At 36.6% G+C, this 72,089-nt stretch overlaps 3 protein-coding genes and 3 pseudogenes across 5 annotated transcripts; 2 read left to right on the forward strand and 4 right to left on the reverse strand.

The window, feature by feature from the left end:
* Positions 1-1,485: 1,485 nt before the first annotated feature.
* LOC142638947 (F-box/kelch-repeat protein At3g06240-like) lies at positions 1,486-15,533 on the reverse strand (annotated as a pseudogene).
* Positions 12,434-13,930, forward strand: LOC142638307 (F-box/kelch-repeat protein At3g06240-like; annotated as a pseudogene).
* A 9,185-nt stretch (positions 15,534-24,718) lies between the features above and the next one.
* LOC142637930 (F-box/kelch-repeat protein At3g06240-like) lies at positions 24,719-31,611 on the forward strand (annotated as a pseudogene).
* Positions 31,612-35,202: 3,591 nt separating this feature from the next.
* On the reverse strand, positions 35,203-38,330 carry LOC142638959 (F-box/kelch-repeat protein At3g06240-like). 2 transcript variants are annotated; one of them, XM_075813034.1, is made up of 3 exons: positions 36,895-38,330; positions 36,516-36,546; positions 35,203-35,460 (listed from the first exon to the last, which is right to left on the reverse strand). In XM_075813034.1, exon 1 carries the CDS (start codon positions 38,249-38,251, stop codon positions 36,908-36,910), a length of 1,344 nt encoding a protein of 447 aa, XP_075669149.1. In that variant the 5' UTR covers positions 38,252-38,330; the 3' UTR covers positions 35,203-35,460; positions 36,516-36,546; positions 36,895-36,907. The 2 variants fall into 2 exon arrangements, with proteins under 2 accessions (XP_075669149.1, XP_075669150.1); XM_075813035.1 differs by lacking the exon at positions 36,516-36,546.
* A 4,238-nt stretch (positions 38,331-42,568) lies between these two features.
* On the reverse strand, positions 42,569-45,831 carry LOC142638598 (F-box/kelch-repeat protein At3g06240-like). 2 transcript variants are annotated; one of them, XM_075812638.1, is made up of 3 exons: positions 44,440-45,831; positions 44,072-44,102; positions 42,569-43,205 (listed from the first exon to the last, which is right to left on the reverse strand). In XM_075812638.1, exons 1-3 carry the CDS (start codon positions 45,736-45,738, stop codon positions 43,054-43,056), a joined length of 1,482 nt encoding a protein of 493 aa, XP_075668753.1. In that variant the 5' UTR covers positions 45,739-45,831; the 3' UTR covers positions 42,569-43,053. The 2 variants fall into 2 exon arrangements, with proteins under 2 accessions (XP_075668753.1, XP_075668752.1); XM_075812637.1 differs by having other exon boundaries at positions 44,422-45,831.
* A 7,621-nt stretch (positions 45,832-53,452) lies between these two features.
* On the reverse strand, positions 53,453-55,956 carry LOC142637950 (uncharacterized). The gene is made up of 2 exons (XM_075811936.1): positions 55,178-55,956; positions 53,453-54,458 (listed from the first exon to the last, which is right to left on the reverse strand). The coding sequence occupies exon 1, from the start codon at positions 55,879-55,881 to the stop codon at positions 55,195-55,197; it is 687 nt and encodes a 228-aa protein (XP_075668051.1). The 5' UTR covers positions 55,882-55,956; the 3' UTR covers positions 53,453-54,458; positions 55,178-55,194.
* Positions 55,957-72,089: the final 16,133 nt, after the last annotated feature.

Raw genomic sequence — 72,089 nt, forward strand, 5'->3', positions numbered from 1 at the left:
GCTTTGGACAGAATTCCGATAGGGTGACACAATCATTAAGTAGAGGTGGTACAAAAGTAAAACATAATAAACTGTTCAAAGAAGCCTACAAGTAGCTAACCTTTGAGTGTCCCAAAGATAGTCAATATACAGAAACATGGATAATGCCAGTGGATACAAAAAGCTAAAAAATTTGGCCGCTTAATGGAGCTAAGCAATCAGCACACCTATTGGCTTCTCTCTCTATATATATATATGCTTCACATTAACATGTCAATCCTTAGCTAGTAATGCCCAGCAATCAAAAACCAAAGTGTCATAACAAGGCAGGATTTGTGAATGATTATTTAGCAAACCATATACCTAAAGAGAGTTTATTGCAAGAAATATATTGGTAAAACCATGGTCCAAGCTAGATTTAAGCCATCCCTAACAGCCTACAATTATGCAGTAACGCCAGTGGAATGTACTATATTTATGAAAATGACAACTATCCAATGGCCAAAATGATCTCTAAATAATGCCTCCTGTATTTGAAGGGCTCGGGTTTCCTTCAAGCTACCATCTCTATTCAATTTAGTGCTTGTTAGTGGGAGAAGGGGTCCATATAGTGATTTTAGTGTGAAGAGAATTAATATTCTATGCACAATAATAGAACTCTTAGGCATTTTGAATGATAGTCTGTGTTATTTGTGAAGTGGCATATAAGTTCATACTAAAATGACACCAATAAAAAATGGTTTACAAGGAAAACAAAATGGTTAAGTCTGCAGGTTGTAATTGATGCCAAGGCAATTGTGTCCATTAGCATTGCCTTAAAAAATGTAAGGGAGATTCAAGAGAATCACATCTGGGGCAGCATTGTAAATGAGGTAGGAGTGACGAACAATTATGAGCACATTTACCTCATTCAAAAGAACATAACACATTCAACCAACAACCAGACATCAAAACGTTTTGAAAACTGAGATTTTCTTCTTTATTTTAATAATTTTTCATATAAAAAGGAAGGAAGGAGATGACTCAAGTACACAAGCCATCATAGAATTACAATTTTTAAAAAAAATAATATTTTGATAGTTGGGTCTAGGGGAATTTGAATCTTGGATATCTTCATTAGAAATATCAAGAAATACTAACTAATTGAGCTACAAGGTTCTTGGTGTGGAATTATAAATTACAGTGTAAGAAATTCAAAAAGGGAAAATTTGTAGGGAAGCTAAGGGAGTGTTTGGTTTGTGTTTTCAAACAACTATTTTCAGTTTTTAAACAATATTACATGTATTCTACGCACTTTTTTACACACACGTATTTTCACAAATATTTTCAAACGATCATTTTCAATTTTAAAACATATGTACCAAACGGACTCTAGCATCTTTTAATGATAAGCAAAGAAGTAACCAACTATAAAAAATAATAACGGCACTTGTTTGTCAATAACTTACCTTCTCCTGCTTGCTTAAATCTTACCCCAATTTTGAAACAGTAAACCCATGTGAGAGACTGCAGAATGCCGATGTTAATGACCATACAAAAGAGATTCAAACTGAGGAATTATAGATTCCTCTAGTCCATCTTCCACATTCAGTAGAACAAGACTCTCCATATAAGAATCAAAATCAAAAGACTCAGGTTGGGCATGGATGTGAGGATTCAAAGTCCTTTGGCTATTGGGATTGTAAATACTCAATTTCCCAGACTTAGTTACTAGAACTTCACCAATCATTGTAAAGCCTAGCACATTCCCAATATTGATATTAAATAGTCTAGTTCAAGTTTTCAGCTACTCCATACTCTTTCATCACCCACACCGAGCAAAACCCGCCAAAAGCTTGATCACTATATGGGACAAGCGCAAGCAACCCATCAAGCACCACAACCTTCATATTGAATCGATGCACCCCTTCCAAACTCTTAGGCACGGCCATTTCATGAAAAACTCATCACCTATATCGAATGACAAGATCACATTGCGAGACGTACAATTAGCATAATTGAAATCCCCACTATGCTCTCAAGTGTGCCCGAATCAGTGGATCGACCCATTCAAAACACTGAAAAGTTTTGGTCTGCAATAATCTGACAACTATGGCCGGTAATAGTGCGCCAAGCACCGGTCTTAAGCGTATAAATCTGAAAGTCAGACACAGGAAAATATTTTTTTTCCTCCGAATCATATTGATCAAACGAATCATAAAGATACACAAGTCTCGCTAATTTGAAAGCATCAATTATGGGGTCGTAGTCGAACCCAAGATACTGCATAGGTTGAAGGCTAGGATAAAATTTAACGCCAGGACAAGGAAGGAATATGGATTTGGGAATAGAAGGGTTCCAGAGAAGTGCAACAAGGTCAGTTTGGTCACCAAAAAAAATCTGGCCCAACCAAAAAAATAAAAAATTGAAGCCCATTAAGATTTTTTTTGCCTAGATTCAAGCCCATTCGAGGGAGTTGGGACAATCAGTAACAAGACAGAGTATAGCATAATTCAGTCCTCTTCTATTTTGTATTTTCTATGCATAACAATTTTACTCTCGATTTTATTTAAAGTTCCAACTTTTCTTCATCAAAACTCATGCGAATGATTTAGGCTTAATAGGTGAAAAACTGGTAAATACACAAACATGAGGTGCTACAGATAGGCATTTCCAGTTTGTGGTATCCAAAGCTAATTGATAACAACTGGGAAACACACACAGACATTGACCCATATAAACCTAAAATATAATAATTTAGACATATCATTCCATTGGTTCAATAAATAAAAAATCTCCATAGCCTAACATCCACTGTTGAACATCTCAACATTTTAATTTGACAAAACAACATCAATCTATTTGACAAAAACAAACAATACCCACAAGCAATTGGAAGAAGAAAACCCAAACAATGGCTGCGTGCTTGAGAGTGAGGTCGAGGCGTGGCTTGAGAGTGAGTGAGTGAGGCGCAGCTGCGTGCTCTTGTGCATAACTGAGTGCGTAGCTCCGTGCTCTTGTGCATAACTGAGTGCGTAGCTCCGTGCTCTTGTGCGTTAGGCTGAGGCGTGACAGAGAGATTGAGGGTTAGGGTGGGGGCAGAGGGCGTGAGTGACAGAGAGAAGTGAATTGAAATGGGAAAGAGATGAAAGGCGGCTGGTTATTGCGAATAAGAAGTGAAATGGGTATTGGGTTAGGGTTTACAGTGATATATATATATCCGGGCTGGGTTTCGGGTCGGGTTTTGGATTTTTTTTTATAAAATTCAGACCCGACCCGGACCCGCTTTGGGTTTTTTTTTTTTTTTTTTTTAAACTCATACCTAACTCTATTCTTTATTAGGCCGGGTAAAATTCAGCTCATTAGGGTCGAGTCGGGCCGGGTATCCGCAGGTCGGATCTAAGTTGTCATCCCTACACGCGCTTAGAGCGTAAGATGAGGCTTTCTTTTTTTTTCTTTTTTTTTTTAGTGGTTGTAGCAAATAAAAAAAAATCTATGTTTTTTTATTATTATATATATATATTTTTTTTTTTAGAACCATCAAGAGAGTGGTCTTATTTTGTGGGCAACATTTTAGTGGGAGTTTAAGATGTATCTACTTATAAGAAAAAATGTTTTTATATTTAGTTTAGTTTTTTTTTTATATTTAGTTTTGTTTTTGGATAAACATGGGGTGTTTTTTTAAGGAAAAAAACAACAGTGGGTTTAACTTATTTTTCTATTTAAAAAAAAAACAATAAACGTATAATTTCTCTAAAGAAGGAGTTAGTGGAAGAGAATTCCTATTTTAGTGGTAGTAGCAAAAAAAAATCTATATTTGTTATTATATATATTATTTTTATTTTGAGAATCTAATTTATAAGTGGATAAATAAATTTGAAAATCAATAAAAAAAAGTGACCCTATTTTTTAGGCAGTGTTTTAGTAGAAGTTAGGGTTGTATTTTTACCGAATTGTCCTTTAATTTTGTCTCTACTTAAACATAAGAATGTAAGGGCATTTTAGAACAAAAAAAATCTGGATTGTCCTTTAGTTTTTTTTTTATATATTTAGATTTGTTTTTGAATAAACGTGGGGTGTTTAACTTATTTTTCTATTTTAAAAAAAAAAACAATAAACGTATAGTTGCTTTGAAGAAGTGGGTTAGTGGAAGAGTGTTCATATTTTGTAAGCAATATTTTAGTACAAGTTAGACATGTATTTTTACCAAACTATCCTTTAAGTTTGTCTCTACTTAAACCTAGGGGTGTAGGGGTATTTTGGAACAAAAAAAATCCGGTTCAAACAGGAGAAGCCCCTTAAATAGTAGTATCTATCTATACTACTATTTAAGCAGCTGCTCCTGTTTGAACCGGATTTTTTTGTTCTAAAATACCCCTATAGCCTATGTTTAAGTAGTGGCAAAATTTGATAAAAATGTTTCTTTAACTTCCACGTAAAACACTATCTACAAAATAGGAGCACACTTCCAATACACTTACATTGGTTTTCAAACTCAAATTGCTTCTTCTTCAGTTCTCCAATTCTCTTAATTCTGTGTTTTCAAACTCCTTTCATCCACCTCTTTGCTTCAGATTTCACTACAAACGACAACAACAGCAGATAGATTTGAGGTAAGCTTTTTCTTAGATCAAATCTCAGCCCTCTCTCTCTCTCTCTCATCTCACTTTTTTGTCTTTAAAGATGACTGCACGAATTGATTTTGGGCCACATTGAACAAGTTTTATTTCTGTATACATGAAGTTTGTTTTCCTCAGGTTTGTTTTTTAAGTTTGATTTTTTTTTTTTTTTTTTGGGCCACATCAAACAAGTTCTATTATATTTATGCATGAAGTTTGTTTTCCCTCAGGTTAGTAACGCGTTTTTTTTTTTTGAAAGTGTTAGATTATCGTTTAATTTGTAAAAAAAAGGGTTGTTTTATCTCCAACAAAAATATATTATTTTATCATGATTTAGATTCTAAAATGACTACACTTTGTTAACATTATCATTTTCATATCATTATCTTATCTTTTTCATTTTTCTTTTCTTTTATTATATCATTATCTTATCTTATCTTCTCTTTTTTATTTTTCTTTTCTTTTATTTGGACATTTTGATGGGTGTTTAAGTATTTTCTCTAATTAATGACTATTTTTTAAAGAATAGGAATGATATGTATTGATTTGTCTTTTTTTTGTGGTTATCATGTTTGACTCATTATTTTAGTGTATGTGTTCTAAGCGGTGCCCTCTCTTCCTCTTATTATTTTTGTTTTTTTTTTCTTACATTTAAGCCTTTCTCTCTTTTTTTTGTATTTTTTTTAGGGTGACATATCAACAATTTGTTTAGATTGCGTAGTAGACACATTGGATGAATTCGGGTGAGCGAAGCGGTAGTCAATCTATTAAGTAGTTGTTAAAAAACATTTTTTGTAATATAAATATCCTACCTTATGAAATTTAATATTGTTCTTTTTTGTGGCTTTCATTGCACATTTGATGACTCTGTAAGCAATTGTCATATATGCGAATTTGCTAAAGCAAGAATGATACTACTAGAGAACTTATCTTTAAAGATAAAATTTTAAAATTGTGGTGAAAATGGCCAATATGAATTTGCATCAACGTTTTTTTTTTTTTTTTAGGGTGGTTAGTCCTCTAACGTTGGTTTCCTATTTTTTTGCAACTTCAAACAAAAAAAAAAAATCCATCAACGTTGGTTTCCTATTTTTTTTGCAACTTCAAGCAAAAAAAAAAAAAAAATCCATCAACATTGGTTTCCTATCTTTATGCAACTTCAAGCCAAAAAAAAAAAAATCCATCAACTTAAGTTTCCTATTTTTTTGTAACTTCAAGCCAAAAAAAAATATCGATTTTTTTAGGTATTTTAATAATATGCCAGCACTATTTTACATTTAAAATTTTTTTTTTTAATGTTTTAAGTATTTTTATTCCTAAAATTTTGCCTATTATTTAAACTAGCCTCTAAGCACGTGATTACGCGCATGCTCAAAGGCTCTTTTATTTTTTGGGTAAGAGTTAATTTAGAGCATTTATTATAATTTGGGAATACTACATTTTTCAATCACAAAAAAAAACCTAGGGGTGTGATGAGTATTATGTGTTAGCAGGTGAAATAATTTTTCATCACACCCCTAGGTTTTTTTGTGATTGAAAAATATAGTACTCCCAAATTATAATAAATGCTTTAAATTAACCCTTACCCAAAAAATAGAAGAGCCTCTAAGCACGCGCATGCTCAGAGGCTAGTAGATAGATAAATAATTTAAAAATTCAACAACATTTTTCAAGTTTGAAAATTAGCAACAAATATATATATATATATATGTGTGTGTGTGTGTGTGTGTGTGTGTGTGTGTGTGTGTGTGTGTCTCTCTCTCTCTCTCTCTCTCTCTCTCTCTCTCTCTCTCTCTCTCTCTCTATATATATATATATATATATATATACACACACACACACACACACACTATACTCTAAGGACGCGCATTGCGCATATTTAGAGACATTTTTTTTTGTTAAGGTTAATAATTTGCTTCTATTATAATTTAGAAATATATATATTTTTATTTTTTAAACAAATAAAAATGATAAACTTTAGAGATAAACATAATTTCTTTTTTGAGTGTAAAGGAAAAAAAAATCCTAAATTTTAGAAATTCTTTCTTTGAATTCAAAATGAAATTTGTTATTTGACATTTATGTCCCTAATTTTAAATGAAGGATTCTTCATTAATAAGGGTATTTTTGAACCACATAAAAGTCCAGTTGTAATAAGGGAATCATCTTTTATGTGTGTGTGTATATTTCAACGATTAAAAGCTGTATTTTTTTTTTAAGCTGATTTGAAGTACCAAAATCAGTCAATCACATTGGAAATTTTTTTTAATAATAAAAAAATCATCAAATTCCACAATGAAGGAAAAAAAAAAAAAACACAACAAAAGAAAATTGGAAAGTAAAAATTGTACTTTAAAAAATGTTGGAAAAACACATGTTTCAAGTACTCATGATGTAATCAAATGTGTTTGGTACCATATTTTTATAAAATTTTATAAAACAAATAGATAATTGAGTTTTTAGTATGAATATGTATTATTTTTTTGAAAATGTTTATTACTTTTCTAACATGAACAATAAATTAAACTTTATTTTTGAAATGAGAAAAAACTCTCAAGCAAAGACAACAAAACAACAACTCTCCTCCATTTCTCTGCTTCCTCTTTGTTTGGGAGACTCTCTGCTGATCCTATCTCCCTCTTCACTCTTCCAAACTTAAACAATCCAACTCCAACGCAATTCTAATATCAAATTAATGCCATGGTTTTTAAACCCGAGCCAAACCATACAGTCCGACTGGGTTAATCGTGAACCGTTCATGAAAACGGTTTTTTATATACAAGAATCAGGCATGTAAACAATATGAGAGAACCGCTTGAATCGAGGCCTAACCTGAAAAACTGTTCAAACCGTAAGCCAGTTCAACTGTATGTCTGAAGAAATTTGCTTTCTGATCATAAATTCTAGCATGGATCTGAAGTGAGAAAAAAAAAATAAAAAGAGAAAATGATGAAGAAGATCCAAAAATGAAGCAAAAAATATAAGAAGCACTGATGGTATGGTGAGATTAAAAGAAGAAGAAGAAGATGATGAGATGAGTCGTAGACATGAGGGAGGAAGAAGGAGATGCAAGAAAGAGCTGGTGCTGGGAAACTGTGTAAAGGAAGTAAAGCATCACAAAAAGAAAGTAATAATGTGAAGAGATAAATCTGAAATGACATGGGTGGGAGGGTAGGTGGGAGTCAGAATGTAATAATGAGATTAAAATTGAAAATGAACCCTCTTCCTAGGTTTTGAAAAATGCAAATAGTCAAATACCCCATGGTTTTTTTGATGAACGTCAATTACCCCATTGTACTAGTACACTAGCAGTACTACTTTATTTACTAAGAGCATTCACATCAGTAAGTGCAAAGTTTTGCAAAATGCAAAAAATCCTACATTTTACACATTTTACCCAAAAAAACACCCACATCAGTGGGTGTAAAAATGTGCATAAATGCACAATTGCTACTGTAACCATGCATATATGCACGATTACTATAGCACTTGCATTTAATATTTTATTAATTTTCTCTCTCTCTTGTCTCTCGTTGCTAACCATTTTTCTCATTTTCTCTCATTTTTTCTCTCTGTTGTCTCTGCTTCTTTTTCCTTCTCTCTTCTCCTTCTGGCTCCAACCCTCATCATCCTCGTCACTGGCCTCACCGACTCCAACCTCACCGTCCTCGTCACCGATGCCGCTGGCTTCGTCGAAACCCACGTCTCCATGGCCCTGAAGAGACAAGGCGATGGGGTTTTGGGTCTCGACAACTTCAATGGGTCTTGAATGGATCTGTTCGCCGATCGAAGTGGGTGATGATGGGTCCCAACAATTCCAATCCTCTCTCTCTCTAGCTTTGTGAATTTTAAATTCCTTTATTTCTTTCCTATCGTATCTTCTTCTCTGATTTGGCGGTGCTAGGAATCAAGGTGAAGAGATTGTCGAATCGGAGCTAAAATCTTAAGATTTGTGGTGGTGTAGGTGTGGGCCCGTGGAGTAAAATCTTAAGATTTGTGACAGTCTTTCATGGTGGTTGGTGTGGCGGTGGTGGTGAAGGTGGGAGAATTTGAGAATATTTTGTTTAATTTGTCTTAAATCTGAGTTGTTTGGTTTGTGAGAAAATATGGGATGTTGTTTGGATGTTTTGTGGTTATTTTATTATGAAATGGAGGATTGTAATTATTGTTTGGTTGATGAGAAAGTGAGAGAGAGGCGGTGAGGGAGAGAATAATAAAAAATTGTAAAAAAATGAATATTTTATTGAATAAATGTGTAGAATAGATAAACTGATGTTGATGTTTTATAAAAATAAGTGTGTAAAATCGAAAAAGTAGCTTTTTTGTGCGAAATAGATGGAAAGTTTGCACCCACTGATGTGAATGCTCTAAAAGTCCTGAGTTTTTACTCTCTTTTTTTCCCTTCTTTTTATTTATATTTTTAAATCTCATAATCTCTACTCTTATTTGAATTTTTTTAAAACATTATAGGTAATTCATTAATTTATATCCTTAAGGTATAATAAGAATAAGTAATAATCTTTTATTTGAAAGTTTGTTTCAATTTTTAATGATATTTTAGTCAAATTTACTAATATTTACAATTTTGATATCATTATATTTATTTTATTTAATTATTAAATTAATTATGACGTCATCACGGTTCAACTTCGGTTGAACCTTTAAAACCATGAACATCTTCCTTTAACGATTCTTTGAACGATCTAGATCTGAAAATCATGATTAATACAACCCACAACATAGTATTTTGTGTCTTATTGAGTTTGTTAGCATTAGAAAAAATAGGTCAAAAAGAAAACTACATTTGATAAATGGAAAATCCTATTTAAACTATGGTTATTTATTAGGAGTTGTTTTGCACTAAAATTTTATAGAAAACAATTATATCTCATACCGTGTGAAACAAAGGAAGCCAAGAGGCGATGTGAAATTATTGAAATGAAGCCAGGAGCTACGTGGACGTAGGCACGTAGTTATTTTTATCACTCACTTGGTATTAATTAAAATTTAAAAATTATAAACGAAAATTGGATTGTTTGAAGATGAACATCAATAGGGAGGGCAACTAATTTTAATTGTATCTAGTTGATCAAAAAAAATTAAGTTTTACAATTATTGCAGCATTAGAATAACAATCCCTTTTTTTTTTTTTCAAAATTTTAGTTGGAAAACCAATTTCATACTTGGATTTTCAATTTATACTGATTACATTAGTTGGTTTACACAATATACATTTTATAATATTTTAAATTATTCAAGAAGTGTAGAAAATATTTTTAAAGTAGAAAATGTTAATTTAGCTCATTTTTAAGATCACAACCAAAAATAGGAAAATAAGACAATTTTTAAAAAAATATTTTTTGAAAAACAACTAAAAAGACGTTGAAACAAACAAAGCATAATACTAGATTCACAATATATTTACCACACAAGATTTAAGGGTAAAACCCACCGTTTTAACATTTATGGTCTATTTGAGATCCGCTTATTTTGCTAAAACTGAAAACTTTTTGTTGAAAGTACTGTAAATAAAGGAAAAAGTTAGTTGAAATAGTACAGTGAGACCTATGAATAATACCAAAAAATGCAGTAGGACCTATGAATAGTAGAAAAAATAAATTGAATTGTAAAATAAATTGGCAAAAATAATTTTTGCTAAACACACACTTAAAAATCAAAAATAGTTTTTAAAATTAGAGTAATGTTACATATAAAAAAACAATTGGACCAAAGTTTCCATCTAGGTGAGGTGGAATAAACTAGCTTCTAGGTGGTTTAAGCTTAATACTGATGGGGCATCTTTTGGTAATCCTGGCAAGGCAGGGGGTGGAGGTATTATCAGAAATAGCCATGGCTGTTGGGTTAAAAGATTCTCTAGATCCATAGGGTATACTACGAGTATCATAGTTGAGTGGTGGGCTTTAAGGGATGGTCTCACCTTGGCTATTCAATTGGGCTACCAGCAATTGGAGATTGAGCTTGATGCCAAGATGATTGTGGATCTCATAAGCTCAAACCACAGCTCTAACAGGGTTTACACTCCTCTTTTGCATGATTGCAGGTTGTTACTATTAATTAGTGGGACCCACCATTCATGGGAGAGGGGGGAGTACGCATTTATGGTAGTCCGAGAGTACACAATAATTTCCCGTTGTTACTAGGCCAGTTGCAGCAGGTCCGAGTAACGCATGTTTTTAGGGAGGCTAATAAAGCTGTGGATTTTTTGGCTAAGTGGGGGTGCTGCCTGCAAGTTGATTTTGCTGTCTATGATCAACCCCGCTCAGCTGATTTGATTCCTATATTGTATTCGGATATGTATGTTGTATCATTTTGTAGGCTAGCTAGCCCAACATTGGTGACTGTATCAAGTTAGTTTTTTTTCAATGATACTTCCTTTTAACCAAAAAAAAAAAAAACAATTGGACAAATTTTCCACGCATGAGCCAACCAATAACCATTGAGACCACTTTTCCTTGCCAAAATTGGAAATTAACCCAGTTTCCCAAACAATATAATTAGTAGGCACTGTTACAAAACTATATTTTTTACTAACATCTCGAGTCTAAGAGACTCGATTTTGGGCCTAAAAATCTAGTCTTTAAGGGTCGATTTTTATGTTTTGATCAGGTCTGAGTTGACACTTTTTCCACGTGCATCCACCTGAAAATCGAGTCTCTAAGACTCGATTTATCTGTAAAACACACTGAACAGATTTTCGCAAGTGTTGGAGTACAAAACACAAACACAAATCAGCCACCATCTACAAGCACAGACCAACCACTATAAAATACAACCCACAAATCCGAGCATTAATCCAACAACTCAGCATAAATCCAACCAAATCCACCCCCAACAACCACCTAAAATCCAGGTTAAAAAAATAAAAACCCCAAAACCCATCATTCAATAGATCAGGTATGGCGGTGCTTTTGGTCGCAGTAGATCAGGTACGACGACGCGTGGTCCTGGGTTTGCTCGTAGGTGACGCGCTTGATGACCCAGTTCGGGTTGAGCCTATACCAGCCCGAGGGCTCCCATTGCGGGTTTCGGAGGTCCGATTCATAGACGGCGAGGATTATGTGACAGATACGTGGGATGAGATTGAATTTGTCAAAAAACCCAGCCACATCCGTTGAAAACCATCAACACCTGCCAGAAAACCACCACAACTCTAATTAAAAACCCACCGAAACCCATTGCGAGACCCACGAGCTAAGCCACCCATGAACCATGAAGTCGACCCACATAAAAAAAAAAAAAAAAAGAAGGGAGAAGACAGAGTGACAAAAATGGGAGATAGAAATGGTGAAGATTGAAGTTACTGAACAGAAAAAGAAAAAGAAAGAGGAGTGACAAAGATGGGTCGGCGGCGATGGGTTTGTGGCCGCTGGGCTTGTGCAAATTAGCGTTGAGGAAGAAAGAAGCAGATGGAGAGGTAGTGAGGAGAGAGACACGAAGAACAGATGCACAGAGGAAAATGAAACACAGAAAAAAGAAGGAAAATAAGAAAAGCAATGTGAATTTTACGAATATAATTCAAGTCTTAAAGACTCGATTTCTAAGCAGACGCTACGTGGAAAAAATGCCAACGTGATCAGAACACTAAATCGAGTCTTTAAGACTCGATTTTTAAGCCCAAAATCAAGTTTTTTAAATTCAAAATGTTACTAAAAAATATAGTTTGAAAATTGTGCTTATTAATTATATTATTTCACAAATTGAGTTAATTTCCAATTTTGGCCCACTTTTCCCTCTCACAATTCACAAACAATCCCGCCACTGCAAGTGCCAAATTTTTTATCTTTAGACTTTTTATCTATAAAAATTATCATACTACTGCCTAAGCCTTCTTTATTATACTTCTTCCCGGCAAACGGAAACAAAACCCTCTACAGTCTGTGCATTTTGTACCAAGACTTCACTCTCTTCATTTGGCTGACAAAGAAACAATGTCAGACTATCTCCCAAATGTTATTATCGTCGATATCCTCTGACGGCTGCCGGTGAAGTCACTCATCAGATTCAGGTGCGTTTCTAAGTCCTGGTTCTCTTTAATTTCCGGCCATGACTTCAACACAGATCATCACAATCAGACTCTCTCAAACACCACCAAAGACTCACCCTACCTTCTCTTTAGTCATTACGATCTAAAAATGAAGAAAGTGCGCTTCGCTTGGCTCTCTTCTGATGACCCATTCCCTCTTAACCATTTTTCCAAACACTTAGACCGCAGGCTGAAGCTGGGTGTCAGAGATGGCGACCCAATCCCAGACCCTCCCAATCGGCGTATTCTTGTGAAACAAGCGGAAAAGAAAGGGTTTTTTGCATACCCATCAGATTTTGTAGAGTTACCTTGCCCATACCAGAGCCCAATGAACAAATTGTTCATAGCTGGTTCATGTAATGGCCTAGTTTGTCTGGTGGATGATGCTCCCAGTGGCGACCATGTCATTTTACTAATTCTCTGGAACCCTTCTATTCGTAAAGCCATATCCCTTCCAAGCCTTGTTGTTAATGTCCCACTTTTTTATAAGGCTGTGGATCATCTGGGGTTTGGCTATGACCCCATAACTGATGATTACAAATTAGTGAGACTTGTGTACCTTCAAGGTGGCTTTAGTCATACTGATCATGAAAGAAATCCACCCACGGTTCAAATTTATACGCTTCGCACTGGTGCGTGGCGCACCATTCCCGGCCCTGGTTCTCGGTTTATTATTGTAGAGCAGTTCTCTTCGGTGTTTGTGAATGGGTCAGTCCACTGGTTCGCGGAGGACGACAATGACAGTGACGATGACGGCGATTTTATGGTATGCAATATGATCATCTCATTTGACATAAAGGATGAGGTTTTTCATGAAATGGCTGTGCCTAAGTGTTTTGAAAGAAGGTTGAATTTGAACATGAAGGTCGCAGTGCTTGGTGGGTTGCTTGCACTTGTCCCCTGTAACTCTAATCTATATTTTTCTGATCCCTGTTACTCAGTTTGGGTGATGAAAGAGTATGGAGTAGTGGAATCTTGGACCAAACTATATGATATTAAGGTTGGCGAAGGATTAGAGAGTGTGATAGGTTTTACAAAGAATGGTGAAGTTCTAGTGAGTATGGCTGGAAAGTTGCTGTCTTTCAATCCCAGTAGCCAACGAACTTTGAATGTTCACATTCATTCTGAATATGCATCATTTTATTTGGATACTTGCATGGAGAGCCTTGTCCTATTGAATGTGGAAGATGGTGTTTTACAAAAGCAGGAAAATTCACCGAGTACTAGTAAGGGAAGAGGTGAACATGAAGAAAAAGGCAAGATAAGGAATCATGGAGAGCCTTGTCCTAATTTTGCTTTGTTGTATTAGCAGCAACACAATATTGAGTTTTCCACAAGTTTTTGAGACTGATGAGCTTATTGATAATCAACATAGAACACATATGGAATCATAATTGAGTCGATTACTGTGATAACCTTGCATCTTATAAGATTTAAACAACAAATTATGAAGGGCCCAACAGTGTCGTCATCTTCATTTCCCCAATGAGTATCTCTTTTCTATAGTTAACATTGGCATATGCTGTCTCTTAAATGGGTTTACTATCTTTCCAGGTTGGGTCAGTTTTAAGCAAGCAGGATAAGGTAAGCTATCAACACAAGTTCTGTAATTATTTTTAATAGTTGGTTACTTCTTTTTGTTTATCATTGACAGATGTTGAATGCGTCCAGCGTCCACGTCCAGCCTTCTTTTTTCTTTTCTTTTTTCAGCGTGTCTGTCACTGTTCATTGGCCATGAACAGTGATTTTAGGCCAATAAACAGTAATTTTTGGCATGAACAGTAATTTTTACACATTTAAAAATTATTTTACTACAGTGTTTTCAGTTTTCAGTTTTCAACAATAAGTTCTATCCAAACAAACTCGTTGTCCTTTTTATTGTATTTTTGTCTTCGCCCATTGTGGTGAAGGCAACTCCACTCTTGTTATGTTTTCACACTCTTGAAGCCTTTGTGTTGGATTTTCCCTAACACTTGATTAAAGAGTATGTAAGGCTATGTTTGGTTTACTAATTTCCATCACTCAATTCCCAAATTTTGTAGGCCCGCGCCACCTTAAGTTTGCTTGTTTGGTTTAGTTTATGTTCTCAATTCTCATAACTTATTACTTAAAAAATTGAGTTAAAATCATGGAAATTGAGAGCACATTTTGTGAGTTTTTGAGTTAAAAGAAGTAAGAACTAAGTTACAGCGGCAAACTCGTAAAAAACATCAAACCGCTAGGACACACACTCATGACTTGTCTCTATCAAATTAGACCACACTTAGGAGCCCCAATGACTCTTTTGGAGTTGCTGAAAACTTAGTTAAGTCTCATTATTCCAAGCACACACACTGTACTCACCTCCGAGGACTTTCGCCTTGCTCATCACACACACAAATTAGAAATCTCATCTCTCTCTGGGTCTTGCATCCAAAGAAGGGCTCCTCCCTTCGATCTATCAGTTTGGTCACCAGGAGTATCATTCAAGAGACAAACTAGGCCGTTGGATGAACCAACAATGTACAAGTTTTGCTTCATAAAGCTCTTGTATGGGAAGTGCAATTCTTTGAAATTTGATGGGTATGCGAAAAATCCTTTCTTTTTCATTTGTTTCTCAAGAACACGGCGATTGTGTTCGCGAAAACCCACTTGCAGTCCAGGTGTTTGGAAAAATGGTTGTGAGGGAATGGGTCATTGGAAGAGAGCAGAGTGAACCACTCTTTCTCCATTTTGTCATCGTAATGTCGAAAGATAAGGTAAGGTGGGTTTTTGGTGGATGAGAGAGACCGATTAAGGTGCATTTTGATGAAGTCATGGCTTGAAATTAGAGAGCACCAAGTCTTAGAAACGCACCTGAATCTGATGAGTGACTTCACAGGCAGGCGTGAGAAGATTTCGACCATAATTTCATCTGGGAAATAGTCTGACATTGTTTCTTTCTCTGACAAATGGAAGAGAGTAAAGTTGGAGTGTTGGACGCCTTATGTCTTGGTGCAGAATGCGGAGACACAGAAATTCGAGTGTGTTTGAATTTTTTTTATTTTTTTGAAGATTTTTATTTTTTTAAAGATTTGGCGGCATTATTAAAACTTGATTTTTTTTTTTGAGGGGTAAAATTTAAAACTTGAATTTAAACTTTGTCCAATGCACAATTGTTTAGAAATTGGAATCATTAATTTTAACGGTACACCATACACTATACTGTTAAATAAATAAAAATTCAACAACATTTTTCAAGTTTGAAAATTAGCAACAAATATATATATATATATATATATATATATATATGTATGTATGAATGTATGTATGTATGTATGTGTGTGTGTGGGGGACGGGTAAGATCCGAGTACAAAATAGAGTCCTTAAGCTCAGTCTGAGGAGGTAAAGGGTCCATCATCACGTTAGTTTTGACCCAATACATAGATAAGAGCCTGAGAATAAAGGACAAAGAGGTCGACTGCTCAAAGAGCGAACGTTCCTCAGGAGGCATTGAGTAGGCCACACTGGACCAAAAGACAAAATACCGAGGAAAACAGTAGAAACTTGCAAGCAAAGAAGAAGGAAAATATCCAAATAAAGTATTCATTACCTCCGCATTCAATGCACTACACTAACTTCGTTTGCCATATTGATGGTAGAATGACCCCTTGAACAGTGCCCTCACATCTTGCAGCACATTCTACCACCTCCAACAGAACTTTTATGGGACAAGTATCCAAAGAAAGATCAGTAGCCATACAAGTGGAGGGCTAAGATACAATCCAAATAACTATAGAAGGAGAGGAAACCCCTCTAGATAGATGGATGAAAAACTGAAAATAGACCATGTGCAACACTACCCTATAACCAAGATTTGAATATTATATGAATTGTTGTTCCTCAGCCTAACCCGAGAAAGTGTTAATTTAAAAATCTACTTCTCTCTTGTAATTTATGTAATGTTTTTCCATTCACTTAAAAGTTAAACCATATGAGCATATCTAGGTTGACTTCGGAAACTCAATCTCTAACTAATTAATTGTATTGAGCTATCATACATAAACTCTTTATTCTAGGAGGGCTTAAGTGTTTCTACCTGCCTACAATATACATACTACCCTCTAAGCACGCATGTTGCGTGTGTTCAGAGGCTCTTCTAATTTTTTGGGTAATAATAATTTACATCTATAACAATTTAGAAACATATATTTTTATTTTTCCAACAAATAAAAATGACAAACTTTAGAGATAAGTAGTAACTGTAATTTCTTTTTTAAACATGAAGGAAAAAAAATTCTAAATTTTAAAAGTTCTATTTTTGAATCAAAATGAAATTTGTTATTTGACATTTATGACCTTATTTTTAAATGAAGTATCCTTCATTAATGAGGGTAAAAATTGTACTTTAAAAAATGTTGGGAAAACACATGTTTTTTTTTAAGGAACATGTTAAGTCCATAGTATTACGGTAAATTTGTCTAGAATACATCTTCCAAATCAAGTGGTAGCATTTCTAACCACACATCAGTATTTACAGCTACAACTGCTCTTTTAGCCAGGGAGTGGGCTAATTTATTGCCCCCCCTACGAATATGAATAAAATGACAAAAATGCATACATTGACTAGCACACTGTATATCTAAGATAATATGCCCTAATTGGGACCTATTCAACTTAGGATGGTTGACAGTCGAAATAACCTTTAAAGAATCCCCTTCCACTTCAGCTCGAAAAATACTAATATCCTGAGCTAAGGTAAGTGCTCTTCTTGCTGCCAAGGCCTCTACCATGTCCGCTAAACTGGGAAGGTGAATTTGCTAGCTGAGGGCCGCAATTATTCTCCCCTTTGAATCTCATATGACAACGCCCAGACTTGCTCGATCCAAGTTCTCGAATACAGCTCCGTTGAAGTTGATTTTGAATAAGCTTAGAGGAGGTGGCTGCCACTTCGTCACTGTTCGTATGGTAGTAGACCGAGAAAAATGAGTGTTGACAACTCGAAATTCTCGCAAAAGATCATGAGCTATCCTGACAATTTCAACAACGTCCCATACTTGCTGACCCTCCCTGATCTTATTGTGTCTGACCCAAATGCATCGCGCTACCATGGAAAATAATGTTGCCGTGGTCGGTGAAGTCTCTAAAAGCACAAAGGAAACCAGGTCACAGAACCTATGAAAACTCCTTGTTCTGGGAAAGTTAAAGGAAGGGCCTGAGAACCATATGCACTTGACATGGTCGCACGACCATAAGCAATGAATAACATCCTCAGGGTGGTCCTTACACAGACTACAAGTATTGTCCACAAGCACATGTTTGTATTGAAGATTGCAGTGCGTAGGTAGCGATTCACCTGAACCTCTCCACATAAAATACCTCACTTTGTTTGGCACCTGCAACTTCTAAATGCCATTACATAGCTACTTTAAACCATTCGGGTTGGATGTACCAGGTAGTGCATCATGGGAGACCATAGCCAGCAACCTATAGGCACTCCTTACTGTATAGGACCCGTCTGGAGTAAAAAGGCCATATAAGCAAATCTTCAGAGGCTTGAACACTGACCGGGATGCTTTTGATACAATTTGCTTCTGATGGGATGAAGTTTCTGTCTATAAGCTCTTCATTCCAGCTCCTTGTACCAGGGATGAAAAGATCCTGAACAACCTTCAAAGAAGGGTCTCTCTAGGGCGATACCATAAGACCACCCCCCAAATCATCAAGCCACCTGTGACCCCAAATGTTGATTGTCAAACCATTACCTATCCGCCACTAGCCCCTTTGCAAATCATTGTCCTAGCCTGCAAAATGCTTTTCCAGGCAAAGGAGCAGCGAGGGGTGATCTTAGCATTAAAGATACTTCCATTAGGAAATATTTTTGGTTGAAAAACTTTATAGAGTAAAGTGTCTTTCTCATGATACAACCTCCAAACTTGTTTCCTAAGAAGGGCATCATTAAATTGCCTAAGATCACGAAAACTCATACCTTCAAGAGATTTTAGGGAGCATAAGGTGGACCATTTAACCAATTGCATCTTCTTTGTAGTACCTTGATTGCCCCACCAAAATTTATGGATCATGGCCTCAATATCCTTGATTAATCCCATCGGTAGACAGAACACACTTATGGAATAGGTAGGGATGGATTGGACTACAGCTTTGATCATGACTTCCTTACCAGCTTGAGAAAGTAACCTTTCCTTCCAACCTTGCATTTTGGACCAAATTCTCTCTTTAATATGGTTGAAGCACGCTTTTTTCTCCCTTCCAAAAAAGGATGGTAAACTCAAATACTTCTCATAGTGTTTGATGGCCGGAACACCCAACAGTACCTTAATTTCTTCTTGCACTTCCTCCGATGTATTTCTACTAAAAAAGAGGGTGGTTTTATCTTTGTTCACTTGCTGGCTTGAAGCAACCTCATACCAATCTAGAAGCTGCTGGATTTTGGCACACTCTGCTACCTTTGACCTGCAGAAAAGAAGGCAATCGTCTATAAAGAAGAGATGGGTAATTTTAGGGCCTCTGCGACACAAGGCTAACCTCCTAATCTCTCCATCCTTTGCTGCCTTGTTTAGAAGAGCATTAAGTCCTTCCACAAGATAGGAAAAGGAAAGGAGACAGAGAATTACCTTGTCTCAACCCTCTGGATGGTTTTATAAAACCTTTAGGTTCACCATTGATTAAGATGGAATAGGTCACAGTAGAAACACATTGCATAGTCATTGCTACCTAAGACTCTTTGAAGCCCATCCTAAGAAGGATTTTTTCTAAAATAAAGTCACTCTACCCTATCGTACGCCTTACTCATATCCAGCTTCAAGGCCATATAACCCTCTTTTCCTGAACATTGGGTTTTCATATAGTGCAAAGACTCAAAAGCAATCAAGATGTTATCCGTTATAAGCCTATTTGTAGTAAAAGCACTTTGAGCTTCTGACACTATAGAATTAAGAATGGGCTTAAGTCTGTTAGCAATAACTTTACTAAGAATTTTATAGAGGACATTACATAAACTTATAAGCCTAAACTTAGAAACATTTTTAGGATTGCTAACTTTAGGAATCAAAGTAATGAAAGTGTGGTTTATGGACTTAGGGTATGTTTGGTTGGAGTGAAAACAGGGAAGATGGAAAATAAAGAAAGGAAAATAGGGTGGAAAATGACATTTTCCATTGTTTGGATGAGAGAGAGAGGGAGAGGGGGAGGGGGAGAGAAAAGTGGTGGGGTCCAGTAGTTTTCTCTCCTCCCACTTCAAAATACAATCTCTCCATATTGGAGAGAAAATTGGAGTGAAAAGTGGAAAAAATATTTAGACAAAACTGCCCCACCTCTAATTAACATTTCTGGTTTTTTTTTTTTTTGACTTTTCCAGTTTCCTTGTAAGGTTGGCTTCCTTTTTTTTTTGGTAACGTTGGCTTTTTTTTTTCTTTTTTGGTTTTGTTAGGGGATGGGTTCTTCTTCTTTTCCTTCTTTTTTTCTTATTGTTTTTTTAAGAAAACACTTGGATTATTTTTTTATGTTTTTTTTTTGGAAATGTCTACTTTCATCTATACACAATTTTTTTAAAAAGTATAATGTATTACCTTTTGTTTTATTTAAGAGGGACATGATGGTAAATTTATACAAACTTTATTTTCAACCAAACCAAAAAGTTTTCCATCCCTCCACTTTTCCATCCTCTCAACCAAACACAAATGAGGAAAACTAAAACGTTTTCTATCCTCCCACTTTTCTATTCTCTCTCTATTTTCCATTCTCTCACTTTTCCATCCTCCTAACCAAACGGACGCTTAAGGAGAGTACTCGAATTCAAGCATGAGAAGACAGCTTTCGAGATCTCCACCCCAATGTACTGCTAAAAAGTTTAATAAAAGAGAGGGGGCATTCCATTCGGCCCTGGTGCCTTAGAAGGTGCCATTTTCTTGATTGCGACCTTAACTTCCTCCATACTATACGGTTTTTGTAATTCTGCATTCAGATCATCTGTCACCACCCTTTTAACTCCTACCAAAATTCGGTCCATGTTTGAGACACCTGAAGAGGAGAAAAGCTTAGTGTAAAAGTCCACAAAAATACCCGAAATAACTTCTTCTTCAGTCTGCCATAGTCCATCCGAATCTCTAACTCCCTTAATGAAGTTCTTTCTTTTTCTTTGTGTGGCCACCCCATGAAAATATTTAGTGTTTTATCACCTTGTGCCACCCATTGAACTCTAGATCTTTGTCTCCACATTTGGCTTTCCTTCTCAAGCAGAATGTTTAGCTCTTGTCTAAGCTGAATCACCACATCATAGTTCCCACCCCTAGCAGTGGCTTCCTCTGCATGCCATAATAACTCCTTCTTGGCAATCTGATTTTTAACATTGCCAAAACGTTTTTTGCTCCAGGACTTCAACATCTTCTTTCACTTCTTCAGCTTCTTCGACACTTTGAACATCGGTGTACCTTCTTGTTGAATCTGCCACGCTCTTAAAACTGTATCACTACTACACCCGCTGTCATTGAGCCACATTTCCTCGAAACGGAATGGCTTCCGGAACCATCGTTGTGACTCATTATTTGGATTGAAAACCAAACTTATTGGGTGGTGATCAGATGAATAGCAGTGAAGATGTCGAACAGTAGCAGCTGGAAATTTCGAAACCCAATCATAGTTCGCCACACCTCTATCCAAACGTTCCCATATCACGTACTTATGCCTTCTCCCTTGCCAAGTGAATTCCGGACCGGTATGACCAAGATCAACGAACCCACAGAAATCAAGTGTGTCCCTAAAAGCTTCCATTTGAACACTAGGTCTGACCCTACCTCCTCTCTTCTCCTCGATATGGAGGATCTCGTTAAAATCGCCCATGCAACACCAAGGCAAATGTGGTTTGGCCCGCAACATGCGAAGCATACCCCAAGCTTCATCCCTATAATTTGTATTCGGCTCCCCGTAAAACCCGGTAAAATGCCAAGCATTAGCTGTACCACCATTAACTACGGCATCAATGTGGTTCTTAGAAAAACTATCTACCCATACGGCATTGTCAATCTTCCATAAAAGCGCCAATCCACCGCTTCTACCTTGACTAGATACGATGAAAAGGCCAGCATACTTAATCTTGCAACGCAACCTTTCTAACTGTTCCTTCTTTTCAGACTAGGTCTCTGACAAAAAAACAATTAGGGGATCTTGTGCCCGAATAAGGTCTTCAAGCTCTTCCACTATTCGTAGATTCCCAAGCTCACGGTAATTCCAGGCAATGCAACTCATTGATCTCGGTGGGGCTGCCCAGTAGCCTCTGCTGTTGACCGTTGAATGTTTGAGAGTACACAACATTTCTTTCCTGGGAAGAAACATGGTTCACGTCATCTGCATCCCTGCATGTTCTTTTTTTTTTTTTTTTTGAATAGGTGTAGTTTGGGCTTCACTGGGCTGACGGTCTTGAACAAGTCTTTTCCAACCACGGTCCCTCATCTCTAAATCCTGTGCCTTATACACTTGACCCATTCCTACGCCAATCTCTGGGCTAAGCCCGTAATCATTTACTTGGTTAAGGCTATTTTGGCCCACAACCTAGTCCACTTCCAAACTAGGCTCACTTATACTTGGGTCACTCACTGTAGTATCATACTTAGAGATATTGGAATCTATATCATCCAAAATTTCCTAGAAATCTGCCTCCCTAACCGAAATATTTGCCTTAATTTTCATAACCCCAAGGATCTTGGTCTCTTGACTCGTGACAGGTTGGGTTACCGGAATAACCTCATCGCCGTCGTGATCCGATTCTTGAATTTCCGTCTCTGCCTTGCGTGTGATGCCCCTTTCCTTAGCATCAGTGCTCACCTGGCTGTCATTATTCCTAGTATTACTATCCACGCCCTCTACACGAACTACAGAACACCTTATGCTATTAAATGTTGGAGCTTGAAGCCATGCCCCATACTGTCTTTCCTCATTAGTCAAAGAACAATTACTGCCAATCCAGATATCACAATCTTTGTCACTGTGGGTCATTCTACCACACCAATAATAGATGTTCGGCAAACGTTCGTACTTGAAACTAATCCAGCCGACCTCCTCATCTTGCCTCCTCATCTTTCGCCCCTTACAGAGTAGTTTAGAAGTATCAACCTTAACTCTAATCCTCATTAAACTACTGCCATCATGGTTACACCACTCATGACAACCCTTCTGTACTTTGCCAATAACCCCACTAGTCCTTGCCGCTGCTTCCTGATTCATCGCACCCACTAGGAGATCATGTAATTGAACCCAAAAGGATGTTCTGTTAAATACCAGATCCCGCACAACAACATTCCTCTCTAATCTGCACAACGAGACTAGGTATTTATTATAGCTCCAAGGTTCACCCATTAAAACCCTATCCACATTTGCTTTCTCGGAGAAGACAAATAGCACCACATGAATCCCCATGTCCTTGACCTCAAAACCCTTCTTAGTTTGCCACAATAGTTTGAACGTACGTGCTATGGCCTCCATACTCAGAACTAGGCGAGTAAAGAATTTCGCCGCTATGGAAAAACACATGTTTTAAGTACTCATGATGTAAAAAAATATGTTTGGTACCATATTTTTATAAAGGGTATGTTTGAATAGAATTTATTGCTGAAAACTGAAAACTGAAAATACTGTAGCAAAATAATTTTAAAATGTGTGAATAGTACCGCGGGACTCATTTTTAATGAAAAAGTGGTTGAAAAGTAAAATTTGTGGGTTCGTGAACAGTGTACGGATGCACTGTTCACGGAAGACAAGTCAACATCTGCGGCTGGAAAAAAAAAAAAAAAAAAGGCTTGAAACACAAAACGCAAAACGCTATTGAGTTTTAGTACGAGTATTTATTTTTTAGAAAATGTTTGTTACTTTTCTAACATGAACAATAAATTAAACTTTATTTTTGAAGTGAGAAAAAACTCTCAAGCAAAGACAACAACTCCTCCATTTCTCTGCTTCCTCTTTGTCTGGGAGACTCTTTGCTCATCCTATCTCCCTCTTAATTCACTCATCCAAACTTAAACAATCCAACTCCAACGCAACCCACAACTATTCTTATATCAAATTAATGCAACCCACAAAATAGTATTCTATGTCTTATTGAGTTTGTTAGCATTAGAAAAAATAAGTCAAAAGAAAACTAAATTTGATAAGTGAAAAATCCTATTTAAACTACGGTTATTTATTAGATACTAAAATTTTATAGAAAACAATTATATCTCATACTGTGTAAAACAAAGGAAGCCAAGAGGCAATGTGAAATTATTGAAATGAAGCCAAGAGCTACGTGGACGTAGACAAGTATTTATTTTTATCACCAACTTGGTATTAATTAAAATTTAAAAATTATAAATGAAAATTGGAATGTTTGAAGATGAACATCAATAGGGAGGGCAACTAATTTTGATAGTATCTAGTTTATCAAAAACTTAAATTTTACAAATTATTGCAGCATTAGAATAACAAGCCTTTTTTTTTTTTTTCTAAATTTTCGTTGGAAAGCCAATTTCATACTTGGATTTTCAATTTATATTAATTATATTAGTTTACACAATATACATTTTATAAATATTTTGAATTATACAAGAGGTGTAATAATTTTTTGGCACCAAAAAGTAGAAAATGTTTCTTTAGTTCATTTTTAAGATCACTACCAAAATTAAGAAAATAAGATTTTTTTGAAAAGCAACTAGAAAGATGTTAACATTGAAACAAACATAGCATAATACTAGATTCATAATACACTTATCAAACACAAAATTTAAAAGTAAAATCCACCATTTTAACATTTTTTTTTTGAGAATCATACCATTTTAACATTTAAAAGGCAAAAAACATTTTTTTTAATTAAAATTAGAGTAATGTTACATATAAAAAAAAATTGGACAAAATTTTCACACATGAGCCAACCAATAACCATTGAGACCAATTCACGAACAATCCCGCCATCGCAAGTGTCAAATTTATATCTTTAGACTTTATCTTTAAAAATTATCATACCAAACACTGGCTAAGCCTTCTTTTTGTTATACTTCTTCCCGGCAAACGGAAACAAAACCCTCTACAGTCTCTGCATTTTGTACCAAGACTTCACTCTCTTCATTTGCCTGAGGCTGACAAAAAAACAATGTCAGACTATTTCCCAGATGTTGTTTTCGTCGATATCCTCTGACGGCTGCCGGTGAAGTCACTCATCAGATTCAGGTGCGTTTCTAAGTCCTGGTTCTCTTTAATTTCCAGCCATGACTTCAACACAGATCACCACAATCGGACTCTCTCAAACACCACCAAAGACTCACCCTACCTTCTCTTTAGTCATTACGATCTAAAAATGAAGAAAGTGCGCTTCGCTTTGCTCTCTTCTGATGACCCATTCCCTCTTAACCATTTTTCCAAACACTTAGACCGCAGGCTGAAGCTGGGTGTCAGAGGTCGGCGTATTCTTATGAAACAAGCGGAAAAGAGAGGGTTTTTCGCATACCCATCAGATTTTGTAGAGTTACCTTGCCCATACCAGAGCCCTAGGAACAAATTGTTCATAGCTGGTTCATGTAATGGCCTAGTTTGTCTGGAGGATGTTGCTCCCAGTGGCGACCATGCCATTTTTCTAATTCTCTGGAACCCTTCTATTCTTAAAGCCATATCCCTTCCAAGCCCTGGGCCAAAATGGGCAATTAGCCACATTTATGGAAGAATATAGTTAGTAGGCACAATTTAGAAACTAAATATAATACTAACCTCTCGACTTTTAGAGAGTCGAGTTTGGAAGTAAAATCGACTCTCTGAGACTCGATTTTCATAGTCTATCACATCTGACGTGGCATTTTATCCACGTGGACTCCACCTGAAAATCGAGTATCTGACACTCGATTTATATGTTCCACTTTGTTTTTTCTTATTCTCCTTCTCCTTCCTTTTTCATCGAAGCATTTGTTCATCTCCTTCCTGCCTCAGCCACCACAGCCCATCGCCGTCAACCCAGACCCAGGCGGCGCGACCCAGGCGCGAGACCCAGGTCGCGACCCAGGCCGCGACCCAGGTCGCGATCCAGGTCGCGCGCCTGGCCGCGACCCTGGTCGCGCTCCTGGTCTCGCGCCTGGCCGCGACCCAGGTCACGCGCCTGGGGCTCGCGCCTGGCCGCGACCCAGGTCGCGCGACCAGGAGCGCGACCCAGGCGCACGACCAGGCCGCGCAACCCACAGTGTTTGGGATCTCTGATTTTTTTTTTTTTGAGGTGAGAGCAAAAATTGTTTTGGTTTATAAATCGACTCTATAAGACTCGATTTTCAGGTGGAGTCTACGTGGATAAAATGCCACATCAGATGTGATAAACCATGGAAATCGAGTCTTTGATACTCGATTTTGGCCTCCAAAATCGACTCTCTTAGAGTCGAGATGTTAGTATTATATTTAGTTTCCAAACTGTGCCTACTAACTATATTCTTCCATAACTATGGCTAATTGCCCATTTTGGCCCAAGCCCTGTTGTTAATGTCCCACTTTTTTTTGAGGCTGTGGACCATCTTGGGTTTGGCTATGACCCCATAACTGATGATTACAAAATAGTGAGACTTGTGTAACTTCAAGGTGGCTTTAGTCATAATGATCATGAAAGAAATCCACCCATAGTTCAAATTTATACGCTTCACACTGGTGCGTGGCGCACTATTCCCGGCCATGATTCTCGGTTTACTATTGTAGAGCAGACTGAGCAGTTCTCTTCGGTGTTTGTGAATGGGTCGGTCCACTGGTTCGTGGAGGACGACGATGCCGTCGATTTTATGGTATGCAATATGATCATCTCATTTGACATAAAGGATGAGGTTTTTCATGAAATGGCTGTGCCTAAGAGTTTTGAAAGAAGGTGGGATTTGAACATGAAGGTCGCGGTGGTTGGTGGGTTGCTTGCACTTGTCCCCTGTAACTATGATCCAGATTTTTCAGATCCCTGTTACTCAGTTTGGGTGATGAAAGAGTATGAAGTAGTGGAATCTTGGACCAAACTATATGATATTAAGGTTGGCGAAGGATTAGAGAGTGTGGTAGGTTTTACAAAGAATGGTGAAGTTCTAGTGAGTATGGCTGGAAAGTTGCTGTCTTTCAATCCCAGTAGCCAACGAACTTTGAATGTTCACATTCATTCTGAATATGCATCATTTTATTTGGATACTTACATGGAGAGCCTTGTCCTATTGAATGTGGAAGATGGTGTTTTGCGAAAGCAGGAAAATTCACCGAGTACTAGTAAGGGAAGAGGTGAACATGAAGAAAAAGGCAAGATGAGGTATGCTAATTTTGCTTTGTTGTATTAGCAGTAACACAATATTGAGTTTTCCACAAGTTTTTGTTCTGGTCTTGGGCTATGTTTTTGAGACTGATGGGCTTATTGATAATCAACATAGAACACATATGGAATCATAATTGAGTTGATTATAATTTTTGTTGATAATTGAGTCGATTACTGTGATAACCTTGCATCTTATAAGATTAAAACAACAAATTATGAAGGGCCCAACAGTGTCTTCATCTTCATTTCCTCAATGAGTATCCCTTTTCTATTGTTAACATTGGCATATGCCGTCTCTTAAATGGGTTTACTTTCTTTCGAGGTTGGGGTCAGTTTTAAGCAAGCAGGAAAAGGTGCTATCAACACAAGTTCTGTAATTATTTTTAATAGTTGGTTACATCTTTGTTTATTATTGACAGATGTTGTCCGTTTTATTGTATTTTTGCCTTCGCCCATTGGGGTGAAGGCAACTCCACTCTTGTTATGTTTTCACACTCTTGAAGCCTTTGTGTTGGATTTTCCCTAAAACTTGATTAAAGAGTATGTAAGGCTATGTTTGGTTTACTAATTTCCATCACTCAATTCCTAAATTTGTAGGCCTGTGCCACCTCAAGTTTGCTTGTTTGGTTTACTTTTTGTTCTCAATTCCCATAACTTATTACTTAAAAAATTGAGTTAAAATCATGGAAACTGAGAGCACATTTTGTGAGTTTTCCGGTTATAAGAAGTAAGAACTAAGTTACAGTGGCAAGCTTGGAAAAAAAAAAAATCAAACCACTGGGACACACTCATGACTTGCCTCTATCAAGTTAGACCACACTTAGGAGCCCCAATGACTCTTTTGGAGTTGCTGAAAACGTAGTGAAGTCTCATTACTCCAAGCACACACACTCTACTCACCTTAGAGGACTTTCGCCTTGCTCATCGCACACACAAATTAGAAATCTCATCTCTCTCTGGGTCTTGCATCCAAAGAAGGGCTCCTCCCTTCGATCTCTCAGTCTATCGGTCTCTCGGTCCTCCCTATCAAGCTCTCTTTGATCTCTTGGTCTCTCATCTCTCTCAACTGCAGTGTTTTCGGACATAGTTTAGGTGAACACAAATCTCTCTCTCTCTTTAATTTCTTACTCGCCCTCAATTTCTGAAATCGGAGATCTGTTGCTCTATCTAATTTCTTGATTCTTATTTTGATAATTTCTTTTTGGGGTTTCTTTCTGTTAGCTCCTTGTGCTTTAACTTTAAGGCTCCTTAAAAGTTCTTTATTTGAAGTTTATGCTTTTAGTTTTCATTATATTTTCCCCTTGTGATCAACTACTGGTTTGTTTAATTTTTTCCTTTTGTTTTGGTTCTCTCCTTTTCTTTTTTTTTGTAACACCATATGAGGGAAGCAATAGGTAGCTGTATGTTGGAGTGCCAGAAATGTTTTTATGTTGCTTATGAGTTGCAAGATAAAACCAAGCTTACTTTAATTAAGCCATGTAGTTGAAAGGGGAAAGGGAAGATGGCCATATAGTTGTATGAGGCCAATTATTGTTGTTGTTTTTTTTTTTTTTGATAACCAATTATTGTTGTATTTCTTGATGTCCTGCCCTTTGAAGAATCGAAATAGACTAATACCCCAGCACTTCTTTCAGCTGTATCTTACACTTGGCTTATTAATGATCAGAAAAATGGAATTTAACAAAAGAATCTGGGTGATCTATTGGTTTACTGAATAATCTTTTTTTTTTTTTTTTCACTTTTCTTGTTCTTTGTTTTTTGTCTAGTGATAACACTTACTAATTCTCAAAAAAATGGCATGCCCACGTACTTAGGGTAATGTTGTTTAAAAACTGAAAATTGTTATTTAAAAACACAAACCAAACACCCCCTAATTTGTGTGTTTTTGTCATAGAGAATGAGCTTGTGCAGATTAAAAGAACTGAAATAACAATTCACAGAGAATTATAGTGAAAGAGGAACTGGTAATTGATAGAGAAAAGAAGAAAGCAAAACAGGAGAAATTGGGCAAAAATAAAATACTAACTTTGAATAAGGGACCTGATGTATTATTTACAAGAACACGTAGAAGGCACGTATAAAGTTGTTAGCAATAAGCAATAAGCAATAAGCAATAAGCATGCAACACATGATTTGGAAAAGGACCATTGTCAATGAAGTCCTGTTAAAATTTGATTAAAACTTTAGTCTTTTTAGGTCATACATGGTGAGTGGTTAACTAATTGTGTGCTTCATGTCATTTACAGCTTTGGTATAGTTTTACAACGTTAAATATACTTCTTGAAATACAGGTACTTTTAGGAAATATTGTCATAGCTATTTACAACTTTTATTGTCAGGTAAAATCCAAAAAAAAGGACTTTCATTGTAGGGCCGTACTATCTTCCAAAAGCTGATTTCCTCTGTTTTAAGCTTGGTTAATGTACTAACCAAATAAAAATTTGTCAAAATTTCAGAACACTTTCTTTTGACTTACCAACTATGAAAGGAGGGGTTTTGTAACAACTAAACAAAATTGTTTGATTAATGGTTATTTCATATGACAAAATGCTGTAAAAGGAATTGTGGCCCATGATTTACTCTTCCACTAAAATAATATCACCAATCCTTATATTTATATTGATGAAATCTCAGCCATATAATGTTAAATAGATTTTTATGATCATATGTGAATACAAATGACCATTATAGTTAAATGTGGAGAACATCATAAGATCCAAATCAAGATTTGTCCTTTTTGTTTTGTCCATACAATTGATAGGGATCCTTAATTTGTGTGTTTTTGTCCAGCTCCTTTTTTCCCATTCTGGGATGTTCCGTTATTTATTTCTTCCTTCTTGTTACTTGCATGGAGCTTGTATTTTAATGGAATTATCAGGGTTAATGATGGCTTTGATGGCTATGCCCTGTTTTAGTTTTCCCTCTTTGTGATCAATCTAGGATTTTTCCACACATGAACTTTACGTGGTTTTGAGTTTCAATAAGGTTTAATGCCACAACAAATTTCACGGTAATTGGCTTATCATTTAAATAAATTTGTGATGTTTATAAATTTTTACTGTACTCTTTTTTTTTTTTCCCCTATTAGTTGATTTAAGAATAATTACAAAATAAAAAGGGAAAAGGTTTATCGTCTCTTTTACTGCTATGTATAAGTCTGTTTGGTAGGTTTTTTTTTTTTTTTTCCTCAAAGGATTACAGAGACCACAATTTAATGTTTGCATTCCTTTTGTGTATACATATAGCATTATATACATTAATTTTCTTCTTTAGAGCAGAGAGTATCATCTCTGGATTGTGCGGCATCATTTTAAGTACTCGGATTTCGAGAGAGAAATCAAATGCACATGGTTATGTTGTCATTGTCCATGGTGAGTTCTCACATGATTGTCTATGTGGTTGTTGTGACGTTCTAATGACCATGTGGGATATCTGTATTAGATGACACATGAATCACAGGATGCAGATGAGAAAATGTGGCCTCCCCCATATAGAACAGATTTTTATTGACATTATGTTGGAAGAACAAGTCAGAGAATATGGAACATACTTTTTTTAAGGGGCCTGTTTAGGAATCAGTCACAAGAGCTCTTAATGCTCAGACTGGGAATTTCGTCACCAAGAAAGTCATTCAAAAGCATAATGGGCTTAGGCAAAAACAATGCAAGTGGTCTCTATTGTTGAATCATACAGGGTTGGGGTGGGATGAGATACAAACAACACAAGATTGTTATTGGCACTGATGAGGTGTGGGTGAATGTGGTTGTGATAAGTTCATTACTGCATTTGGTATTTGCATATCCTGGTGTATATCATTTAAATCTTTGTCAATTACCTGTTTTTTGACCTAGTCTTACACATTTTTTGTTGTAGGTAAAATCCTAAAGCATCAAACTTATGGGAGTTGGGATGTTCGAATGCCCTTCAAATTTCTTCAAACACACCAGCCCCAAACAGGGAGGATGAGCGTGCCCTAGATGAGGAATTTGCCAATGATGGTGTTCCTATTCACTTGGATAATGATGGTTGCTACACTCCAAACATGGACATAGTACCTCAGACTGTGAATGATACTAATATTGAGAACCAAATCCAACATGCTAAAAAACGTCCCATGCAAGATACAAATGGCAAGGGGAAGAAGGTTGCCAAGAAAGGGGATAAGATAAATGAGGTGACTACGAATCTAAAGGAATACACTGCAATGACAACAGAAAGGTTTCATGCTAGAAGGGGAAAGGCAAGCGGTAGCTTTGAGCATTTTGCTCAATCGGTAGGTGGTGGTGATCCTTACTCCCTATCGAAAGCTATTGAGGTCCTAAATCAGTACGAATACCTTGATGACTACTCGTATGTTAAGGTCTCCAAGGCTCTTCAACAGAAAGAGGATAGGCTGGTGTTCATGGGTATGCCGGAGCATAGGAGGAAGGCATGGATGCAGAAAATTGCGCACCCGAAGGATTGATTGCATTTGTTGTTGTTTGGTTATGTAATTTGGTTTTCATGGATTTAGATGTACTGTTTAAAACATGTGTGTTGTTTCTTGAACAAACTTGGATTGTTGCTTATTTTCTTGCTAAGTTGAACACTTATATATTTATGTTATTTGTTGCTAAATGTAGTGAACTTTGCGCGTTGGTTTGTCATGTTCATTTGCCGTTATGTATATTTGCCGTTATGTATATTAGGAAGTGATTTTATAATTCTTGAATAAACTTGGATTTTTGTTTGTTTGTTGGATTGGAAACGCTTTTATATTTATTTTATTTGTTGCTAAATGTAGTGAACTTTGTGCATTGGTTTGTCATGTTCATTTGTTGTTGTGTATATTTGTATCTATGTATATTAGGAAGTGAGTTTATAATTCATGTCATCTATACATTTTACATTATTACAATAAATACTGCCTATCAAGACTTAAAACATATAAGAAAAAGCAATTTTATCAAGAAACATTATGCGGAGAAGGTGACAAAATTGTTAATCAAGCAACTCATTCTTCTACACAAACCTCTAGTCCCAATTCATCACCAGGATAGACTAAAGTGGACTGGAATGAACTGAAGTGGACCAAATGGACTAATGTGGATTGAATTTACATTTACAATCACGTTTCTGTACATAGACCTTATGTAATCGAACTAATTGTCAATTTAAAATGTACTATCAAAGAGGTTTACAAGATAAATTTAGGCTTACATAACCACACCTCCATTTGATATTTACTCATATTCAGAGTTCATGCTAATATCCATGGGTTCTAATTAGTACAACCCGTCCGTTTATAAAATACAAAGGCCTAGTTTAAATTATTGCTACATGGATTACGGAAATAGAAGCATGACATACACAATTACTGCAACCCCTCTAAATATGAAGCTCTTTTAGCCTTGCATTAATTTGGACCATATCATGCAAGGTTTTCATTTCTCTCTAATTAGATGAAACTCACTTGACAATTCCTCAGGATCATCCCTACTTGCGAAAGTGGAAGGCGCATTGATGGGGGCAAACACCATTCAAAGAAATGACATTTCCTTTCGTCACAACTGTAGTAGAGCTTGTGCTTGTTCATTGCGGTTTCGAAGGGCTTTATAGATGCTCTAACACCATGGTGGCATCTAACATCGCGGAATCTAATTACATCATATATGCCTTCATTAACACTTAACAGTTATCAGGACATCTGCAAAAATACTTCATGTTTCAACCTCCATACTCCATAGTGTAATCAAATTCTCTCTTGAGAGGAGATCACACATAATTTAAACTATAAAAAAAAAAAAAATGCAAAACCAGTACACCTAATATGAGAATACTTGTTCCACCTATTGACAAACAGATAAGATCACCAACCTCCTCCAAGCAAGACTTACAGAAAGAACTTTCTTGATTAGTACTTACTTCATAGAAATATTTAGGCAATAATAAATAAAAATGAAGAAAATATATATCTTCTTGTTTTGCTAAATTTCAAGTACGAAGTAGTAGGGTACTGCACCTATTATCAAATGGCTAAGGTTGGAGTTATTTGTTTGTTCAAGGCACTGAACCATTCTCTTTCTTATTATTATTATTATTATTATTATTGTTATTATTATTATTATTATTATTATTATTATTTTGTCAGTTATAAAAGAGGAACCTAGTACGCACAAAATATTATACCATAACATGCCATACCTATCTGTTTTTAACCAAAGCCCCCCAGAACCTTTTATTTGTTATTGCCTGATCGGTAGCAAAGAGAGAGCTGAGAAACACAACACAATGTTCTATCTGATATGTTAATTTTCTTGTGTAAGCGCATAAACAGAACAATGACTATTTTAAAATAAGTGACATCTGCTTTGGCATTTATTTTTTTACTCATTATTATTAAAAAAAAAAATAGACAATATATTATGGAGAGAATGAAGGCTGAAATCTCCTCCAACACCCACACCCCCCCCCCCCCCCCCAAACAATTGATGCGAATTGTAACAAACAATCCAATCACCTTTTCATCCCACCAATCAAGATCCATCAACAAAGTCTACAAAACCTCTACAAAAATCCAAAGGAATATGTGGGACTAATGATCCATTTGAATTGATGGGGAGGGAGGGAGAGCAGAGTAGAGTTGGCCCAAAATTAGCTTATTTTCAGCCAACTCTACTCACTCCCCTCTACTCCACTCCTCCCCTCATTCCAAACGGGCCCTAAATGATGCTATAATCACATAACCATACCATCCTATCTATGGTAATGACTCAAATTCTTTGTTTTTGTTTATTGCATGGCCTCCGGCTGATACGCGCACACACACATTGGTGTTGCTAGTTTCTGATGATCTTGATTATATTGCAGCAAAAGGCCAGCTGAAAATGAGTCCGAGAAAGCTCAATATGGTAACTAGACCATCTCTTCAACAACCAATTTAGTCCCTGAACCCACACAAAAGCAAGTTGCATTTTGGAAAAACATAGGCCACTAGAGAGAGGAGAGGACTATACCATACTGCAAGCACTGTTCACCATCGACATGTTTAAAATTGTTATTCTCATCAATTTGTGGCGTTGGTGGCACTTTACGATATAGGCAATTTGAGACAAAATGAAATTTTCATATGTTTGGGAGTTAATAGTTTACAAAGAAATGGAATAAAATTTGTAGAATATAAAACAAAGTAAAGAAATTATATATTAAGTAGAATGCACATAAAACCCCCCTCAAATTTGAGTAGTTGCAGTTACACTTCATGTATCTTTATTTTAACCAATTTACTACTGAAACTTCACATATGTGCCAAATATCTCCGAACATCGTCCAAGAAGCTAACATCCTAGTCATGTAACACACAAATGGATTGGAATTGGTGGGTTTCAAATTCTAGTTTCAATCAATGTAGTTGAGTTGAGTAAGGTAAACAATTGTTAGCAGCATTTGAGGGGAGAGCTTATCACTATGAATGTGATTGCAATTTTGAGGATGAAGGAAAATATTACTTATAAGAGATTTTTTTTTTCCTTTCTTTTAGGGATTAAAAACATTACTAGATTTCCTATAGGGGCTAGTTGTTCCCAAGTGATTTTATGTTGGACTAGATTTTTTTTTTACCATGTTCTTAGAGCTCTTTTTTTTTTTTTTTTTTCCTATTAAATGTCTATTCTATTTGTATATTTGTATTTTCCCTATTCTATTTGCAAATTACCGAAGCATGTGTAAAAAATAAAAATCTAAAAGATAATTGAGGGATGCTTTTTCATAATTTGCTAAATAGCACAAACTCTATTTCCAAGTAATATTGGCTCCACTGCTTACGAGTTGCTTGGAACTCGAGTTTGACAAACTCGGGGCCCGTTTGTTACCATTGTTTAAACAACATTGTACGTATTTTTACACACTTTTTTAACTACACGTATTTCCAAAAAATACAAACAACGTTATTAAAACAACATCATCAAACGGGCCCTCGATATCTCAAACTCAAGTTCCAAAAAATATACTACATAACTAATTTGTCATGATGCGTTTTTGCTAAAATTGTGCCATTTGGCAGATTTAGCCCTCATTTCTAGGTCTAAATTCAAAAACTTAGCCAGTGTCATGCCTGGTTGTGCCTACAGTCAAAATAGATATAAAGGTACCACTTGAATACTTGATCAATTTCATGTTTCAGCACTTCTTTAGAAAGTTCAATCAATTAAATTAGCTGTTTAGTGCCTATCACCTCACCGCAAAGGCAGATGACGTTGGGCTGCAATTTTAGTTGAAAACCAATCTTGCATAAGAATCAAGGCAAACCACAGAAGATTCCCAACTGAAGAAAACATCTGATTTTGACATAATTCCGATAGGATAGGTGGACACAATCATTATATTAGATCAAAGTAGAGGAAGTAAAAAAGTAATACCTAATAAACTGTTCAAACAAGCTTAAAAGTAGCTAATTGTTTGAGTGTCCTAAAGATAGTCAAAACTACGGGATACAAAAGGGGTACAAAAGTGGGCTGCCCAATTGATCTAAGTGATCAGCACACCTATTGGCTTCTCTGCATATATGCTTCACAAAACCATGTCAGTTCGTAGCAAGTAATTTCCTGCAATCAAAAACCAAAGTGTTGTAACATGGCAGGATTTGTGAATGATTAGTTAGAAAATTATATACCTGAAGATAGTCAATTTCAAGAAAAAATTGGGAAAACCAAGTTCCAAGCTAGAATTAAGCCTTCCCTAACTGCCCTAATTCCGCAATAATGCAAGTTGAATGTCCTAAATTTATAGAAAAATTTATTATCCAATGGCCAAAGTGATCTCTAATAATGGTGTGAAGAGAATTAATATCACATGCACAATAATAGAAGTCTAAAGCATGTTGAATGATAGCGTGCATTATATCGCATCAAGAATCCAAATTAGTTTCTAAATATTCTACATCATGGTGTCCACTGTAGCCCCAAGTTATTGCATGTGTTACGCATCTAATCTTTACTCAAATAAAAAATAGGCTACAGAATGAACTACTAGATGGAAATAGAACAACAGAATTTGTGTGTAACATACTGGAAGTTTTACATTCTATAGTCTTTTTCATTTTTCACATAATACAAACTAAGCTTGAGCAAAACTACCCCTGCAATTTGCCAATGGGCTCTAGCTCAAGTGGCACTTCCTCTTACAAGTGCTAGGAGGAGGGTGAAGTCATGGATTCATAAGAAATAGCAGCACAACAATTTTCTTTCATATAGTATTATGACTTAACCATGGTAAATTGAGCTTCTGCAAATTTTCATTAATCCATGAACAGGATCTATATAGACACATAAAGCCATGGACTGATACACCTCAATCAGAAAAGAATCAATTAATCAAAGTCCAGTGAAAAAAAAGGGGGTGGGGGGAAGGCATTTGATAAAAACACTATATTTTTGCCACAGTATCCCCAGGCATATCACATTACTCTTAATCTAATTTTTAGGGAAAATTTCAACACAAATGATGCAAGAGCGTGAAAAATTAACAAGTGTGGACTCACCTCCACCCCAACCCTAATAAGAAGGAAAAATAAAATTAAAAAGACAACACCTGTCAATGATAAGCAAAGAAGTAACTAACTACTATAAATAATTACAGGACTCGTTTGTCAATAGTTTACCTTTTCCTGCTTTCTTAAAACTGACCCCAACCTGGGAACACAGTAAACTAATGTGAGAGACTACAGAATGCCAATTTTTATAATAGAAAAGAGATATCAAGTGAGGAAATGAAGATGAATACACAACTGGGCCCCTTTTAAAATTTTCTATTATATAAGATGCAAAGCTACCAAAGTAATCCAGTCACTTAGCAACAGCAAATCTAATTAGGATTTCATGAGTTTTATGCTGATTATCTGCAGATAAGTCAATCACAAAAATATATGCCACTACCGAAAACAGAAAATTGTGGAGAACTCAATATTGTATTGGTGCTTATACAACAATGCCAAACTAGCATAATGTAAGAAAGAAAAAAAGTAGCATAATGTATCTTGCCTTTTACTTCCTATTAATCTTTGTCCTTACTAGCACTAGACGAATCCTCCTGCCTTCCCAAAGCACCATCTTCCACATTTAGTAGAACAAGGCTATCCATATGAGTATCCAAATAAAGCGAAGCTGGTTGGGCATAGATGTGAGGATTCAAAGTCCTTCGGCTACTGGGATTGTAAAACAGCAACTTTCCATCCTTGGTCACTAGAGCTTCACCATTGTTTGTAAAACCGACCACCCTCCCTAATCCTTCCCCAACATCAATATCAAATATCTTAGTCCAAGATTCCGCTACTCCATACTCTTTCATCACCCACACTGAGTACTGCTCTACTCCTAAATTCCTTCTGTTCCACGGGATAAGCGCAAGCGACCCACCAAGCACCGCGAGATTCATGTTCAAATCATACACTAATTCTACACACTTAGGCACTGCCATTTCATGAAAAATCTCATCCCCTAAATGGAATGTGAAGATCCCATTATGAAACGTATCATCATCATCGGAATCAAATCTGATATTTTTTTCAGTTTCCGCGAGCCAGTGGACCGAACCATTCACAAACACCGACTCAGACTGCTGTACAATTTGAAACTGAGAACCAGGGTCGGGAATAGTACGCCACGCACCAGTGCTAAGCGAAAAAATGTGAATCAAAGGTGAAATCTTTTCCATAGTATGTTGATTACCCCAACCATAAAGGTAAACAATTCTCACTAATTTGTAATCGTCGGTAATGGGGTCATAGCCGAACCCAACATGCTCCATAGGCAAATAGGAAAATGGGAATTTCACGGCAGGTCTCGGTAGGTATATTGCTTTACGAATAGAAGGGTTCCAGAGAATTGGAACAATGTCATAGTCGGTGCTACTGAGAGTAGCATCCAGTAGACAAACAATGCCGTTCGATGAACCAACAATGTCAATGATATCGTTTTCCAAGTGCTTGAATGGGAAATGCAATTCTATGAAATCTGATGGATATGCGAAAAACCCTCTCTCTTTCATTTGTTTCTTAAGAACAAGCCGATTGGGAGGGCCTGGGTTTGGGTCGCTGTTGCTGACACTCAGGTTCAGCCTGCAGTGTAGGTGTTTCGAAAAATGCTTGCGAGGGAATGGGTCATCGGAAGAGAGCAAAGCGAAGTGCTCTTTCCCCATTTTTTCATCGTAATGACGAAAGAGAAGGTAGGGTGGGTCTTTGGTGTTTGAGAGAGTCCGATTGAGGTGCATTGCGATGAAGTCATGGCTTGTGATTGAAGAGAACCAGGCCTTAGAAACGGACCTGAATCTGATGAGTGACTTCACCGGAAGCCGTGAGAGGATTTCGAGGATAACAACGTCTGGGAGATAGTCGGACATTGTATTTTATATTTTCCCTGCCTATTGAAGAGAGTGAAGTCGGACCAATAGCCACTGAGAGAGAGACGGCGCGAGAGAGGGTTTTGTTTCAGGAGTGGGGGGACTAAAGGTTAGTAAGAATTAGGGCCAAAATGGGCATTTGATCTTTTTGCCAAAAAAATTTGTAGTAAAATGCCCTATTCTGATATTATCTAGTAAAATGACCATGTTCTTAAACTATCTAAAAAAATGCTTCTGAAACTATCGAGTAAAATGTCTCTGTTTTGAAACTTAATTTTTAAAAAATCGAGTAGTGTGAGAATTTTTACATAGAACTCGAGTTCTATGTTTTTTTTATTATTATTATTTTTTTTAAGTTTGATTTCACATAACTCGATTTTTTAAAAATTAAGTTTAAACATAGACATTTTGCTAGATAGTTTCAGAACATGGGTATTTTGCTACAAAGTTTTGGCGAAAGAAGCAAATGCCCATTTTAGCTATAAGAATCATTGTCATTTACAAGGTTGTGGTGAGCTTGGGGCTCTTTGGTTAAGTTGTTTAAACAACGGTTTTTTTGGTTTAAACAAATACAACATATATTTTCACAACACTTTTTCACTCATATGTATTTTTATAATACTTAAACAACATTATTACAACAATATTACCAAACGAACATCCTTTTATATTTTTTTATTCATTTATGGAATTGGTTTTTATATTTTGGTAAAAGCTAATTTGATCTATGTTATTTTTAATTTACTATTAATTTGATCCTTACAATTAAACTCATTAATAAATAATGCCTACATGACAAATAGTGTGCACTGCTAGCACACTTAAAACTTATGTGGTTTAAAACTCCACACCAATAAGAGAAGATGGGCAGTTGCTCATGCTAAAACGATACCTAATGAGGGTTTAGCCCTCCTCCGTTCACCATACGACCTTGACACAAAGGTTGGCTGACATCCATATTGACCCTCACTTGCATATATCGCCAGCAGCAATCCTCTATGTTCAACTCCTCTACATGCTCTACTCTTCCTAGAGCATTACCTATTACTTCAACATTCTCTTTACACATTCTTCTTGACTGCAGCCCATAAGTTTTGACCCAAAACGAGGCCCTATCAAAATTTGCATCATCCACCATCGCTTCTTCCCCAAGTTTGTACAATCCAATCAAGTATTTGTCAAACGACTATGACCCTTGCATAAGGATACGATTGATGTCAGCTTCATCCTAAAAAATAGTTAGTATCGTATTGGCCCCTAGAACATGGATTTCAAACGAACTCCCAGCCCTCTACATAATTCTTAGGGTGTGGTGAATGGCTTCCATGTTTGTTCGTCGTTTAGTGAAGAATTTAGCAACCAAGGTCCTTGTATTATTGATATCGTCTGACGATAACTCCATATCCTAGCTCTCCTTTGCGATGAGGGATAGCTTTGTCCAGCGTCTAGTGATATCCTCCATATATAGGCCCTAACTTAGTAGAATACAATTTTCACCTAGAGGGAAAAGGTGGACTACCAGGCAATAGGCGAGAAGGTTTCACCGTATTAGGGTTTCTTGAGAGAAAAACTAGCACATGAAAATAATGTAGTAACAAACAATGGTAAAGTTTTAGTGACCAAGGCTAGAGAGTTTTAAACCATGATGAGAAACTATTGGTGTGGAGTTTTAAACCACGTTGAGAAACAGGGGCGAAGCCAGGGGGCGAGGGGGGCAAATTCTCCCCCCTGACCTTCCCCCAAACTCCTTTAATATAACAATCTAACGCTTATTTTGCCCCCTCCCCCCTCGCTGGATTTTTAGATTAGTTTGCTCTTTTTATCCAAGAGTCAAGAGATAAGTATTACAATTTATTTTGCTAAGAAAATGTAAGTTTTACATAGTATTTGAAAGAAAATAAAAACAAACTGATAACTTAATTATGGACTCACGATAGTTTTTTTTTTTTTCCTGATAATTATTAGAAGTCTTATGACACTTTTGGTATTACAATAATTGAAAATCAATATTTTTGAGGGAATCTTGGTTAGCTAATCCATGGGTTTTATGGGTCAACAAGTTACTATTGCTGCAAAGTTTCAAAAGTCAAGAAATACATTGTTTTAAAGTCATGAAACAAGGGAGTTTCACTCTAGCTCCCTTAGCTCTCTAAAGTTTTGAATTTAGAGTGACTAGAGGAAATCCTTTCTAGTTGTTAAGATGTGCTTGAAGTCGCATAATTTCCAAAGGTGTTTTGTAACTTTTGTTAGTTCTAACCAAAGTCATCTATAACCAAGGTTCATTTTGACGTTTTTGCAATTATTATTCAAAATCATGAACACGATTTCAGCTATGTGTTTCGTACACATAGTATGTAACTATCGCTGTTCTTTTTAATCTCCCCCCCCCCAAACTAAAATCCTAGCTCTGCCATTATTGAGAAAGACTGCAAGCTTTGGCTTGCTAGTAATGGTAGCTTACGTAAGGAGGACCAACAATATGGAGCTTGGTTGCATGCGTCTATGGCAAGCTTCTATAGGTCACAAACAACATCATAGCTGGAGAATTTTCTATGGCAAGCTTCTATATGGAGCAACTATTTTATGCTGTAGAATTTTTTGAAGTGAACATAATCCTCTATTTGTACCCATTGGGTTATGTTTCATCAAAAGACATGTATGGAGAGTTAAAATGTTTCATAAAACTGTTAACAATGCTTGAAACCTCTTCAACCTTTCTGAACAGTCATCAGAAACTTCTGCAGAAAATCTTGTTTCACGATTTTTCAATCGGTCGAAAATGACTTTCAATCGATCGAGTGTTCTTTTCAATCAGTCGAACAGGAATCGAATAGCGATCGAGACATTCAAAAACTCCAGGACCAATTGAAAATACTGATTTTCGAATTTTCACTTAGAAAATTCCAAAACTTGAATTTTCACTTTATGAAACCATATTCTCCAAACTCAAACATCATTATTAGAACCTATCCTTATATATACCTATATATACAACATCTCTAGCATCAAAAATCCTTGTTGAAGTATTCATAACCAAAGTGTTCTAATCGATTTTCAAGTCCACGCACAATGTGCAACTGGCGGCTGTGGCTTTTTTTTGCTACCAGTGACTTGGCCGTTGAGGTGGAACCCTATGGCAGTGGAGGTTGGAGAGAGAGAGAGAGAGAGAGAGAGAGAGAGATGTATACCTTTTTTGGGTTTAGAGACAGGTATTGAATGTCTTCAATACAAGATCATAAATGAGATCTTAATCAGAATATTATTATTAATGAGTGTCTTTTTTTTTCTTTTCTTTTTTTTCCTTCTTAATTCAATAGTTACAATGGAGGAGGAGCAATTAAAACTCAGTTAAGTCTTGAAAAAACCGGGAGATGCCAACTAATTGAACTACAAGTCTCTTAGCCGCTATTCTCTTTATTTTTTATTATTAGAAATTTAGGATTACCTTTTTATTTATTTATTCTCAACTAAAATGAACTTCATTAAACACCAACAAAATGATGCACCGCAGGTTTTAATTGCTTCAAACGCAAAGAGTGCGTCTCCTTCTATATCACACTTTGGAGCTTCAATTGCGCTTTCCACTGCCCTGTTTTACTGTCAAGGCTTCTACTGCAGTTGTTGATAATCTAGGTGAATGAGATTACAAAATCTCATACTCCGCCAGAAGTACCTGCTTTTTATAGTCCCCAAAAGCATTTACTGATTAACAGAAAGCATTGCATCTATCACTATTTCATGGAATATGGTTCAACTTATCTTTACTATATCCTGGATGATCCTCCAGGAGAATTATTACCACGATCATTTATCCACCAATATACAGCTGCAACTTCGTAAAATAGACTGAGAGTTGGACGGCAAAGGGTTTATTAGAGGTTTGTCAGGCTGTTAGTTGCCTGGGTGAGAAATAGCCAGTATGCAAGGTAAACAGTGCCAAACATGGGTAATTGATGGGTGGGATTCTCATAGGCAATGAGGAATGTGAGTGCATGCATGCCTAGTGAAGATGAGGGAGGAATGGACATGTCACTGTCACATTACTCAAATGATAAAACTTAAATATAGTTCCCCAAGTGCAATTCATCAAGTTTTTCAATTAAATTCAAACATATTTTTCCTTTACTTACCGATTTTTTTTTTTAAAATTCAAAAACATAACTGCATTAAATTTAATTGTCTTTGTAAAAGAAAACTTTTTTGTGTTTCATTGGTTTGTTCAACATATGTTTCAATTGAATTGGGAACTTAATGTACCACACTTTAAGAAATGTATCTAAGTTTTGTCCATACTCAAAATGGTGTTGTCATATGGTAACAAATGGACTTTAAATTGCATCATTTAAAATAATTGAAAAACGAAGATTACAAAAGTTCAGGACTACAAGATAGAATAAATATGTAGAGCTAGAAAATAACAGTGCAAATTACAACACAACAGAGCAAAACCAATTGTTTGTCTGTAGGTCATGTATAGGGTATTTGAGAGCTAGTTTTGCTAGGCCAGTCGTTTCTGGGAGGATTGTTGTCGGTACTACTCACAGAGTGATTTGGAGACCTTGCTGCTGTGTTTTCCTGATGCCTTCGACTGGGGCTAGTGTTTTCCTTAGTGGCTGCCAACTCTGTTTCCAGACTCGTTCCAGCTCCATTTGCCTTACTAAGATAACAAAATCTTGTAGAACCCATCTCCATTGCCTTTTGTTCTACTTCCCTGACAGCTACCCATATGGCCACCAGGAAAATTTGAAGGTTTGGTGCTATAATAGCCTACAAAAATGTCTCCCTAGATGTGGCTTCAAAGGCTATGCCACTTCTTTGGTTTTGTTTTTTCCTTTCTTCATCTGCTTTGATGAGGATTCTCCAGTCTGCAACGTATGTGTACGTGTTGCTGAACCTTCTATTTTCCTTGATTTCCTTGGTTTTAGCATAAGCTTTTGCATAAGTCCTGCAGAACCTGTAAACCAAATGTTTTGTTTCATAAGCATTTGTTTTTGCCTTCAAAGATGACTTGGTTCCTGTGTATCCATAAGGCCCAGAAGGTAGTGAAGATCACCTTCACAGTATGTGTGTAACATAGTGGAAGTTTTTCATTGTATAATCTTTTTTTTTCGCATTTTTATTTACTTGGCAACAAATTGAACACAACTACCCCTTTTTAACTTTCTTCAAAGTTCCAAAACCATTTACTTCTTGTCATTCTCAAGTGCAGCTTTCCTCACTTAAAGAACATAACACGTTTCATTTGACCAACAAACAGACATCAGACATTCTAGAAACTAGGAATTTATTACTCTTTTTTGTTTAACTAAAAAAAAAAAATAAATAAATAAAGGAAAGGTGACTCAAGTACACAGGTAGTGTATTAAAGAACCACTGTAGAATTAAGTTACACTCTAAAGAATTCAAAAAGGAAAATTTGATGTGGTCATTCACAGAAACCAGTGAAGCAGTAACCTTTAAAACAGATGCTCGAGCCAATATATAGGAAGCTTTTTTTTTTTTTTACTACTTTTCAAAACATATAACGACCCCAACCATGATAAACTCAAGAGGTAATCAGATTTAATATCACAAACATTTGGCATAATATTCAGAGACAAGTCACATTACTCTTTTAAGTCTAAGTTTGAGGGAAATGTCAACGACTCAATGCAAATGCTTTGAGAGTGTGAAAACAGAACAAGAGTGGACTCACCTCGCCCCATCTCCAATAGGAAGGAGGAAAAAATATAAATAAAAAGATAACAAATCTGTCAATGATAAGGAAAGAAATAACCAACTATTTAGAATAATTATAGCACTTGTTTGTTAATAGCTTACCTTTTCCTGCTTGCTTAAAACTGACCCCAACCTGTAGAGACAGAAAACTCATGTGAGAGACTATAGAACGCCAATATTAACAATAGAAAACAAGTCTAAAAAATGAAGATGAATATATTGCCGGGCCCTTTATAAATTTATTTAGAACACAAGATTTATTTAGAACACAAGATGCATAATGATCCAATTACTAAGAAACAAATATTCTAATTAGTATTCCATATGAGTTCTATGTCACATAAGCTTATCACCACAGAAGCATTGCCCAAGACTGGAAACAGAAACTTGTGTAAAAAAAATATTGTGTTAGAGCTAATACAATAAAGAGAAACTAGCATAGCTTATCTTGCCTTTCTCTTCCTTTTCACCTTTGCCCTTATGCCCTTGCTAGCAGTCGATGCCTTTGCCTGCTTTCTCAAAGCATCATCTTCCACATTCAGTAGAACAAGGCTCTCTCTATAAGTATCCATATAAAACGATGTTGATAGGGCCTCAATGCCAGGATCTGATCTTTCTCGTTTTCTGGGATTGTAAGACAGCAATGTTCCATACTTGTTCACTATAACTTCATTCTTTGCGAAACCTACCACATTCTCTAAATCTGGGCCAATACGAATATTATATAGTTTAGTCCAAGATTCTGCTAATCCATACTCCTTCATCACCCACACTGAGTAACATGCTTTTGAAGACCATAAATTAAAGTTACCAGGGACAAGCGCAAGCTTGTCACCAATCAATGCAACCATCATGTTCAAATCAAAAGTATCTTCATAATACTTTGGTACATCCATTTTGCGAAAAACCTCATCCCTAATATTGAATGTGAAGATCACATTGCAGGGTGGATCATCATCAGAGTAATCATCCTCGGAATCAGTATCCACATTTCCAACATGGGCGAGCCAGTGGACCGAACCATTCACAAACACAGATAAGGACTGCTCTTTAATGATATACCGATGACCAGGGCCGGGAATAGTGCGCCACGCATTGGAACGAAGCGAGTAAATCTGAACCACAGATGGTTCTTCTCCCTGAAAAGATCGTTCATCCCAACCATGAAGATACACAAGTCTCACCACTTTGTAATCGTCAGTTATGGGGTCATATCCAAACCCAAGATACTCCATAGGCTCATAGGAAGATGGGAGCCTAACACCAGGACTCGGAAGGAATACAGATTTATGAATAGAAGGGTTCCAGAGAATTGGAACAATGTCATAAGGAGTGTTACTAGGAGTATCATCCACCATACAAACTAGGCCATTAGATATACCAACTATTAACCAGAACTCATTAGAACTCTTATATGGGCAATCCAATTCAATGAAATCTGATGGGTAATCGAAAAACTCATAAGGTTGCCAATAGGGTTTTGGGTTGACGAAATTCGGGTGTTTGGAAAAATGGTCATCAGGAAATGGGTCCTCGTAAGAGAGGAAAGCGAAGTTCTCTTTCTCTGTTTCCTCATTGAAATGACGAAAGAGAAGGTAAGGTGGGTCTTTGGTGTTTGAGAGTGTTCGATTGAGGTGCATTGTGATGAAGTCGTGAGTGGAAATTAAAGAGAACCAGGTCTTTGAAACGCACCTGAATCTGATGAGTGTTTTCACAGGCAGACGTGAAAGGATATCCACGACAACCTCCGTTGGCATATAGTCTGACATTGTTTTCTTTCTCTGGCGATTGAAGAAAGTGGGGGCGTCGGACCAGTAGTTTTTGGAGATGGAGAAGGATTTGGTTCTGTTTCCCTCAAAGTAAAGTCACTGAGAGGAGGAGGGAAAAATGGGGGGTAGTTTTTGCCTTTTGTGAATGGGCCACCAGGCCTTGTTGCCTCGCATGGCATGTAAATGGAGTATTGCGAATGGGCCTGGCTGAAATTATTCATGGAGTTTTTTATTTTTATTTTTAGGAAAAAAAAAAAGGCTTGCATGTGTTATCATTTCCCCTTTTTGGTAGCCCATACCAGCATCTAACGCACATTAGTGCATGCCAACACTTGACTCCATTATCGTGATTCTACTTATTAGGAAGAATGAGATTCATTGAATGTGTTTATATAGGAAAAAAGTACATAGTATTCTTAAGACTTGGTTTTGGTTGAGTATTTTTCTACATCAAAGCCATTTAGATCATGACACATGGTCAAAAGTAAACAAGTGTCATAATTTTTATTTGCTTAGTGCACAAAAGTACTAGATCCAATCTTTATCAAGTTTCTGCTGCACGTAGTGGAGTATTCACAATAAATAAGTCTCATCCACTTGTATAATTCATTTTGTATGAGTGTTTTGTGGCATGTTGTAGAAACATCATATGCCACTTACATATGGGTCACGCATATAGTATCCACATTTATGTGAAAAGAATGTATAGGTCAATAATTTCACAGAATAATTTCTCCATTAGTTACATCATAACAAAATCAAGTCAAGAATTATGAAAAAAATTTGGGGTGAATTACACCAATCTTTCTAAAGATTTATTGAATGACCTCCCAAAATTATGGACAAGTATCATAATTTTGATGGGTTCAATATATAGAAGCATTGAACCCAATTTTTACCATGTTTTTGCTGCACATAGTGGAGCATTCGCAATAGATGAGTCTCATTCGATGAGTCTCATTCACTTGTGGACCCATTTTTTATGAGTTTTTTTGTGACGTATTGTAGAAACATCATATACCACTTACATATGAGTCACACATATGATATCCACATTTATGTGAGAGGAAGATATAGTTCATTGGTTTTACAGAATATTTTCCCCAGTAATTTACATCACAACAATTTAAGTCAAGAATTATGAAAAAAAATTGAGGCAAATTAAACCCATCTTTCTTAAGATATATGAAAAGGCCTCCCAAATATTTGTATAAATGACACTCCTCTTTCCCATAAAAAAAAATAAATGACACTCCGCTTAAGGTTTCTATAAATAGAATAACTAAGTCCATGTCCACTTCCACGTTACTGACTTACTTCACTAGCAAAATATTTATACAAGTATTCGGTTGTTTTTACTAAAAAAAAAAAATCATATTCATTTGTAGATCTTCAGGGAGTATATCATGTATATCATTTTTATTATCCTCAAAGAAAAGAAGTGTCATTTCGTTCGTAGTTTGCATTAAAAAATTTTCTTCCATTTCTCTTTTTTTTTTTTAAGGAAATATTCTGTTAAGTCTTAACAGTCAAGGAGAAAGTGTAACTTACGTGTTGCATTTATAGAAACCTCAAGGAGAAAGTGTCATCTATACAAATATTTTGGGGAATATTATTTCGATAAACATAAAGGAAGGTTAGTGTAATTTATGCAAAGAGTTGTAAAAAACTAACACTCGTGCTGCACAAGCACAAAAAGAACAAAAATTGTTAATTCCGTTCCGGTTTCTGGTTTATCTTGGTACCAATCAATTCCGGCTTATCATTTTGGGGTTAAGTCTATTCTGACATTTCCCCACCCCTAATAGATTGCTGCAACAAATATTTCTACCTAGAATTGTCAAATTCTCGTATCCTTCACACATCCCAAATCCATTAGCTCCTGTAAGGATATACTCAATTAATTTGAGATTGGACTTGAGACGATGCATGCTTTGGTGAGTTTGGTCACTGGTGGCCCTATTGTAAGTTTAAATTTGAAAACTTAGCCAGTTATAGGGGTTCACATCCATCCTGACAAACTAGGTCTCAAGGTCCCACTTGGTCAGTTTCTTGATTCAGCAATCTCCTAGTCTATTGTTCACCATCAAAAGATCAATCAGTTTGATAACTTATTCAGTGCTTCTAACTTGACCCCAAACTCTGACCCAAGTTGAGCTGAAGAAGGCAAGAAAAAAGACCAGGAGATTCTCCAACTAGCGAGAACATCTGCTTTTAAAATAATTCCATTAGGATGACACAATTATAGTATGAACTGTTGTAGGTTCAAAATTTTTCCCTTAATATGAGGTCTTCTAAAATAGTGTTCCAATATTAGTTCTATCCTCATTAGAAGATATTCTTCCTTCAAATTACTAGTTGTAGGGAGAAGTGGATAGGAAATGGTAGATGAATTTAAAAGTTAAATATGCACCAGCTTCAATTTCTAATTATAAACTGTAATTCAGAAATGCGTTAAAACACTCCATTTATTCCAAATGGATACTAACCCTTCAGGACGGGGATTATCATAGCCATAGGAGCACGAGTGTGTATGCAAGCATGATCAGGCAGATGGGAAACAATATAAATACGATTGGATGATAAACAAAATTCATTTTATGAAATCCCACAGGCAGATAAATTGCCTCAAATATCTAAGAGATGATGGGAAGCTAAAAGATTAACAATTAAAAATAAACAACATTGTGAACAACACTTGCAAGTAAAAGGTCTCAGCATCAGACAGGGAATCAAATTCTTCTTATTTGCTAACAGATCACTGTATCAAATTCTTCAAGATTTTTTTTTTTTGTTGATTCTCACACAAGTCCTCAGTTAAGGAAACATATCCCAAAACAAGAAACAGAAACTTGTGGAAAACTCAATTAATTGTGCTAGTGCTAATACAACACAGCCAAAATGACATATTTTACGTTCGCCCTTACTAGTCGTTCGCCCGCCTTGCTGAAGCACAATCTTCGACATTCAGTAAAGCAAGGCTCTCCATATATGTATCCAAATAAAATGGCGCTAATTGGGCGGGGATGTCAATATATATGATGGCTACTGGGATTGTAAGACAGCAACTCACCATTGACAGTATTGATCACTAGAACCTCACCAATCTTTGTAAAACCTACCACCTGCCATATTGTTACCCCAACATCAATATCATATAGCTTAGTCCAAGATTCAGCTACACCATACTCTTTCATCGCCCACACCGAGCAACATGTCAATGCGGACTTAAAAAGCGCAAGTGACCCATCATGTACCGCAACATTAATGTTTAACTCATTCACATCATCCAAACTCTCAGGCAAAAGCCATCTCATGAAAAGTATTATCCACTATATCGAATGATAAGATTACATAGGCAATATAGTCATCTTCAATGGACGCAATCCAGTGCACTGCCCCGTTCACAAACGACAATAAGTGATTTTCTGGAAAAGCAGACAGAGAACCAGGGCCAGGGTTGGTAATATTGCGCCACGTACCAGTGCCAAGTGTATAAATCTGAACCATAAGTTGATCATTTTTGAGATCATCACCTTCTTCTTCTTCTTCAAGATACAGAAATATTACTAATATATAATTATCAATTGTGGGGGTAGACGACTACATTTCTAGTTTAAAATAAATTAAACAAGTAAAATAGTTTCACAAATGCAAATTTGTACTGATTGTTAAATATATTAGCAACGCGATGTGTTATACCATATTGTATATGCTAGAGTGGATGCGGAAGAGGAAACATAGAATAAGAACACTGAGAACATAAGAGTTACGTGGTTCAGCCTTGTTGACCTACATCCACGGAGGAATCCCTTAAGAGCTACATCTTTATTATGTAAGAGTGTAGTACAATAGCATGTGTTACAATGAACCCTAACATGGGTATATATAGGCGACTAAACCCTAGACTACCAGTACAAGTAGGAGTGAGATTGGGCCTATTACATTAGACTAATGTGTCTAATATATCTCTAACACCCTTCATCGATGAAAGTTTGAGGTTGGATAAGCATGAGAAGATCCCTTGGAAATGCCTGAAAGAATGCTTTTGAAGAAACCACAATGAAGAATATGCCAATTCACCAATTTTGGAGTTTCAAATGAAGAAACAGAGTCCAAAATTGGAATCTACGTGAAAAACTGAGCAAGGTAGGCCTTTCGGAAATTTTGACTTTTGGTCAAAGGTCAATGCAAAGTCAAAGGCAACGATCTGGTTAAAGTCAACGGTCAAGAAAAGTCAACGGGCTATATAGTCCGATTCGGGTCATGGATCTACTATAGAGATGCTGACATCATCCTATGACGTGCCGCTGACTAGGATTAGGGCTGACGTGGTCGTGCTTGCGTGGCTGATGACGTCATTGGATGACACCATGATAACATCACCAGAGGTTTTTGGCATGTGACAGAGTCTACCGGCGCGTGGTGGTGAGACAGAAGCCTAGGAAGTGCGTGAGGGCGCGCGTGAAGTCAGATAAGTGTCATATTCTTGGGTTCTGTTTAGCGATGGATGACAAGGCCTACATGGCGGCACGTGTGCCCAAAAGACTATCAAAGAGTTAGGAATCTGTGGCGGCGTGTGGGATATTTTTTGGAGGCGCATGGCAAGGCTTCGGGTGACCGAATTTTTGGGTTTTCCATACGAGAGGTCGAGCAGCACGCTTGTGGGGTTAGTTTCGTCAGGCGAAGGCTTGATTTGCACAGATCTGAATGGGGAGGCACGACATGTTTGAGAGATCAAAGACATGGCGGCGAGACAGCAACAGTAATTCCGTGGGAGCTGTGTGAAGCCATGAAGTCCAGATCTGTGGGCAAGCAGTGTCATTGTGGTGGATTTGTGTTAAGCACTTAGGAAACTTCTTTGCTACGTAGAGATAGTTGTTTAATGCCAAGAACGAAATTTGGCTCTGATGCCATGTTAAATATATTAGTAATGTGATATGTTATACCATGTTGTATATGCTAGAATGGATGTGGAAGAGGAAGCATAAAATAGGAATATCGAGAACATGAGGATTACGTGGTTCAGCCTTATTGGCCTACATCCACGGAGAAATCCCTTAAGGGCTACACTTTATTATGTAAGAGTGTAGTACAATAACCTGTATTATAATGAACCCTAACATAAGTATATATAGGTGACTAAACCCTAGATTACTAGTACAAGTAAGAGCCCTTAGGCCTATTACATTGGGCTAATATGTCTAATATATCTAACACTAATGAATATGTGGTACAATTCTCTGTAATTACAAAAGAGTGATCATCTGATTCGATTTTCTTGAAAGATTTGATTATTGGAATTATGGTAAAGTGATTTCGATTCAAAAACCAAATATCCTTCAATTTGACTGAAGAATGGATCGAAGATCTTTGAAACAAAATTACAACGAATCTTTGGCTATGAGCTTGTTAGAAATCCTTTGTTCTTTGTGTGTTCTTCGTGCGTTCTTTGCCTTCGAAGGTTTGTGGTGGAAGTTTTTCGATGCTTTGGAGGCTTGAATCCATAGACCTTTGCTGATTTGTGGTTTGTTGAGGTCTCTAGAGGCTTTTGAGCTTGATTCCAGTGAACTTTGAGATCTAGGAAGATGATTTGGATGATTTCTTTTTGAATGTTATTTGTATTTGAAGGTTTGTGGCGGAAGTTCTTCGGAGCTTTGGGGCTTGAATCCGTAGAGCTTCGCTAATTTGTGGCTTCTTGAAGTTTCTGAAGGCTTTTGGGCTTAATTTCAACAAACTTTAAGATCTAGGTAGGTAGTTTGGATGATTTTGCTTCGAATGTTCTTCATATTCGAGGTTGAAGTTCTTGAAGTTCCGGGAGGCTTCAGGGCTTGATTTTAACAGAACTTCTGTACTTCTAAATCTTCTTTGATGCTGCTTGTGGCATGGATGCCTTAGTGTCTTCCAAGATCTCTCCCAAGATGTGTTGGTGTGTGTTCCAAGATGTGTTGGTGTGTCCCAAGATGTGTTGGTATCTTGGTGTCCAGAAATGCCTTAGGAAGGCTTCTATCTATAGGAGTTTGGGGTGAGTGAGTGACACGTGACGAAGTCTGATTGGTGACATGTGTCATAGTACAATTGGTGACATGTGACACATGTCACAGTTTGATTGGAGGAGCTTTAAGACTTTTCTCCAAGACACGTGGCATCTTTTGATTGATCAAAATATTGTGATTTTCAAGGTGACATATGTTAGCACCCGATTAGACTGCCAGTGTTATTGCTGACACTCGCCAGACTGCTTATGTCATATCTTACACACACCGATGTGTGATTGGTTTTTGCATGCTTTTTATGTCTCTATTTCAATGACACTTGGCAAAATTTTATTGGTTTCTGAATAGTGATAGCAAAACCTAGTAGCAGTATGTGACGCTTTGTAATCTAGTAGCAGTATGTAATGCTTTGTAATCTAGTAACAGTACGTGATGCTTTGTAACTGACCGAACTTTATGGACTTGGTAGTATGATGTGTCAGTTTGTGATAAGTCGGGAATTTTCTCTCTCTATAGTGGGGTCATAGCCAAACCATAATACTGCATAGGCATATAGGAAAATGGGAATTCAGGGATCGGAAGGAATATGGCTTTACAAATAGAAGGGTTCCATAGAAGTGGAGCAATGTCATCCTTAGTAACTGGAGAATCATTCAAGAGACAAACACCGTTGGATGAACCAGCTATGAAGAATCGCTTTATGAAGCTCTTGTGTGGGCAATGCGTTTCTATGAAATCTGATGGGCATGTGAAATACCCTTCCTTGAGATTGGGAGGGAATGGGTTATCGGAAGAGAGCAGAGTGAAGCAATATTTCCCTATTTTCCGATCATAATGACGAAAAAGTAGGTAGGGTGGGTTTTGGGCATTGGAGAGAGCACGACTATGGTGCAATGTGATGAAGTCATGGCAGGAAATTAAAGAGAACCAGGTCGAAACACACCTGAATCTGATGAGTGATTTCACGGGCAGCTGTGAGAGGATTTTGACAATAACTTCTTGTGGGATGTGGTCTGACATGGTTTCCTTCTCGGGCAATTGAAGAGAGTGAAGTTGAACCACTAGTCTTGGATTCTTCACTCCGTGAAGAGGTAATAAATTTGCAACTCTAGCAAGCATGAAAAATAGTGAGAATAAGAATGTTCTTCCAATAATTGCTTTTGGTTGATGATATTTTGTTTCTTATGTACTAAAAAAAAAAAATGAAAGTGATTTTTGCGTCTTTGGCAGTATCACTTGTAGTTGTAGGTCTAAATTCTAAAACTATAACCCAGTTAGCATTAGCAATCAATTTCTTCTTACTGTATCACTTGTACAGAGACATTAGAAAGTTAAATCAATTTCATAAGTTAAACAAAGCCTCTCCCCTGACCCCAAACTCTCACCAAGTTGAGCTACAAGTTGAGTTGGAAAAACAAAAACAAAACTTCCATTATAATCCAGGCAAGACAAAGGAAATACACCAGCTGAAGACAACATCTGCTTTTTGACAAAATTTTAATTTATTGACACGAATAAAATCATAATATAAACTCTCTCAAATTCAACATGTTTAGCCTTACATATGTTTATCTACAAAAGTGATATTAGTGATATTATAAATTTCACTACATAAATTTGTATGTCAACTCTTAAACGCAAAAAATAAAAAAATTAATAAATAAAAAAAAATAAAAAAATTTAATTGATGTAACATTCATTATCATATCAGTTTGTACAATTTTGTAGTACAATTGGTAGTAGCATTTTCCTAAGGATTCTGTATCTCAGCAAAACACATTCTATCATTCAAAATAACAATTGCAGGGAGCAGGGTTGGGCAATGGTAAGATAATTGATAATTCTTAAGGTTCAATATCTACAAAGTGGGGAGACCATATAGGTCCATAAAACACCAATTTTTTTTTTTTTAAAGTATAAATTCTGCATTCAGTACTGAATTGATTGAATGTATATATTTTTTTTTGAGAAAGCGATTGAATGTATTTGTACATCAACATTCACCTGTTCAGCTGCATAATGATATCAAGAGTCTCCTCTAACCAGGCAACAAGGTTCTTCACGCTTCTGGCATGACAAGCTAACAAGTCTGCTACTGTTCACTCCCCAGACCACATGCCATATCTTCATTCTTCTAAACCTCTAAAACATCAATTTCAACCCATCTATCAGGTGACCTATTGCAGACTCATCTGGATGTTCCTTTTGAATCGCTCTTTATCACTGTCATTGAGTCCTCTTCCAATTCAGTTGTTTGAAGGCCTATCTCCCATGTTAATTGGACTGCTGTTTCCACCACTAATGCTTCAATCTCATCTGTTCCCCTTAAAACTTGCAGTTTCTTGGACAAAGCTGCAATAACAAAGCCTGTTTCATCCTGCATCACAACCCCAATACCAGATGCTCTCTGACCTTCAAACTTCAGCCCATTGAAATTTATTTTGTACATCCCAGGACCCATGGTTGTCCATTTTACTTCCACCTCTGTTTTCTCATGTTCTGGTCTTTTGATGCACATGCTACAATCTGTTGTGGTGGCTTTTCTTGTTCTCCTGGGCAGAGTCCTTTGGTTTCTCACATGCCAAATAGTTCATGCTATAACAAAGAAGAGTTCTACTTCTCCTTTGTCTTCCACAATCTTCCAAATTATGTCAATGAGGTCCGGATGTCGTGGTTGTTCATTCAGGTAAGACTAATCACTGATGTGCCAAACTGCTTCTATTTCTAATTTATAAACTGTAATTCAACATTGGACCAAACCATTTCATTTGAAATGTAATATCTAAATTCATAAATTATTTTATAGTCATAATCATAAACTTTGATAAGCCATGATTACTTCGATTCTAGTTTAATTTGTTAGTGTCTCTTTAGTCTTTACTTAAAGAGTAACAACTGATAAGTTATAAGAACATGACATTCCAAGCTAATTTTACATTATCCTTCACCATGAGAGACGGCAAAGAGTTTATTTATTTATTTATTTATTTGACAATCTTGCGTGTGTTGACAGAAATAACAATAATAATTAAACAGAAACACACGAATTCACGGAGTGTCAATAGAAAACAATGGACTTTGATACAGGTACAATAATTTGACGTGGAGCATACATTTTAAGAATGTTTTAGATAATTTCACTTGTAATCAGATTGAGCTCAAGCAAAAAAGCTTTGGAATTTACTTTAATAGTGGCAGCTATTTCATTCACTCTGCCCCTACTAACAGAAATTTCTAGGAGAATTCCGCAATCAAATTTTAATTACACACATTCAACGAGAGTGTTTTTTAAATCACAAACCAAGTGAACCAAAAAGGCCCACATTGTGATTGAATCCAAGCACTGAACTGACCAATCGCAAAGCTTGATTATATCAATCCATTCAAAGGTATAACATAAAACCAAATCAAAACAGGGAATTGGAAGCAAAGACAAAATTTACCAAACAAGACAACGAAGCTACGACTCTTCCTTCTTCTTCTTCTTTCTGAAAACATAAACACTGGTCTCCTCATACGCGTAATCCGGGTGCAAATCCTCATGCGGAACTTTCTCGATGTCAAACGTTTTGTCACACAATTCCCAGAACAATTTATCCGCCTCAGGGTCCCTCAACTGGTATCCAAGCAAAACGACACCGTCGTCAGCCATTAAAGCGTCCATGGTGGACACGAGTGGGCCCACGGTCTCCTCGATGTAAACGACATCAGCAGCAATAACGTAGTGGAAAGGAGGTTTGAGCGAGTTGATTTGGTCGAGGTTGTTCCAATACAGGATCGAGTGCTTTAAGGTTTTGGATAGGACAGGTTTGTTGCGTTTAAGGTTGTGTTTGAGTGCGGGCATGACTGGGGCTATGTCGGTGAGCACGAGGTCGGTGAGTCCGAGGAGGTGGAACCCCATGCCTCCGGCTCCGCAACCTGCGCCGAGCTCGATTCCCCGCTTGTTACGAAAATCGAGGAGCTGGGAGTAAGGGTTTGGGTCGATAGGGTTTGGCGTTGGTGGGGCCCAGCGGTCGATGAATTTGACGAGGACGAGGGAACAGGGCCACACGGAAGTGCCCACGTGCATGGACCCATTGTCTTGTTGGAGAGAAATGAGGGAGTTGCGGACTGGGAGCTCGATTACTGGGGAGTCTGTGAACTTCATTTTCTGTGTATTTCCCTGTTTGTGAGCTTTGATGCTTTTGCTGAGTTCGACCAGAAATAAGGTTCGAAGGGGCTTCGGACTCACTCTGTTTTTTTTTTTTTGGGCCTTGGGGTATATTAGGGTGTGGTATAGTTAGGCCCAATTCTGACGTGGGTTTTCAAATAGATTATAGAGATGGGCTTGGAAATTGGGTTGTAGCTTACTAGGTTAAAATGAGTTTTCAAATTTTCTATATTTCTGTTTAGATATAGTTGAAAACTGAAAACTGAAAATACTGTAGTAAAATAATTTTTAAATGTGTTAATAGTACCGTGTGATTTATTTTTAATGAAAAAGTTGAAAAGTGCGTGAACAGTGCGTGCACAGTAACTTTGTCCCCTAAAGCTGAAACGCGTAGCAGGAAAAAAAAAAAAAAAAAAGAGAGAAGGAAAACGCTGAACGTGGACGCGTTCAGTGCAATCCAAACAATACCTAAGTTAAATGCTATTTTTAGCATTTAACACATGAAACACAAAAAACTCAACTACATCAAATGTTTCAAATCTAAAAATATTTGGCGTGGAGTTGCAATATTGTTCTAAAAATGAGATGGTACAAATAAATGTTCTAAAACTTTTATCTCTCTCTCTCTCTCTCTCTCTCTGGGTTTTTGGTGGCAGTGCATGCATGGCTGATCTTATGGGTTGTCAACGCTAGTTTATGGTTCATTGATAGTGGTTCGATGTAGTTGGTTTCAGAGGTGGGTTGCAGTGTTAAAGGTTGGGGTTGTGGGTTGTTGGAGAAGGGGTGGCAATGTTGATGGTTATGGTTTCAATGAGTTTTGGGTGGGTTGTGGTGTGGACAATGTTTTGGCTGGGATGATTTTGGGTTAGGTTGCTATGATTTTGGTTGGGTTCCTATGAGTTTTGGGTGGTTAATGTATTCACACCCGGACTGCTATATGCCAAATGTAGATATATTTTACCATTAAAACAAAAAAAAAGTCCCATTATCTGGTCTTGTATCTTCAAAAAATTTACAATTTTGCTACAGTATTGTCTCAAATTTGAGACAGTACTGTAACACAATTGTAAAACTAAATAATATTTTTTTATTCACCCATAAATGAATCTGACTCTTTCTCTCTCTTTATTTCTCTGTTTCTCATCTCCTCTCTCCTTCTCCACAACGGCCTCTCTCTTTCTCACGGTGGGCTTCAGGCGTGGGTTGCTCAAACTCGCCAATAATGGGTTGCTCAAGCGTGGTGGGCATGGTGGAGGCGTTGATCGGCGTTGTGTTTTGATTGGCATTGTGTTTTCTTGCTAATGATTGGCCTCCCTCTCTCTCATGGTGGGCATATTCTGGCGTGGGTCTAGCATGGGTTTGGCGATGGCGTGGGTTGCTCAAGCTCGCTGATGATAGGCTGTGATTTCTCGTCAATGATGGGTTGCTTAAGCGTGGCGGGCATAGTGGAGGCGTTGATTGGCGTTGTGTTTTGATCGGCATTGATCTGGGTTTTGCTTAACAATTGTGTGTGTGTGTGTGTGTGTTTTTTTTTTTTTATATTTTAATTTGGGTTTTTGTTCCGGTGAGATTTTGGGGGGCAGTGGTGGCATGGTGGGCATGGTGGAGGCGTGGTGGTGGTGACTGGGTTGTTTGGTTTTTTTTTTTAATGGGTTTGGTGGGTATTTGCTAGGTTTTTGGTGGGCAATGGGTTTGTTTATTATTTTTGAACTATGTTTCTTAATTTGGATTTTTGGTTTTGGTGGGATTTTGGTGGGCAATGGTGGCGTGGTGGTGATTTGGGTTGTTTGGTTGTTGAGAGAGAGGAGTGATAGATAATTTGTTTATTATTTTATTGTATAATTTATATTATTTTAATGTGTTGTATTGTAAAATAAAAGTTGGGATGTTAAGAGTATTGTAAAATGGAATAGTATAATAGATAAAGTAGTTTTTGAGATGATAGAATAGAATAGTTTGAAGATATGGGATGTGAATGCTCTTACAATAGTGGTTGGCCGGCTACTGCTTATGGGTGGTGGTAATTTTTTTTTTATTTTTTGTTTGTTTTTTAATAAAAGGTACAAGTTTTTTTAAAGTTATTTTAATGGGTGATGTGTTAAAATAAGAGATGTGGCGTAAAGTGGCGTGTTAAAATAAATCAAATAACTTTTTTGTGTTTCAAAATAGCATTATTTTTAGCATAGCTGATGTTGATACTCCTAAACAACTGCCTCATTTGCCAAAAGGAAAAGATGGTCCAATGGGGGTAAATTTCAGGCTAGCTCATTGAGTACAACATTAATTTCAAATACTCCCAAAATAAAGGTAGGCTGCAATTATATAAAAGTAGAGATTTCATATAGGAGAGCCAAATTATAAAAATAGTCCTTTTTATTATTTTGTGTGCAATTGATGTGAAAAAAAATCTATTATAATATATTTTTACTAATAAAAGTAAAGGGCACTTGATAATTTTATTATTATCAATATCTCTCTCTCATTGGCAGTGCATGGAAGATCTTGTGAGCTATTGACGGTAGTTTATAAATTGTCAATGGTGGTCCAATTTAGTGGGTTTCGAATATACATGGGTTGCAGTACTAGTGGTTGTGGTTACGGGTTGTAGGAGAGATCAATCGCAAATATGAAGCATGGTGCAACTTGAGAGAAGAGTGTTATGTTTAGTTTGGGGGTGGATGATGTTGACCATCACTTATTTATATAGTGGATTTTTTTTACTAGGTTGGGCTGGACCTTATTCTTTATTAGATAGGGCGTCTTGGCCAAGTCCAAATGATTGTCATCTGTACAACTCTATTTCACATTAAAATAAAGGGTAAAGTTTGTTGCACACTTTCCTTTTTAATAGCTAAACTAAAATTATTAATTCAAATCACAATTTCAGTTGTGTGCAATAGATTTTTCCTTAAAATAAAAAGGGTTATCAGGGTCTATGGTCCTTTTATATTTCCAAATGAAGCAAAAGAAAAGGAAACCCTAAATTTCACTAGTGATTTAGTGAGTATTAATTATGTTTTGTTTTATTTGTAGGTGTGCGTTATGTTTTATCTTCTACATGGTAAGTGAGGGAATTGTCCTAGGCCCCAAATGTAAAAACTAAAAAGGTCCTAAGTAGTAACCAATAAGTGTGTATCTTTACTTGTAAAAGTATTAATGTTTATTAGTTAATAGATAAAAATTAATTTTTTTTTAAAAAATGAAAATGTTAAAGTTACTATAACTTTTATAAACCACCTAATAAATAATTTGGTAATAAATGTGATACCCCTAATAAATGTTTTTTATTTATTTTTATGGGTGCATATCATAGTCTTCCACACATAGAAGTTGGAATCACTCACTTTCTTTTTTTCTCTTAGCAAAACAAAATCGAAATTAGCAGATAAAAAAAAAGTCTTAAACCTCTTCTTTTTTTATTACTGAAAAATTTAATATCATCTAATATATACTTGGATCTCAAGAACAGTAATTATGGATTAAGCAAAAGCAATGTCAAGTATAAGTGTGTATGGGGGGCAAAGGCCAAAGTTCAAATCTTTAGGAAGGAACTTCATACACATATACACTTAAATTAAGTTAGAGTAAAATTTCTATCTTGTATATATATAAAAAAAAGTTCTTGGAACACTAACCATTATTTATCAATAACGTTTGATGCTTAAACTCCTATAATACTCCCATAATCTTCTCATTTTCTACAATTATAACACATTAATTTTGATATTTAAAACGGCAAATCAGCTGAGTTTCCAACTAGATTAACCAAATATTTATTTCATAATCACTCATTTCAAAGGCCTTGTAGCTAAATTGGCACCTCCCTATGTAATTATTTCTCAAAAAAAAAAAAAAAACTCTAATTCACTATTTTGTATTTTTGTTTCTTCTTCTTTACTTCTTTGTGTGTGTGTGTGTGTGCGTGTTTTTTTTTTTTCAAGAAACAAAGGTACAACTTTCAAGACTAAACAACCAAGGAATAAATTAATTTGCAAAAAAAAAAAAAAAAAACCTTTACCATATATTTTCTGGAATTTCACTTTTAAATTATACAAAATTTATACAACCAAATCTACTGTGAATTAAAGTAAATAAATGTATCATCACTCTAGTTAATTTGGGAACATCTATTAGTCAACCCTTTTGTTTATATTACACTTGTCTATCATCCTTGTACATTTTGTATTTATCTGAAGTCCCAAAAAAAATATAAATATACTCCAAATCTTGTGTAATATGTTTATCTTAGAAAATATTTAATTAATTTTATCCTTATCAGGGGGAAAGAAAAAGAAGAAGATAGAGGACCATCGTTAGAAGAAATAAGAAATCATATTGTAACAACAAACATGACAATAATAATCCAAGTGACACTTTAATGAGTAAAAAACTATTCTACAATGACATACAAACAAGTACTATCATAAACCCTCTCGTTCTTATTAATACATATATAGAGGCAAAGCATGCTCCAACACACTCGAGAAACGCTTCAAGAAGCCATGAAAACATATACTACAACAAAAATGGGCTATGGTGACAAAACGTTTTGTCACCATATGTCCTTATTTCGTCACTGAAGACATATGGTGACAAAAATGCATTCGTCACCTAAGCCCCGTCACAGAATGTCCTGGTGACAAAAAAATTTTGCCACCAATAAAAAAATGATAGGTGACGAAATTGTTTCATTTTGTCACTGAACCTTATTTTCAGTACTGAACCTTATTTTCAGTGACGAAATACATTCGTCACCAATGATTTTTTATTTATAATTTTTTTTGACCGTATAAGGTGACGAAATATTTCGTCATTGATTGTATTTATTTATTTCAATTTTAGTTTCAATAGATTAGATGACGAAATATTTCGTCACCGAATGTTTTTTTTTTCAATTTCAGTAGAGTAGGTGACGAAGTTTTGCGTCACCGATTGTATTTTTTTTTTTTTCAATTTCTACTTATAATCAGATATAGGTGACGAAAATTTTCGTCACCAATTTTATTTATTTATTAGTGTTCTTTATATATACTTGCCATTTCATTAACTTGTCATTACATTAACCTGCCATTACATTAACTTGTTCATTTCCAACCACTTCCATAAAAATGAATGAAGAACACTAATAAATTATTTGACTTGAAGTAGTGTTACAAAAAATTATTTGACTTGAAGTAGCGTTTACAAAAACTGTCTTTTTTCCACCAATCCCATATCTGCACAAGTATAAAGAAAAATACATCAATACCATAATTATGAAGATGCATTATCAACAAAAAATTAAGAACTTACTAGAAACTTAAAACTCTCAACAGAACAAAGGCGGATAGAGGAATTACCAACAGCAAAAGATTTATAGTCCAGTCAATTTAAATTGCAAACCTATCTCCTTGATAAGATGTACAACAACAAAAAAAGAGTCATAACTATTAGTAAGACAGTGTTGAAAATGTCCACAGAAAACCCAATAACAAACTAGACAAAATAATCATAATGCAACATTAAACCAAAGCATCATTGTGGTGTAATAGTAATACTCAATGGTTAGCTCATTTTATCTGATTTGTCAACTATATGCACAAAGATCCAACTTAAGTTTCAAGAAAATTTGACAAAGTAACATTGGTGTGATTTGATAGTGGTAGAGAAAAAAATTGGAGACACCAGGTTTAATCTACTTGATATAAAATTTAATAATTTTTGAGCTAGATTAATCACCTCACTTTAATAATAGCGAATGAAGGAAAATATCCCTACCTCCAAAAGCAGTGTTGGTACCAGAAAAGAGTAGCAATGGAGGAAAGGAAGCCACTTCAGTCCCTTCACACGATTTTGAAGGTATGGGATCCCTGCAATTGAAAAACATAGTGAAAAAAAAAAATTAAAAAAGAAAATAAAAGAAAAGTAGACGACATGGTGCTTTGAATACAACAATAGATTTTATAAAAAAAAAAATCAAAATCATAATATGCACAACACACAATTTCTTTGCAATTTGTATTTGTCCCAAACAAAAATATCACAAAAAAACCCTTAAAAAAGAAAAGAAAAACATTATCAAAGAATTTTAAGGGAATTTTAAATGTTCCACATTCCAACAACAAACACTGTTTGGTTCCTGCTAAAAAGTAAAGCCAGCAAACTTTTAAATTATATATATATATATATATATATAGTGTATAATAAGGCAGTATAAGAACAAATGCTTTTAGATGCAATAGTTGAGAGCATTAGTGGTAACATGTACAACAACTTTCTCATTAGGGAAAAGTAAAATCATTCCTCCTTCACTCACTTGTTGTTGACGCCTGGCCCGAAGCGGAGAACCGCGGGCCTTCGTTTGACCACTCTCCATGGCGACGCTCCATCGTGCGCGGGGCGCATTGGAGGCCCCTCTTGAATGATCAGCGTGGTTCATGCGGAGCTTTGAGTACTCTCTCTCTCTTTTAGTGGAGGAGGATAGGTGTCTACCTTTGGTGGTGTGGTGGGAATCTTGGCCAAATTTTAAGGGATTACCAAAGGTGAGTGAACTCGCCACCAATCATTGGGTTTTTCTAAGGTGTGATTGGTCACCTGTTTCTAGTTGATTTTATTACCAATCCTAGGCTAAGAAAAAGGGCATTTTACCTAATCTAATATAGATGGCAAAAAATCTTAATTCTTGAGTCTGGAAGTTTGATTATGTGTGGGGAAGGTGTTAGGCATTCCACAACACTTGTCCAAGGACAGTTCTTTATTTTGATAAAACCTTAATTTTTGGAGATTGACAGTAAAAAACATGATTTTGACATTGGCTTTTGGGGCATTGCATGCATGGGGGCTTTGAGGTTTGGCTTTTGAATGTGTGTGGTCCCAATTTATGCTTTTCTAAGGTGTTTGGGCAAAGTACCAGATTTCCACAGCGAAAATCCGACAACCAGTCACCTTACTTTGGCGGGGGAAATTAGGCATCGCTTGCCTTAGGTGACATGGACTGTGACAATCACACTGGGAGAGGCGGCAGGTATATATACATACATCATGCACAATGCAAGCACACAGAGTAGGAAATTAAATGCCTACATCCTTAGAGCATGGCCCAAAATATAGGCACATGAAAGTAAACAGGGGTCGCCATACTTTAGAGATAAGGACGAATGGTACATGGCATGATAAACCTAATACAAACCATCTAAGAGAGAAGTGAGGGAGGAAGGAAGGGGGTTTAAAAGAGTACATAACCAAATGGGAAGGGCTTACCACTAAACCTACTGAACATAGCCGCTTGGCTTATATTTACATGCTTGCGCCTGGGAGACCGTGCCCTAGTCCATGTGTCCTCGCTCCATGTGTGTACATGCAAAGGCAAAGAGAAGAAACTAGCAGACAAGCAATGGAAGGAAAAGATGCATAGATAATGCACAATGGGAAGAAAGCAGACAAGCGAAGCAAGCATAGCATGTGGCAGGAGACATGACAAGCAAGCGAACTAAAAGGCAAACAAGCAAGAAAGAGAGCAAACAAGAAAGAAGGCAAACAAGCAAGAAAACAAACAAAAGGTGGGGTCCACGAGGGACAAATGTAGGTTTGGATCGAATGTCCATAACTTCATTGTGTTGAAGCATGGATGACACACCAGCAAGCAAGACTCATGCATGGACATGTAAGCAAGCGTGTAAAGATGCATAAAATGCCAACGGGTGGCGCAAACAAGTATGGCAAGCATATCATCGCACGGAGCAGAAAATGGGGAAGGTATGCACGAAGTAACTCGGCATCCGGAGATGCATCCCAAGTGATTACGCCCAAAATAGGCCTTAAGGGCATCAGATGTAACCACACAACCACAAACTTGCTAAGGGCGTCAAACGTGGCAAAGCCTAGAACTAGGGAGGCTAACATGGAAGATAGAGCATAGAAGTAAGCAAGCATAGACATGAAAATGGGATGATCCAAATCCTTTGATATGGGTCAAGGCCTAGGGTCAAGATCGGATCCGAACCAATATGCCAAAACACAAGAAAACGTGACAAAAGTGACAAAAAGGTTACAATTGTACATAGCATGACAAACATAGCCTAGGCCTAGGCACACAAAAATGGCATAGAGCACACAAGCACATGAAAGATGGAACAAAGCATGTAGAGAACATAGATATAAGCATGTAGGCTTGTGAGAACATAGGTCAAGACAAGTAGGCATAGAAACATGCATGTAAACATGTAGATCCTAGCATATAAACATAGAAGAACATGAATCCAAGCATATAAGCATGCGAAGACAAGGATCTAACCATACACCATGGAAATGTACACATAAACACATAGATCCAAACAAGGCATAGCAAAAAACATCATACAAGCATGTGAGCATGTAACCCTAATATCAACATAGAATGAAAAGGGCAATAAAACATGGGAAAACATGGCATAAAACATAAAACATGTAGATCAAGACAAATAACATATAAACAAGCATAGAAGAACATGGATCTAAGCTAAGAACATGCTAGGAGAAAGATAAAGCAAGAAATATGTTAAGGAAAATAATAAATCATGTTATTAAGGTAAAAAGAGCAAGATAAATGCTAGAAAAAGATTTAAAAAGTTAGGGGTGTGGATAGTAGCTAAAAAGCTACATCCACACCCCTAAACCCTAAATCCAAAATGTAGAACCAAGGAAAAGAAGTTGGGTGCAAGAACATTACCTTGCATTTTTGGTGAAGAAGGAAGAATCAAGAGGCTTTAATGTGCATTTTGTGTTTGGAAGAGAGGAAAAATGTATAGAAAATGTCTAGGTAGAGTAGAAAACTTGGGGAGCCTTTTTTTTTTTTTTTTGGGTTTGGGGGGGTGCCTGGGGCTATTTATAGCCCCAGTGCGCTTTTCAAGGCAGTGGCCCTTCAAGAGCCGCCACCTTGAAACTTCCTCGGATGGGTTTGATATTGAAACCTCTAGAAATATCTTGATTTCTTGATTTTGAAAAGGTATGGAACTTGAAAATTCAACAGTCAGATCAAAAGTTATGGTTCTGGGAAGTTAGTGGTGCATTGATCGGGACGTCAACCCGGTTTTCATGATATCTCGACCTTTCTAACTCCGATTTTGACCCGTGAATAGTCGTTGGAATGAGAATTTGATTATCTTTGCAATGGAGTTAGTTTCAACTTGTTCTGACGGCCAGATCAAAATTAGAGTTTTTTGGCCCACTAGGGGTGTTTTGGTCATTTTGGTTGGAAAAGGCACTTTGGGTTCTCTGGTGTCCAAACGGGTTGCGCCACATCATTCTAGATATTCTCGTGGCCCCATGGAGAGAAAATAATACTTGTGAATTTTTCGGGGTTCGGCATGCAAATTGAAGGCGGACAAAATACGGTATCAATAGCCGTCGTCGTGGGTTTGCTGTTCCGGGTTGAGATACAAAGAGCCACAAGCCACCGTTGTGGGTTTGGTGTGTTGGGTATGGTTGATGAGACGGAGGATTTGAGAGTGAGAGTGAGAGTGAGAGTGAGAGTGAGAGGCATGAGTGATAGGTTGAGATGAGATTGGGGATTTAGGGTTAAAGGGGAAAAAATAAAAATAATAAAGGAAAAGATATTCTAGCGCCAAAAATACTGAAGACGCGTATATGTTTTTTACCAATGGTGAAAAAAACTTATTTCGTCACCAATGAAACTTAGTTTTTTTGCCAATAGTGACAAAAACTTATTTTGTCACCAATAAAACCTAAATCTTATATATTGGGGTATTTGGTGACAAAAATATTTTGTCATAGTAGATCTCACTTTTGGTGACGAACTCTTTCGTCACCATAGAGCAATACAACACACGCCCAAAAAAACCTTTTTATTTCATGAGCTATAGTGATGAAAAACTTTTTTCGTTACCAATATGAATATCTTTAGTGACGAAATATTAATATTTTGTCACCATACGTAAATATTATATCAATTTGGTGATGAAATTTTGTTTTCCTCATTGAATGTTATCATTTAGTGACGAAATTAGTTTTCCTCACTAGATTTCGTCACCGTAGCCCACTTTTGCTGTAGTATATATAGAGGAAAATGGGAGAAGGAGAAAGTAAATGGCCCCTAGGGTGTAGTGTTTTAAGGACTACTAGTTCAATTTGATGGAGGTGGGGAAAGGAATGGAATTGTTGGAATGGTAGGAATTGACGGGGTTGTTGTAGGGATAGTGGGCAATGGAGTGGCTGGCGAAGGAGGAAGAGTCGTTGGCAAAGACGGATTTGGTAAGGAGGGGATTTGGGTGCTCGACAATGGTGGCAATGTGGACTTCGGCAGAGTTGGTTGAGTTGGCAAAGTTGGCAATGGCGTGCTAGACAGTGTGATGAGATGTTGTGTCCAATAGTTGATGAGCTGCCAAGCTCATACTAATGCTTGACAAAGACAATGTTACAATTAAGGCCAACATGAAAACGTGCTTGGAGCTAGCCATTGTTTAATATGAACAGAGAGACCCACATTTTTTTGAGTATATATAGGGAACTTTTATTTCTGTTATGAGTTGAAGAAAGGAAATTCTAATTGGTATTTGTAGAGTGGAATGTTGAAGGGTTCCAAATGTGTGATGAGATGTTGTTAGGGATGCGTAGGGGATGTTTGAGTTGGTTCACCATCTCAACTAAACTTGAAGACTGTTTAAATTCCAGCCTACCTAGGTAGCTTAACAAAAACAATCTGTTGTGGTTGTAAACTTGTAATAGAAACCAATTTTGAGAGGTAATATACATGGCTCATCGGCATTCGACACCCTAGCATAAGCCAAATATATAAATAATCACCAAATGAGAAATGAGAATTGACTATCTGGTGGATTTCTTTTTTCTTTTTTTAGTCCAAACCGATAGTGATGGATTTCAAACCTACAAGCGTATGCCTGGCTATATCATTTTTCAAATCTACAGCGGCATGAAGCCAATCGAAATTGCATAGGTTTCCATCTTAACTGATGATGCTCTCGAACCTTAACTTTTTTTTTGATTAGTGTAGTTTTTTCTATAGTTTTCCATGTTGAATTACTCTCACAGGCACTTAGACTCTTCGTATGTAAGTCTTACATGAGGAGTGGGCCCACTCGTGGGTCCCACCATGGGGCCCACCCCTTATGTGAGAGGGGGGAGCATTGCTCTCGAAGCATGTAAGAATTACAACAAATCAAATTCCAGGAATCTTCTAAGCTTTTAATCATCCATCACCATCTTTTGCCAGAAATGCACATTTACATTAGAAGTATTGACTGTTACATAAGAATTGAGATGGACAATGAGGCCTCTCTCAAAAGTTATGGTCAATAAAAGTATATGCTACCATTCAACCCCAAAAATATGCAAAAACATCCTGGAGAGGTACAACAGAAGACACACCACAATTTACATTAGTTATTGTGATTGTAAGAAGAAAAGAAATCAAAGCTACTTATAGCCTAGACATCTTTCACCAAGCAAATTGAAGGATGTGAGGAGTGGATGACTGATAGCCTAGACTGCACCTTTAAGAAAGCAATTACAACATATTTACAAGCTTAGCAACTGTAGCAAGTAATAGTCTGATAGAATGGAAGCAAGTGACTTCTAGAATTTGATTAAAACTGAAAAAAGGGAAGAAGTTCATTGTTGAAATTCTACTTATATGAAAAAGCTATATCCCCTGGAGATTGTGTCTATGGCGTCTTTGTGAGAGAGGTTCATAGACTTCTTAAGCAGCTCAACTTTACCAATATAGTACATCAGTTTTTAGATACACTGGCATCACCTAGATGACCAAATTCCCCATAAACTGTATATAAGGAATCAATTCTCTAAAAAATTTAAGTGAAATGTTTTCGAGCAAACAAATTAATTAGCATTATTCACCAACAATACTACCCAAACAACAAGATTGAACCTATTCACAAAACGGAACCAACCTATTAATTAGATTCACATCAATCTCAGACAACGTTCACCACAAACATTATTCAATCAACACAAAAACCAACCTATGTAACACTTACTCATTGACAACCATTCTAGAAATTTTTTCTTACTTTTCACATAAGATAAAAAAAATTATACCATAAACTTTACCATGTCAACAACAAACTATACAGTAATTAGTTAATTACCCACCAACCTTTTCAATAATAGGAAGCAACCATCACACAAAATCCCCTCCCAAAGTCCCAACAACTACAAGCTATTAGTAATAACTTAATAGAAGTCATCCCTAAGTTATTATAGACAAAAACAAGGAACTTATCCAATTAACCCTACCAAACCCATCACATATTTTCATCAAGGACTGGTAATAGTACCCACTATTGAGTATTTGACTATGCCATTAACCCAACATAAACTCCAACTCAACACACTCATCATCTCCACTCTCATCCATATCCATTCCTTCATTCCTCCCAAAATTATTCCCCGTAACCTTCTTTGTTTTCCTCCCCCACAGTTTTCACATTCATCCTCCTCCCTGCTTCAGTCTTCAAATTCCTCCCGATTCCCACGTTCCCTATAACGCCATCATTTTTCCCATCCTTTTTCTCCTCTGGAATCTACGCAAAATCACCCACGCTTCCACCCAAATTCACACGATTGCCACTCACCCCAACTTTCTCTCTCTTTCTCAAACCCAAGAGGAAAATTGCTCCAACAAACAGAGTACTCCGTCTCTGTCTTTCCATTCTTCTCCGTCTTCAGCAGCGAGACAGAGACAATTCTGGCACCTCAAGCAACAATCCTCGTACACCTTTTCGTACTCGTACATGCAGTAACAGTATGGGCACAATGTCCAAAATATCGCCTTGACGGTCTTATCGATTTCGGCCTTGTATTGGGCTCTCTTGTCCAAGTTGGATAGCATTGTCCAAGCTTCGGGTACGAGGTTGAGGGATTCGTCGGAGAAAGTGAACTTGACGTTTGGGTTTAGGGGCCCTGCAAGTTTCACAAAATGGGCTCAAATGAGCCGGCGGTTCTTGGACTCGGAGTGTCGAATTTGAAGGATGGAGTAGTAGTCAAGGTTGTGGTTGCAGAAGCAGTTCTCGGCAGCGGCGAGGACGTCGGCGATGGAGAGTACTTTGTTGGCGGTGGAGGATTGATTCGTGTCCTACGTGTTGCACCTATTTCACTATTTTTATTTTTTTTTTATTTTTTATCATTATTTACTCCATTATACGGTATTTTATATGTCTTACAAATTTGTACGTCGCCACTCACAAAAAATAATTCCAAATATTTATTCATTATATTTTTTTAAATAACACTAATCAAATTTTTACTCTATGAATTTGTAAATTTTTTAATAGCTATTAATTGGTTATTTTTTTTTTAATAATATGACATATATTCATATTTACTTACAATTGTTTATTTATTTGTTATTATTGTTGATTAATATTTTTTAGATTAATTTCATTTTTAATATTGTCATTTGATTTTGCCCCCTCTAAACTAAACTAAAATCCTTGCTCCGTGAACTTCATTTTTTTGAGTATTTCCCTGTTCGAGAGCTTTGATGCTTTTGCTGAGTTTGACCAAAATAAAGGTTCGAAGGGGTTCGCACAGTTCGGAGTTCGGACTGTGTGAGTGTGTTTTTTGGGTCTTGGGGTATTATGTTGGGGGTATAGTTAGGCCCAATTCTAATCTGGGTTTTCAAAGAGATGGGCTTGGGAATTGGGTTGTAGCCTTTTAGGTTAGGTGAGTATGTTTTTTGGATCTTGGGGCATTATGGTGGGGTATAGTTAGGCCCAATTTTGGTGTTGGTTTTCAAAGAGATTATAGAGTTGGGCTTGGGAATTGGCTTGTAGGTTAGAATAAGGTTTCAAATTTTCTATTAGTGCACTGTTGCATCAAGTGTGCGAAATGCTAAATTTTTAGTATTTAGGACACCAAACACAAAAAACACAGCTAAATCAAGTGTTTCAAATCTCAAAAAATTTGGCATAAAGCTACAATGTTGTTCTAAAAATGAGATGGTACAAACAAATGTGCTAAAACTTCTTTTTTTTTTTTTGTGTAGAATAGATAGCACATGCCTTTCTAGAACAGCAAGGGCGTCGGAAGTCACAATGCAAGATCAAAGGGGGGTGCCAGTGAAAGGCATTAGGGTGACAATGTCGAAATTACATGAAATTTGGTAGGTTGAAGGGAAACGACATTTTGATCCTAACTCATAAGCCATGAGCATCACCTAAATTTAGGCGAATTCCTTCGTTAAGGCCATAAAAACAGTGTTTTTGCTATTTATAGTAATATTTGTGTTTCCTTAATAACTTTTAATTTAAAAGTCGGAATAAGGTCTCGTCTATTTTAGGACGACTCTTAAGGTCAGTAGTTTATGATTCTGCATTTAACTCAACTTTGCCATTTTGGTAAATTTCAACATTTTGTCACCTAATTGCGTAATTCGTGCAAATTAGGGTTTTAGATATTTTTTTCCCAGTGTTTATATGTTTTGTAGCTGTCAGAGGCAAATAAGACTATTATCAATAAACACAGACGTTTTGTCAAATTTTCTTCTAGTAGATTCCAATTTTTATCTCCTTGTGGATTCAAGAAAACCCCTTGTGGATTTGAGATTTACTACCAGAAACTAACAATTTAGTTTCTGTTCTATCAAGAGAGCATCGTGTGCGCTTTTTTCAAGCTTTCGTGACATCAATTTTTTACTCATCTCTCTCATCTCCACTAGTGGTTGTGGTTGTGGTTGTGGTTTTGATGGGTTTTGGGTGGGTTGCAGTGCTAGCAATGCTTTGGTTGAGATGATTTTGGGTTGGGTTGCTTTGGATTTAGGTGGGTTCCAATGAGCTGTCAGTGGTATTGTGGTGGTTGGCTCGTTGCTGCTTGTGGGTGGTGCTGATATTTTTTATTTTTATTTTTTTTAATAAAAGGTAGGAGTTTTCTAAAGTTATTTTAATGGGTAATGTGTTAAAGTAAGAAATGTGATGTAGAGTATACTATAAAGTAGTTTGTTAAAATAGATCAAGTAACGTTTTAGTGTCTCAAAATAGCATTTTCTTTAGCACAGCTGATACTGATGCTCTTAAACAATTGCCTCATTTTCCAGAAGGAGAAGCTGGCCAATGGGGGTAGATTTCAAGCTAGAGTGTTAAGTACAACATTAATTTCAGATACTCCCAAAATAAGCGTAGGTGTGTGTGTGTGTGTGTGTGTGTGTGTGTAGGGGCAGCTCTTGGATCCTACGCCCAAAAAGATTAAGGCCCAGAGAGCCCAACACAATGAATTTGTAGAGAGTAGGCTTAAAGGCTGGGCTTCAATGGAAGGACCAACGTGCACAAAGGATTAAGGATAGTAGGAAAATGAAGAAATTAAGCTGTATGCGAAGAAGATCGCTTCTCGGCTAAGTTCGAGGAGAGTAGTTCTTAAATATATTCCTTAAGACTTGGTTATAATTTCTATTCTAAATGGCTACAGTATCTTCTCCCACCATTTTTTCAAATCCCTTGCCCCTGGAGGGTCTCTCACATTATATAGCTTCCTTTAGATGATCTTGGCCCTCCAGTTGTTGGTCGCCCAAGCTACCACTTGAGTGTTTGTCCCATCAGACACCTTCTCAAACACCTTGTGAGTTGCGGCAATCAAGACAGCATTGTTCAGGGGTCTTCTCCACATAAATGTGGCTAGAAGGTTTAGTGGGAAGTATTAAATGTGGTGGTAGTCACCATCCCTTCAGTCAGGGTAGCCCATTCCCCAAAGTTCCTTCTTTCCAATGTGACCTCCTCTGGTAACGTGCCACTAAAGTGGCCTTACCCTCCGAGGGCGTGATCTCCTCGGAGTTACAGTGGCCTCCTCAGCGTCAGGTATGACACTTGTCATGATCTCTTTATTAAATTTCTGTACCCCACAATAGTCCCTCAAAATTTTGATTTTCCCTCTTTTCTGAGGAGAAAAAATAGGGACATGCTTCCTTGTTTTTCCCACATGAGAATGTCACTTCGCGTGTTCTGTAATTGTTTCTGATGCTTCGGAGCTTGCGACGTCTCATTAAAGGCTCCAGGCAGTGCTTTGTTCCCCACGTCCTACAGTGAGATGGAGATCCTATGGCTGGTATTTCCTCTCGAATTTTGGGCGGGATAACTCCCACCCAATTCTGCTTCCTATATAAGCTACTTGAGGGGCTTATTTCTCCCACTTTACAAATCTTCAAACTCTTAAGACTTCGCGAATTCTCAAACTTTCAAGACTTCCCAAATCTTTAGACCTTT

This window comes from Castanea sativa, chromosome 6, assembly GCF_040712315.1.
Source record: "Castanea sativa cultivar Marrone di Chiusa Pesio chromosome 6, ASM4071231v1".
In the NCBI taxonomy this organism is placed as follows: domain Eukaryota; kingdom Viridiplantae; phylum Streptophyta; class Magnoliopsida; order Fagales; family Fagaceae; genus Castanea; species Castanea sativa.

Excerpts from the sequence above, each read along its gene's own strand:
- LOC142638959 (XM_075813035.1), bottom strand. The coding sequence starts at position 38,251 with ATGTCCGACTATCTCCCAGACGTTGTTATCCTCGAAATCCTCTCACGG.
- LOC142638598 (XM_075812637.1), bottom strand. The coding sequence starts at position 45,738 with ATGTCAGACTATATGCCAACGGAGGTTGTCGTGGATATCCTTTCACGT. Across the intron at positions 44,103-44,421 it reads AGGTGAAAAGGAAGAGAAAG|GTTGGGGTCAGTTTTAAGCA; the intron begins GCAAGATAAGCT and ends CTGTCTCTACAG. Across the intron at positions 43,206-44,071 it reads TTTTAAGCAAGCAGGAAAAG|GTTCTGCAGGACTTATGCAA; the intron begins GTAAGCTATTAA and ends TTTGGTTTACAG.
- LOC142637950 (XM_075811936.1), bottom strand. The coding sequence starts at position 55,881 with ATGAAGTTCACAGACTCCCCAGTAATCGAGCTCCCAGTCCGCAACTCC.